The sequence below is a fragment of the Ahaetulla prasina genome, chromosome 4 (assembly GCF_028640845.1).
Source record: "Ahaetulla prasina isolate Xishuangbanna chromosome 4, ASM2864084v1, whole genome shotgun sequence".
Taxonomy (NCBI): domain Eukaryota; kingdom Metazoa; phylum Chordata; class Lepidosauria; order Squamata; family Colubridae; genus Ahaetulla; species Ahaetulla prasina.
The window spans coordinates 6,454,613-6,526,701 of NC_080542.1; the positions used below are offsets into that span (position 1 = coordinate 6,454,613).

The window sequence follows — 72,089 nt, forward strand, 5'->3', positions numbered from 1 at the left end:
AATAGGGACCACCTTTGGTGGGAAGGTAACAGCGTTCCGTGCACCTTTGGTGTTTAGTCATGCAGCCACGTCACCATGGAGATGTCTTCGGACAGCACTGGCTCTTCAGCTTTTCAAACGGAGATGAGCACCGCCCCCTAGAGTTGGGAACGACTAGCACATATGTGCATCTTTTTAAGGGTGTGTTAAGGGTGACCTGTATGATACATGCTTTTCTAATCTCATGCTCCTGATACGCCGACCTTTTCTTTTTGCAAAATATTAGGGATTGAATTTGAAAGCATTTTTTAATTCAAAGCACAATCTTATGTAATAAATTTACAGACACATTTACACATATGCTCTCAGAGCAAATGGAGAACAAAAGTAATAGTTTAAACTAGGGCAAAGGGGTAAGGGAGACGGGAGGACATTTTTTGCCTTGAATACAGCTCTGTAGCATTCACCCTAATCCTCTCTTTTGTGATGATGGCTTGCTCGGATACTGTGTGGTTCTCTGGGAAAAGGTTTGGTGGAGTGACCCTGTGAACGAAAGAGAGCACAAGAATAAAACTTCTGTGTTTTTTTTTTCCAAAGCAAAAACCACCTTGTACATTCTGAAACTCAACATTTACAAACCAGATGCTTTAAAAGGCTGTAGGTAGACTTTTCTTAATATACTTTTGCAGCTGGGATTTAGGGACATGCTACCTCCAGACTAGGCTGGAACAATTCAGGTTGATGGACACCTGTTTTACAAAAGTGTTATAAGGGAATTTAGAACAGGACAGTTGTGCTGTTAGAAATAGACATATTATTTCTATCAGCACAACTGTCCTTTTTAGTATAAAACTGTAGACTTCCCCAGTGGGTTGTTAGATTCTTGCTGTTTCGACTGCCTGGTTCTGTAACTTTTTCCTCCCCATCTATTGTATATTGTATATATATAATACAATATTATATTGTATTATATATATACAATATATATATATATTATATATATAATATATATATATATTGTATATATATATATATTGTATGTATATACACAATATATCTATTGTATGCGACCTATCCCTTAACACCACTCTTCGATTCTTACTATGCTACAGAGCCCCTGACTATGACATTACCCATGCAAATATGCTAACCTCACTGCTAACATGGGCTACCTCTTGCCCATATTCTCTCGTCTTCCTGGGTGACCTAAATCTACCTCTCATTAACTTGATAACTAATGAATGTACAACTGATCCAATCCATACACTATACAACGCTGTTACAAACCTAGGTCTTGAACAACTTGTAACTAACAATACAAGACTCAACAACTGACTTGATCTCATCTTCTGTAACAACTCAAACTCAATTTATGGACTACAAATTAAAGAACCTTTTTCCAACAGTGACCACTGCATGATTGATTTTCGTCTCAATATACGTCCATACTTAAATCATCATAACAATAGTATTCCCAACTACAACTTCAAAAAAGCCAACTACGACCTTATAAACAACGATCTTTCATTTCTGGACTGCCAAAATCTGTTTGCAACCTGCATAACCGCTGAAGACCACTATAGAGTTTTCCTACTTGAAATCAATAGAGTCATTAAACTATATGTATCACAAATGACCACCATGATCAGGAAAAGCAAACTACCCATATCAATAAAAAAGCTTCAATCAAAAAAAATCCCTCTGGAAAAGAAACAAAAAAGGCTATGTAGCAAATTTCAAAAACCGCTACAGAAATATGTGCAACCAAATAAAAACTGAATACACAAATTACGACACCAAGCAAGAAGAGGACCTTCTGCGCACAAATTCCAATCGTGCCTTTTATAATTTTGTTAACAATAAACTTAAAGACTCAAGATCCATCCCACCACTAGAAGATTCTAACAGCAAAGAATGCAATGACGAAACAGTTAAAGCAAACCTCTTCAACATTTTCTTTGGCTCAGTTTTTGTTAACAGCGATGACACATATCCGACATTCCACAAACGTATCAGCAATGAATATGATGACTTAACTCATATATATTTCATAGAAGATAATGTTGGAAAAGCTATTCATAACATGAAACCATTGCTATGTATTGGACCCGATGGACTATGTGCATACTTCTTAAAAAAACTTTCCACTAATATAGCAGAACCACTAAGCATAATCTTTGATAATTTTATTTTTTATTTTTTATTTTATTAGATTTTTATACCGCCCTTCTCCCAAAGGACTCAGGGCGGTGTACAGCCAGAATAAAATACAAAATATATACAATTAAAAGAATTTAAAATAAACTATTACTAAACGGCCGATAATTTAAAAGATTTAAAAATTTAAAATATTACTAAAACCCCAATTTAAAATCAACTATTTACGCCAGTCCTGCTTGAATGAATAAATATGTTTTTAGCTCACGACAAAAGGTCCGAAGATCAGGCACTTGACATAAGCCAGGGGGGAGTTCGTTCCAGAGTGTCGGTGCTCCCGCAGAGAAGGCCCTACTCCTGGGGGCCGCCAGCCGACATTTTTTGGCGGACGGCACCCTGAGAAGGCCCTCTCTGTGAGAGGGTACGGGTCGATGGGAGGCATAAGGTAACAGCAGGCGGTCTCGTAAGTACCCGGGTCCTAAGCCATGGAGCGCTTTAAAGGTGGTAACCAGGATCTTGAAGCGCACCCGAAAGACTACAGGAAGCCAGTGCAGACTACGGAGCAGTGGTGTTACGTGGGAGCCACGAGCGGCTCCCATTACCACTCGCGCAGCTGCATTCTGGACTAACTGCAGCCTCCGGGTGCACCTCAAGGGCAGCCCCATGTAGAGAGCATTGCAATAATCCAGCCGAGATGTAACCAGAGCGTGAGTGACTGTGCATAAGGCATCCCGGTCAAGGAAGGGACGCAACTGGCGGACCAAGCGAACTTGGTAAAAGGCCCTCCTGGTGACGGCCGCCAGATGTTCATCAAAGGACAGCCGACCATCCAGGAGGAAGTTGCGAACCACCTCCTTTGGGGCCACTAACTCGCCCCCAACAGTCAGCTGCGGGTGCAGCTGACTGTACCGGGGTGCTGGCATCCACAGCCACTCCGTCTTGGAGGGATTGAGCTTGAGTCTGTTTCTCCCCATCCAGACCCGTACGGCTTCCAGACACCGGGACAGCACTTCGACCGCTTTGTACAGATGATAACTCACCCCGAAACCACTGATGACCTCACCCAGCGGCTTCATGTAGATGTTGAACAGGGTAGGCGAGAGAATCGACCCCTGAGGTACTCCACAAGTGAGGCACCTCGAGGACGACCTCTGCCCCCGTCAACACCGTCTGCGACCGGTCGGAGAGATAGGAGGAGAACCACCGATAAACGGTGCCTCCCAATCCCTCCAACCGGCGCAGCGGGATACCATGGTCGATGGTATCAAAAGCCGCTGAGAGGTCTAATAGGACCAAGGCAGAGGAACAACCCCTGTCCCTGGCCCTCCAGAGGTCATCCACCAACACGACCAAAGTCGTCTCTGTGCTGTAACCGGGTCGGAAGCCGGACTGGAACGGGTCTAGATAGACAGCTTCCTCCAGGTGCCGGGGAAGCTGCCATGCAACCACACTCTCTACAACCTTCGCTAAAAAGCGAAGGTTGGAAACTGGACGGTAATTTCCCAAAATAGCTGGGTCCAGGGAAGGCTTCTTCAGGAGAGGTCTCACCACCACCTCCTTCAAGGCGGTGGGGAAAACCCCTTCAACCAAAGAAGCATTTATAATCCCCTGGAGCCAGCCTCGTGTCACTTCCTGAGCAGCCAGTACTAACCAGGAAGGACACGGGTCCAGTAAACACGTAGTTGCATGCAACCTCCCCAGCAACCTGTCCACGTCATCGAGAGCCACAGAATCAAACTCATCCCAAATAACCTCAACAAGACGAGTTTCTGCCACCTCGGCTGAATCATCGCAATCATGGTCCAAGCCATCACAAAGCTGAACGATTTTATCGTATAGATAACCGTTAAACTCCTCGGCTTGTCCCTGCAGGGGGTCATCCTGTCCCTCCTGTTGAAGGAGGGAACGGGTCACCCGAAACAGGGCGGCCGGGCGGTTATCTGCCGATGCAATGAGGGTGGAAACGTAGGAACGCTTCGCCTCCCTCATTGCCACTAGGTAGGTCCTAGTAAAGGACCTCACTAGTGTCTGATCAGCCTCGGAACGGCTGGACCTCCAAACACTCTCTAGGTATCTTCTCTGGCGTTTCATCTCTCTCAGCTCCCCGGAGAACCAGGGAGCCAATTGAGATCTACGCCAGGTCAGAGGCCGCAAAGGCACGACACGGTCCAAAGCCCCAGCCGCGGCCCGTTCCCAAGCCGCAACCAGTTCTTCAGTCATGCCGTGGGTAAGATCCTCAGGAAACGGCCCAAGCTCTGTCAGGAACTCTCCGGGTCCATCAGGCGCCTGGGACGGAACCAACGCATCGGCTCTGTCTCCCTGCGATGGTGAGCAGCGGTTTGAAAGTCTAGGCGAAGGAGAAAATGATCTGACCATGACAACGGTTCTTTCACTATATCTCCTAAATCCAGATCATTTACCCACTGACCAGAGATAAAAATCAAGTCTAGCGCACCTCCCCCAGTCTAGCGTACTCCCCCCTAAGTACATATTTGATGGACATTATCTTACATCAGTTACTTGAATCAGGTCCAAAGCTGTCATGGAGGCCTGGAACTCCTGAACCACCGTTGATGACAAGCCGGCCGATAGCAAGTTGAAATCTCCCAAGACCAAAAGTCTGGGAATCTCAACCGCCATGCCAGCAAGCACCTCTAGTAGTTCAGGTAGGGCTGTAGTCACGTAGCAAGGAGCCAGGTACGTGATCAACAACCCCATCTGATTTCGATGGCCCCACTTCACAAGGAGGGATTCACAGCCAGCTATCTGAGGAACAGTGGACTCCCTCGGCTCCAGACTTTCTCTAATCACAACCGCCACCCCCCCACCCCTACCCTGGGCCCTCGGCTGATGGAATGCACGGAAACTCGGAGGGCACAGTTCAACCAGGGGTACACCCCCTTCTCTGCCCAGCCAGGTCTCTGTAATGCCCATAAAGTCCGCGGACTCCCTCTGAATCAGATCACAAATCAGGGATAAGGCTTTCACTACCAGTTCCTTCCCAAACTTTGGTCACTAGCCACAGTCATCCCTATCTTCAAAAAAGGAGACCCCAGCTTAGTCGAAAATTACAGACCAATCTCTCTGTGCTGCGTCACCTGCAAAGTCATGTAATCAATCATCAACCAATACATTATCTCACACTTAGAAACTAACAACCTACTCTCCAATAAACAATTTGGTTTCAGGAAAAAATTATCATGCAACTTACAACTTCTCCACTGTAAAAACATATGGACTACAAATCTTGATCAAGGCAAAACAATAGATGCAATCTACATAGACTTCTGCAAAGCTTTTGACTCAGTAGTACACGATAAACTTCTCCTAAAACTAAAATCTTATGGCATTTCAGGACCCCTTCACAAATGAATATCTGCTTTTCTGTCTAACAGACAACAAGTGGTCAAAATTGGCAATGCTTTATCAAATCCTGTTCCTGTCAAGAGTGGCGTTCCTCAAGGCAGCGTCCTTGGACCAACACTCTTCATACTGTACATTAATGATCTTTGTGACCATATCTCAAGTAATTGTGTTCTCTTTGCTGACGATGTCAAACTATTTAACACCTCAGACAATACATCTATCATTCAAAAAGACCTTGATTATCTAACCGCTTGGTCTAAAACTTGGCAACTGCAAATCTCAACCAGCAAATGCTCAGTCTTACATATAGGAAAAAAGAACCCAAACACTAAGTACATATTTGATGGACATTATCTTACAGATGACCCCCATCCCGTTAAAGACCTTGGAGTTTTCATGTCAAATGATCTAAGTGCCAAAGCCCACTGCATAGCAAAAAAGGCTCTAAGAGTTGTAAACCTAATCTTGCGTAGCTTCTTTTCCAAAAACACTACACTACTAACCAGAGCATATAAAACATTTGCTAGACCAATTCTAGAATACAGCTCGCCTGTTTGGAACCCTCACCACATCTCTGACATCAATACAATTGAATGTGTCCAGAAATATTTCACAAGAAGAGTTCTCCATTCCTCTGAAAACAACAAAATATCTTATCCCACCAGACTTGAAATCCTAGGCTTAAAAAACTTGGAACTCCGTCGCCTTCGACAAGACCTAAGTTTAACTCATAGAATCATCTATTGTAATGTCCTTCCTGTTAAAGACTACTTCAGATTTAATTGCAATAATACAAGAGCAACCAATAGATTTAAACTTAATGTCAACCGCTTTAATCTAGATTACAGAAAATATGACTTCTGTAACAGAATCATCAGTGCTTGGAATACTTTACCTGACTCTGTGGTCTCTTCCCATAATCCTATAAGCTTTAACCAAAAACTTTCTACTATTGACCTCACCCCATTCCTAAGAGGACCATAAGGGGCATGCATAAGTGCACAAACATGCCTACCGTTCCTGTCCTATTGTTTTTCTTTTCTTCTTCATATATATATAATATATATATGTGTGTGTGTGTGTGTGTGTATGTATATATATATGTGTGTGTATGTATATATATGCTTATACCTTCTAATATTTACTCATATATATGTTTATATACTATATAATCTTTTTGTATGATACTTACATATATTGTTGTGACAAAATAAATAAATAAATAAATAAATCTTGTTTAAGGGACACAGAATAAATGAAACTTGCTTCATTTTTCTTACTGGATTTATTTTAACTGAAATACTTTGAACTACATCTCCAGCATCCTATATCAGGACTGGTGATGACAGCAATTTTTGGACTACGTAGTTCAGCAACATCTGGAGGATCAGACCACCTCTTTCTGAAACGCAAAATACAAGCATTTGTGATCCTGGATGGCAGCAAACAAAAGCGAAAGAGACTTGCCTTTATGTGTTGAATCCAGTTGTGTTTTGAAGTACTTCTGTCTTTCGTCTAACTGATGAGCCATCCGGACATTCTGCCATCCTAGGAGAGATTAGAGCAGGAAGCAGCTTACCTCGCATGACCACATGAATCTAGCCAACCCATTCCTGCCTTCAGCCATTTTCTTTCAAGCTCACCTTCCTTGATACTCTTCAGGAAATCTTCCTGGGGCGGTAAGCTCTTAGGATTGTGTTCCACACTCTCGGGGATGCGAAAAAAAGCACGAGCGGCAGGTAAACGAAACAGTAATATTTGCATAATGGAGAATAAGTTGGATGTCAGCCAATAGGTAAAGATAGCCTGCATGGGAGAAAGAGAGCATGAGACATCAGGTGATCTGCTGGGTTCTAGGTTCGCTTCACTCCATCATGCACTGATGATGTTATCTAGCCTGTCTGAAGGAAAACCAAGCTCACACCAAGAATCCCAACAGTTCAACACTGACTAAGTACCATATTTTTTGAAGTATAAGATGCATCCCTAAAAGTGAGTGAAAATTTCAGTGCGTCTTATAGACCGAATACGGGCATTTTTGGCCTCCCGAACCCTCCGCGTGTTGCGTTTTCACCCTCCCTGGCCCCCAGAAGAACTCTGCAGGCCTAAAATGGGTGTGTTTTTGGTGAAAACAGGCCGTGTGGAGCACTGCAGAGTGCTTCTGGGGGCCTGGGAGGGCGAAAATCTGATGTGCGGAAGCCAAAAACTATTTTTTTCTTGTTTTCCTCCTGTAAATTTAGGTGCGTCTTATAGTTTGAAAAATACGGTATATTCTTTACTACTGAAATTAGGTGATCTCTCCCTGCACCATTGAAACACTGAAATGACAGAAAGGATGTAGTCCTTCCTTATATGGACTAGACACTTCGATAAAAACGACCAATGTCTGTTGTGGTCCGTCAGCAGCCTACAGACTGGCAACGGAGTTGGACAGCGATGAGGCAGAGGTGAGGCCAGGGCCATCGGGAAGTGAGGTACGGACTACAGAGCTTCCAAAGACTGATAGTAGTGAGGCAGAGGAACAGGAGGAGCCTGTTCCTAATGCACGCAGGAGAAGAGCTGCCAGAAGGCAAGAGCAGCTCAAGCAAAAAGGACAACTTGGGAGTAGGGCCAAGAGATGATTGGCCCCTCCCATAATGCTTAAAACAGACCAGTGTTTGAGCTTTGCCGGAAAACAATGTTGGTAGCTGCGTCTTCTGCTTCGTCTATGTCTTTGTTTTTGTGGCTTCTGGACGTTTTCCAGGAAGGGCCTTTGGCAGATTGCCTAATTGGACCAAGGTTTGCGAGAGAACTGAGGAATTTGTGTCGGGAGGCATTTGTTTTACTGAGTTGAATGATGCTGGGAATGAAGTAATTCCCAGCTGTTCGAATAAAGTTTGCTTGTTTTTCTACGGACTAAGTTTATGACTACCTACTTGGGCCTGGGTTACAACAATCTCTGCCCTGGTGAGCTAAGCGATGCTGTTGATGTCATTTAGTGCCTGAATTGTGGGGGAACAATGGACTTTAGCTGACTTGAATGGCTTTAGGCTATAAGGCCGCCTGTATCTGGGGATTTACCATCTTTGTGTTGGATGGGGTTGCCCTGCCCCAAGCAAACCTAGTGCACAGGTTGGGGGTTCCTCTGGACTTGTGACTCCTGTTTGCAGAATAGGTGGCAGTTGTGGCCAGCAGGGCCTCTGCACAACTTCGTGCTGCCAATTGTGCCCTTTCTTGGGTCAGGAGATTTACTTTCAGTCATTCCTGACCTAATCGCCTCCTGAATGGACTATTATAATGCACCTTACAGGGGGCTACCCTTGAAAAAATATCCAGAAGTTTCAGTTGGGGCAAAATGCAGCAGGCAGGGTGTTCTGACCCAGCTCCCCAAACACGACAAATCCTCTGTATTTAAATCAATGATTCCTTTATTAGGAATGCCAGCAGCCCCGCCAAAAAAGTTTATCTTTCAACGCAGGCTAACAAATCTGTCCGGCAGGAAGACGAATAGTTGTCTGCCGCACCTATACATCTCTGCCTCCTGCCTTTTATCCTGAGCTAGGGTGGGGTTTCGCTAGCAGCGGTGGCTTTTCTGTCCCAAGGATCAGCCCATAGATTTCCACTGCTCTCCTCTCCTCTGCTTTCTGCGCGTCAGGCACTGGACCCAGCTGTTCCTCCTCTTCCTCATCAGCCACCTCCAGACCTGGGGGCTGGACTCTCTATCTGGGGGCTGATGGATGGCCCAGGCTCCACCTTTGTCTCTATCTCTGACAGCTCTACTCCCTCTTTCCCCTCGGAGGTCCCTAGTTCCCTTGATGCTGACCCTGACTCCCACGCTTCTTCCTCCTCTGATTTGGCTGCTGGAGGGGCCGGTGGCCAAGAGGCCACAACATAGTGCTCCAAGATCTGCAAATGCTATGCCTCTGCCATGTGAGGTATGCCCCGGGAGGCATACGAGCACCAGAAAATGAACTTCCGATTTCCGGCATGCGAATGCTGCTGGCCAGCTAGTCTTCCGGTTACTGGTGTGCATGTGCGTGTGACGATCAGCTGGCCAACATGCTTGCTCACACCGGAAAACCAGCTCTTCCAGTTTTCCAGCTCTGCCTCACGCACAAAGGCCAGAAGCTGGTTTGCTTCTGGGTCCAATTCAAGGTATTTTCACCTTTAAAGCCCTACATGGCATGGAACTAAAATATTTGAATGACTGTTGTGAATGCTCCAACACTGGAAGTTTTTAAGAAGAGATTGGATATGTTGTGGTCCACCAGCAGCCCATGGAGCTAGCAGCAGAGTCAGACAGTGAGGAGGCTGGGGAGGACAATGGGCCAGTCCTGGACTGGGGAAGGCCCAGATGAGGGCTCTGCATTGGAGGCAGAGATGGGGCTGGGCCATCTGGGAGCGAAGTGCAGACTGTTGAGCCTCCAGAGGCAGACAGCAGAGAGGCAGAGGAACAGGAGGAGCCTGTTCCTAGTGTACCATGCGAAGAGCTGCCAGAAGGCAAGAGCAGCTAAAGCAAAAAGGACAACTCGGGAATAAGGCCAGGAGATGATTGGCCCCTCCTTTAAGGCTTAAAAGAACATGAATGGCTCTTGAAGTCTTTGTAGGAAAGCAATGTTGCTACATTGGTTTCTAGTCGGCGTCTCTTGCTTGGGGCTTTGCCAAGAAAAGCCTTTGGCAGGGTGCCAAGACAAAGGTTTGTGATAAGGCCAAAGGACTTTTTCTGAAGGATTTGTTTTGGAATGAATTTGGACTAAGCTGAGAATGAAGTAATTCTCAGCTGTTCTAATAAAAGACATTTCTTTAGGACTGATTGTGTCTGGTAATAACTACTTGGCAGGAGAGACATGTTGTGGGATAGGGGCTGTTTTCATTTGAGGCTTGGAAGACTGCCCTTTCTGCTACAGATCCTACCCTGTGTAACATCATCTCTTAAAATATGGCTTTGCCAACCAGTTTGGGGAACCCATGGTAGAATGGAGCCTGTTAGATGCTTGTACAACTTTTTTAAAATCTTGCCTTTATTGTTTTTGTAAATAACACAAGGCGGCAAACATATTAATACCCCCTCTTCCTATTTTTCACACAACAACCCTGTGAAGTGGTTGGGCTGCGAAAGAATGATTGGCCCAAAGTCACCTGGATGACTTTCGTGCTTAAGGCAGGACTAAAACTCCCAGTCTCCTGGTTTCTAACCAGCAGCCTTAACCGCTAGACCAAAGTACGCTCTCTGTATGTTTTTTTTTCCCACCGCTTGCTTTGTTTCTATCTTGTTATTTTAATTAAATCTGTTGTTTTAATGGTTTTTAATATACTCTTGATTATTACTACTGCCCAGAGTAGTATGTGAGATGGGCAGCTCTACAAATTAAATCAATGAACAAATAATTTGTGGAACAAAAAGGTCGCTCGGGGAGACACATGAGTGTGGAAAGCACACAGGCTTCGAACAGTGCCAATTTTGAAGCTACTAGTCTTAAGAAAGTCTACCTCCAGGCAGACTGGGTTTCATTTAAATCAAGTAGATTTAAATTGCGATTTAAATCACTAGTAAAAAGGCTCGATTTAAATCGACTTGATATAAATCATAATTTTTAAAGAGCAACTGTCATCTCTGTCCCGCAGCGGCTCCTCCTCCGACCCCGCTGTTGACTCACCGGCAGTCCCAATAGTGCAGAATATAACTAAGTTCCATTTCATGCTAAATAAACTAAATTATTAATGTATCTTAAATAAAAAAAAAATTATCCTGAGAGATTTTTTACTCCAAAAGCATTTTATTAAAATAAATTTGATTAAAAAAAATCCAATTTAAATAAAAAAAAATCCAATTTAAATAAAAAAATGTGATTCTTTTTTTTTTTTTTAAAAATCATTGATTTTTATCCACCCAGCCTCCAGGCCATCTTGGCCTTGCACAACTGCAATCTGCAAACGACAGTGAGATGGACGACCTATACCCAGTGATGGGGAACCTTTTCGGCATCAACTGCTGAAGAGGGCGCACACTTGTGTGCTTATTGGGCTTGCAACTTGGAAGAGGAACTGCCCAGGGGGCATGCGCGTGCTGGAAAATGAACTTCTGGTTTCCGGTGAAAGAGGAACGGGCGACGCCGCATGTGGCTCCGCGTGCCACTTTGGGCCCACGTGCCATAGGTTCGCGATCACGGCCCTATAATTTATTTATTTATTTTATTAGATTTTTATACCGCCCTTCTCCCGAAGGACTCAGGGCGGTGTACAGCCAGATAATAAAAACCCACAATATACACATTAAAACAGAAACTTAAAACCAAGCATATTACAAAGATGGCCGAAATTTAAAAAATTGAAAACCCTAAAATTCATAAATAACCCCAATTAAAATTTAATAAAACTTTTAAGCCAGTCCCGCTTGAATAAATAAATGCGTTTTCAGCTCACGGCGAAAAGTCCGAAGATCAGGTACTTGGTGTAAACCAGGGGGAAGTTCGTTCCAAAGCGTAGGAGCTCCAACAGAGAAGGCCCTACCCCTGCGGGCCGCCAGCCGACATTGTTTGGCGGACGGCACCCTGAGAAGACCCTCTCTGTGTGAGCGTACGGGTCGGTGGGAGGCATAGGGTAACAGCAGGCGGTCCCGTAAGTACCCGGGCCCTAAGCCATGGAGCGCTTTAAAGGTGGTAACCAAGATCTTAAAGCGCACCCAAAAGACCACAGGAAGCCAGTGCAGACTGCGCAGGAGTGGTGTTACATGGGAGCAACGAGTGGCTCCCACTATTACCCGCGCAGCTGCATTCTGGACTAGCTGCAGCCTCCGGGTGCACTTCAAGGGCAGCCCCATGTAGAGATTTGATTAATAAATAAAAATTTACCAGCTTTCCCACAGAACGTAGCAGAAATGTTCTCTTACCGTTGGAAAGGAAATTATGAAAGGAAGGAAGAGCACTGGCATCACTCGGAAAACCTTTTTCATTAGGTCCAGGTGTGGGTTTGGAGGTCCTGTTTGCAATCCAGTCTGAAGAAGAAGAAAAAAATAGATCGGTGCTATCCAGTGGCCATTGCTCAGTTTTCAATTCTTCCTGCTTCACGTATCTGTCCCCAGTCCTCATTCTACATCACCAGGATGATTTTGATATTTAAATTAGCCTGCTGGAAAACAAGCGGGCCAGACATCCAGCTAGAGTCAGGCTCCAGAAAAACGGAGAGTCACTCAATCCTTAGCCAAGATCTGGCTAGATTTTTTTATATGATCCACCCCAGAAGTGCTTTCTGTCAGTGTGTAAGAAATTATGAACTGGAATAGCCATAACAAAAAATCAGCCAATGGGAACTGTTTGGTGACTGATACACAGGATTTGTTGTGAGCCATATGAGATGGCTCGGAGCCACAGCTTAACTGTTCTGTTTATATAAGAGTTTGTGTGTCCTTGCATGTTCTATTTCCTGGGTTCTTGTTCTTGTCCTTGCTACTACTACTTCTCTCTACCCCATTGCAAGAGCTGCATGGGTGTTGTATACATGCGTCATGTTTTATATTATTGTATATAAAGAAGCTTCTTCTATAAATGAATCCTACTGAATTATTTGCTTGTGTGCTGGCTGGATAGCTACAAATTCTTAACATTTTCTCATGCCTACCAAAATCCTGACGGGTGGAGGAAGAGATTTGGATGAACTCTTAAATAATCGCTAAGCGGAAGCAAAATCTGTAGATAACCAGACTTCGCTTTCAAATTGGCCAAATCTAGAACTCCCTGTTGCCTGGTGATTGGTGCAAAGTCACCCAGTCATTTTTCCAGCAAAAGGCTGGACTAGAACTCCCAGTTGCCTGGCGATTGGCCCAAAGTCACCCAGCCAACTTTCATGCTTATGGTAGAACTAGAATTCCCAGCATACCGGTTTTTGGCCTAGCACCATAACCAAGTCTTACCTCCGTAACAATCCACATGGTGACAGATGCCATCACGGGTAGTATGTAGTAAGGATCCGGGGCAGTGAGATCTGTGAACCACCACAGTCCTCCCGTCTGCATGCTGGGTACAGGACACTCCGCCATTTTGCGCAAGGCGAAGAAGAAGGAGATGAAAATGGGCGTCTGAAACCAAGAATGGAAGAAAAGGTCAAGCTGGGAAGCCGTGTACACGAAAACCAATTCCAAGCGGGCTGTAAAAGCTGACCTGGACCAAAGGCGTGATTAATCCTCGTAGGGGGTTAATATTATGGGTTTTCTGGTAGTGCTCCAGATCCATGACGGCCTGCGAAACTGAGAAGAAGACAGACAGGGTTAGGGTTAGAGTGTGCACAGTGTGACTTTGAGACAACCCAGAAGCAAATATACAGTAAACAGGTTTGTATTTCAATAGTGGTTTTATCTACAAAGAATATATACATACACGTACTTTAGTCAGATCTCAAACAAACAGCAATTACAGCACAAGAGAGATACGCCCCAACAGGGCCTCTTCTTATTACAGGCTCTTAAAGTGATATCAGCCCAAAAACCTTGCTGACTCATTCCCAGCATGACATCATCGTAGCAGCGGATCAGCTCTTAAATCATTACCCTGACACAGGAAATGTGATGCTAAGATACAACCAGATCTGTCTGGCCAGTGTTGCTTACGAACGCTTCATGTCCTCCAGGTTGTGGACTACAATTCCTATCTCCCTCAAACATAGCTGTGCATTTTAGAGGCTGGTAGTATTTATGGAGGATTACCTTTCCATCCACTTTGTCCTCCTTCAGCCTGACCTCACCTTAAATGGCTGCTGTTGCAGTCTTTGTTTAATCCCAAAGCTTTTATTAGTCTCACTCAGGTTTGATCCCATTTTAAAACTTACACTGTGGTCTGTTGCCTGTCTTCTTGGCTTCGCTGATTCTGGCAGTTAATGCAGTAATTTGGGGCACGTGGTTGTTTAATTTGACCGCGTCTCGTTGGCTCTTTACAATGAGTGGGAGAACCAGACAGCGTATAAATACCGTCCCTGGAAATTGGGCAGAGAGAGAAGAGCTGCATTATTTTGCAGGACAACTACAAGCTTGCTGGTAGCCACACAGAAGTTCAAGTCCCTCAAAGAGTTTATCTTAGAGATGCAGAAAGTCTTAATTCCATAGCTCAGGAGTCGGCAACCTTAAACACTCAAAGAGCCACAAAGGTCCTAACTGGAAGCCGCCCATTCAATTCTGGAGTGGACCGGAAGTCCAGTTCCCACACCATAGTGTCTCCTCCTAGTGCGGCGTCCTTTTTCCTCTACCTGTTCTAACTGAAAGCCCTATCAATTGTGGAGCCAACCGGCAACAGAGGGATGAAAGAGCCACATGCGGCTCCACATGCGGCTCTATGACCCCTGCCATAGCTGGACAGGGGAGGCTGCGATGACCCACAGGAACACAGGTCATTTCCCCAAAAACAAAATTATTTTTTAAAGTTCTTCCACTCTGCTGACTCCTGTGAGGAGAAAATACCATATTTTTCGGACTATAAGATACCCCGGAGTATAAGACGCACTATGATTTCAAAGAGGAAAACAAGGAAAAAAAAAAAAGGTTTTGACCTCCGAACGTCTGGTTTTTGCCCTCCCCGGCCCCCAGGAACACTCTGCAGGCCTCCCAAACCCTCTGCACATCCCATTTTTGGCAAAAACAGGACGCATGGGGCGGGGTTTCAGGAAACCAAAAATGGCTGTATTTGGTCTATAAGATGCACCAACATTTCTACCCTCTTTTGAGGGGGGGGGGCGGAGAGTGCGTCTTATACTAGGAAAAATACGGTAAATATTTACAGTACCCTGACAGCAATTCTGTCTACCAATTTTGGCTTGGGTTCCTCAACACATTGCCTTATACCAGGAGTAATCCGAGACAGTAACTGCAATTTTTTTTAAAAAAATCATTTAAATGAACCATGGTTTTTAATCTTAAAACTGACCAGAATAATTTCTTTTGGTTCCTGCAGGATGAAAAGCACTTCCACCCCCAATTCCCTATCTGGCTTTTAAAACTGGATTTGTCAATGACTGAACCGCTCTTCGCTTCCCAATCGCAATGCATAATTCCTTGTTCACCGATAGCGTCCAGAGGTAGTCCTCGACTTACGACAGTCCTTTTAGTGATCGTTTGAAGTTACAACACCACTGAAAAAAAGCGACTTACGACTTTTTCCCCATGTTTATGACGTTGCATGGTCACGTGATCAAAATTCATACGCTTGGCAACTGACTCGCATTTAGGATAGCCGCAGCGTCCCGGGGTCACATGATCCCCTTTGGCAACCTTCTAACGACCTCTTGTGGCTCAACAGACGAATGCAGTCTGTTATTAACAGCAGCTGCCTGCAATTACTGCAGGTTCAAGTCCCACCAGGCCCAAGGTTGACTCAGCCTTCCGTCCTTTATAAGGTAGGTAAAATGAGGACCCAGATTGTTGGGGGCAATAAAAAGTTGACTTTGTATATAATATACAAATGGATGAAGACTATTGCTTAACACAGTGTAAGCCGCCCTGAGTCTTCGGAGAAGGGCGGGATATAAATGCAAATAAAAAAATAATAAAAAAAAAATCTACCGAAGTCAATGGGGAAGTCTGATTTCACATAGCAACCGTGTTACTAAGTTACGGTATTTTTCAGACTATAAGATGCACTTTTTTGTCTCCTAAAAGGAGGTGAAAATGTCTGTGTTTTATAGACCGAATATTGCCAAAAAAACCATCTGCTGGCCGTTTTTTGGCCTCCGCAAGCCCCATTTTTTGGCCGTTTTTGAGGCTTTGTCAGTCCGCATTCAAGGTTTTTTTTGGCCTGTTTTTAAGACTTTTTTTGGCCTGGTTTTTTTTTTTTTTTTGGAAAAATGGGCTGGAAAGAGGTTAAAAAAAGCCCCCCCTCCCCCAAAGGCTCAAAAATGGGGCGTGCAGAAGGCAAAAACATTTTTGTTTTTGTTTTTCTCTTCTTCTCTTTTTCTCTGTGTCTTATAGTCAGGTGCATCTTAATAGTCTGAAAAATACGGTAACAACTGCGGTGACTCCCTTAGCCACCGTGGCAAGAAAGGTTGCAAAACTGGAGCAAAATTCACTCCACTGTTTCGCTTAGCGACAGAAAGATTGGGCTCCATTGCGATGGTCAATTGAGGATACTCGATTTCATTGAGGGCGGGGTGGGTGTGGCCAGAGTGGGCGTGGCCTGCTTGATGTTACTCATGTCAGGGGCGCCTGTGGCAGCCCGAGTGCCCTGCCAGCGGAAACAGGCTCCCGAGCTCCGTTTCCGGCTGCAAAAGCCTTGTTCTGACCCAGCCTTAGCAGAAACAAGAAACAGACTCCATGTCCCGAAAAAACCCCTCTTTATCTCGTGTGAATTAATGGCATTCACAACCGAAAAGTCCAGGAAACAGTCCTTCAAGGGGTTAACAGCAGTAACAGACCTTATCAGTTCCTTGTGTTGTGAGTTCCCAGCTGAAAGGCTGCAAATTAAGTTCTGGCAAGCAGTCTTTGTGGCACAAAACACAATGAGCAGAATCTTCAGAAATATGAACGGTTGTCTCCTACAACCACCACTCTCCTTCTCTTTATTCCCCAGCCAGGGAGGGGCCATTCAGCATCCATGTGTGCCTTGCTTCCCAAGTCGGCTCCTTGTCCTCCATTGTTCTCCTCTCCTAACTGCTCTGCGCATACGTGCATCTGGAACAGGCCCCAGCTGTTCTTCCTCCCCACTTATCTCAGCCTACATAGGCAGCTGCCTCTCCGGTGGCTGGGAAATGTCAGTCGGCCCTGACTCTATCTCGGCGTCCGACTCCGCCTTCCCTAGACTCCAGAACTGGGCCAAGTTCCTCCCCAACCTCCTCATCATCCGAGTCTGGCGGGCCACAACAAGCCTCCTGCAATCCTCTGCCAGTGAAAACGGAGCTCGGGAGAGGAGGGCCGTGGGCCAGATCTAAGCATCTTGCGAGCCGCATCCCAGAAGTTTGCCACTCCTGCTTGTACAACACTGCCCTTTCTGTTCCCATCTGCTTTGCTATCCCATCAATCTTCTTTTACCTGCCACAATGGCGCCCCACCAAGGCAGCCCCATGTCCAAGTGGAAAGATTCCAAAAACTTCAGGATAAAGCCCACCGGCGTGTGGCTATCCAGGCCCAGTTCAGCTAATGTCGGTTCTTGCAAAACTTGCCCGAGCTCCTCTAAAGGGAGGACTTTCTCCAGAGGTGGGGCGGATACACCTTGAGTAACCTGAAAGGTGCAAACGAAAGTTGAGGGGCGGGTCCTGCGTACAAAACATTTACTCTTCCCAAATCCCAAAGTCTAGATGAAGTTTCCTTATCAAGAGATAAAGAGGAATCCATGCATTTCAAGACACGGGGAAGTTTTTACGATTGGTAGAAAAGAAATATAAATAAAGATAGAGAGAGGAAGTGGATGGGGAAAAAAGAAATAAAAGACAAGAGAAAGAATAAAACATAGATGACGCCTAGGTAAATGGAAAAGGGGAAAGGGGGGGGGGGAAAGAGAAAAACAGTTACTATAAAAATGTACATGAATGATAAAAAAGGTGTAATTATTAAAAAAAAAAGAATTTGAAATGAAGATGTATGTAAATAGAAAATTGGGGCTGCTCTAATACCATTTGAGATTAAATTGAAATTGATTAAATTGAAAATGGATACAACAAAGGAGTGGGAAAGGAGAGAGGAATAGAGAGAGGGAAGGAGAGGAGAAGAGAGGAAAGGAGAGAGTGGGATAGAAGAGAGGGAGGAGAGGAAGAAAAGGGAACGGAAAGAAGAGTAGGAGAAAGGGATAGAAAGGGAGGAAGAAAAGAGGAGCGGGGGAAGAGGAGGGGAAGTAGAAGGGGAGGAGAGGAGGAATGAAGAAAGCAAAAAGGGACAGATGAAGAAAGAGGACGGAAGAGGAGGAGGAAAAGTTGTAAAACAAAGAAGAGGAAATGGTAAAAAGAGCAGCCCCGAACAAATAAAAATGAAAGTTAAAGGATGAGATGAATGATCAATGATTAACGATGGACAAGAGACTGTACACTTAAATATGTTTATGAGAAATAAAAATATATTTTTTTAATGCCAAATTCCGAAGTCTCATCCTTTAACTGTACCTGGATGCCTGCCACGGCCGCCGTGCTCTGACACCGGATTGTGAGTCTCCAAGGAGCGAGACGAAAACTTTGTCCCTTCGGCTGAGGGACGAAAGAGATTTTGGCTTGAGACCACCTCAGGGGAACCGTTGTTCTATGAACCTGCGAAACAAGTGGCAAAAAGCACCTTCATAAACCAAGAATCACAATGCCGAAAAAACCATTCGGTTCATCTGGAATGTTGTGGTCCGTCAGCAACCTACGGTGCTGGCAACGGAGTCGGACAGTGATGAGGCTGAGGGGAGGCCAGGGCCATCGGGAAGAGAGGTGCGGACTCCAGAGCCTCCAGAGACTGATAGTAGTGATGCAGATAAACAGGAGGAGCCTGTTCCTAATGCACGCAGGAGATGATCTGCCAGAAAGCAAGAGCAGCTCAAGCAGAGAGGACGACTGAGGAGTAAGGCCAAGAGATGATTGGCCCCTCCCAGAAGGCTTAAAAACAGACGAGCACTGGTGTTTCAGCTTTGCCGGAAAACAACGTTGTAGCTGCATCTTCTGCTTCGTCTTCTGCTTCGTCTACATCTTTGTTTTTGTGGCCTCTGGACCTTTGCCAGGAAGGGCCTTTGGCAGTTTGCCTAATTGGACTAAGGTTTGTGAGATAACTGAGGAATTTGTGTTGGGAGGCATTTGTTTTACTTTGAGTTGAATGACGCTGGGAATGAAGTAATTCCCAGCTGTTCGAATAAAGTTTGTTTTTCCACGGACTAAGTTTATTACTACCTACTTGGGCCTGGATCACAACACGGAAAAACACCCAAAGCGCAAGGATAAAGTTGCAAGACAGCCTCACGGTCGGGATGTGTGACTGTTTTCCAGGCCGTTCATGGTTTTGCTACTTTCAGGGGGATCCTTTTCCTTTCTGCAAACCCTACTCCCTTCTAGCACTGATGATGTTATCTGGTCTGGTTGTGAAACATCTGCAAGAAACCAGCTAAATTCAAGAGAGCCCCAAAGGTCCCACAATCCTCCTCCTCTCTCCAAACCCCACTCCCTTCTAGCACTGATGATATTATCTATCTGGGTCATGAAATATCTGCAAGCAAACCAACAAGCTCAGAGAGCACCAAGAACACTGAAGTCGTTCTCCTCCTCCTCCTCCTTTCTACAAATCCCATTCCCTTCTAATACTGATGATGTTACGTAGACTGGTCATGAAATATCTGCAAGGAAACAACCCAGCTCAGAGAGCAGCAAGGAGCAAACATTTGTCTGCCTCGTCACACACCCCACTCTCTTCTAATACTGATGATGTTACCCAGTCAGAATCCGGATGGAGCTGGAAGGGACCTTGGAGGTCTTCTAGTCCAGCCCCCCTGCTCGAACAGATCCTTTACCATTTGGAAAATATCTGCAAAGAAACAATCCAGCTCACAAGGACCCCACATTCCTCCTCTTCTGTGCAAACCCCACTCCCTTCTAACACTGATGATATTACCTAGTCTGGTCATGAAACGTCTGCAAGGACAGCCCAGCTCAGAGAGTTCCCAAGGACCACACAGTCCTCCTCCTCTTCTCTGCAAATTCATATTCTCTTCTAGCACTGATGGTGTTACCTAGTCTGGTCATGAAACGTCCTCCTTCTCTTCTCTCCCTCCTTTCTAGCACTGATGATGTTATCTAGTCAGAATCATAAGAATAGAGCTGGACGGGAACCTGGGGGTCTTCTAGTCCAGCCCCCCCCTTGAAGGTTTAGAATGAGCTGGAAGGGACCTTGGAGGTCTTCTAATCCAGGCCCCCCCTTGAAGGTTTAGAATGAATGAATGAGCTGGAAGGGACCTTGAAGGTCTTCTAGTCCAGCCCCCCCCCCGAAGATTTAGAATGAGCTGGAAGGGACCTTGGAGGTCTTCTAGTCCAGCCCCCCTTGAAGGTTTAGAATGAATAAATGAGCTGGAAGGGACTTTAAAGGTCTTCTAGTCCAGCCCCCCCCAAGGTTTAGAATGAATGAATGAGCTGGAAGGGACCTTGAAGGTCTTCTAGTCCAGCCCCCCTTGAAGGTTTAGAATGAATAAATGAGCTGGAAGGGACCTTGGAGGTCTTCTAGTCCAGCCCCCCCTTGAAGGTTTAGAATGAATAAATGAGCTGGAAGGGACTTTAAAGGTCTTCTAGTCCAGCCCCCCCCCCAAGGTTTAGAATGAATGAATGAGCTGGAAGGGACCTTGAAGGTCTTCTAGTCCAGCCCCCCTTGAAGGTTTAGAATGAATAAATGAGCTGGAAGGGACCTTGGAGGTCTTCTAGTCCAGCCCCCCCTTGAAGGTTTAGAATGAATGAATGAATGAGCTGGAAGGGACCTTAAAGGTATTCTAGTCAAGTCCCCCTGCTCAAGCAGGAGACCCGCTACCATTTGGAAAAAGCCTGCAATAAACCAGTCAAACTTAAGAGAGCCCCAGTGACCCTCTTCTCATCAAACTCAACTCCTTTCTAAGCACTGATGATGTTACCCAGTCTGGTCACGAAACGTCTCCATGCAAGGAAACCAACCCAGCACATAGAGAGAGCCCCAAGGAGCAGAAATTTGCCCTTCTCCTCGTCACATACCCCACACTCCCTTCTAACATTGATGATGTTACCTAGTCTGGTCATGAAACGTCTCCATGCAAGGAAACCAACCCAGCTCCACGACCTCCCCCCACGCAGGCCAGGTTTGGGCCTAAATTCAGACCCTGAGGGGGGGAGAAGGAGGAGGAGGGAGAGGCCAGCGGAGCCTCTCTCTCGTCCTTGGGACGTCCGACACCCGAGGAGACCGACATTTATCTCACTCCTGGGTCAAACCGGCCTCTCCGCCTGCAAAGGACGAGCAGCGCAGGCCTGAGGCGGGCCCGGGGCACTACATCTCCCATCAACGCCAGGGGCGCGTGACGTCACAGCGCCCGGGCCTACCCACCTGTGCGTGAAGCCCCCCCGCCGCCATCCACGCTCGCCGCAGCGCCCCGAAAGCCGCCATGGTCTCCTTTTCGGCTTGGCCGCCGCCGAGGAGGAACCGGCCGCCTGGTGACGTCACCGGAGCGCGGCCCGGAAAGGGACGCGATGCACTTCCGGAGCCGTCGCGGCCATCTTGGTTACGGGCACGTGAGTTTCTGCACGCCTCTCCTCTCCTCTCCCAGGAGGGGGGATCTCTAGGCCTTTTTCTCGGGTAAGGAGTCAAAGTCGTGGAGCGGGAAAAAACAAGGACCCGGAGAGGAAAACGCCGTCTGGGGAAAAGGGGTAAAGGTTAAGGAGACGTCATCCACCGTGGCCATATTTGTCATGGGCACGTCGAGCCTTCCTTTTTGACGGAATGAAGCCATGTTTGTTGCGGTGGAGGGGACAAAACGGAAGAGGAAGCGCGGCCATATTTGTCGCGGGCAAGCGATGCCTCCATAATAGCTTAGGGCAATCCCTCCCAAGCCTAGGCATAGAGTACGTTTCAACCTTGGCGATTTCGATCGTTGGAGACTTCAACTCCCAGAATTCCTCAACCTAGGCTTTTTCCTCTCAGCTCGTTTGGTTTCACCCTACAACAAGTGGCCACGGTGGGGCGCTGTTGTACGCGTTACTTCCTTGTTATTAGTGCTAAATTAGAATAGAATAGAACAGAATTTTATTGGCCAAGTGTGATTGGACACACAAGGAATTTGTTTTTTAGTTTTTTATTTTATTTTGTCACAACAATATATATAAGTATCATATAAAAAGATTATATAGTATATAAACATATATATGAGTAAATATTAGGTATATATATATATATATATATATATATATATATATATATATATATATATATATATATATATATATATATATATATATATATATATATATATATATATGTTTTCTGAGGTTTTCACGGGTGTTTGTATGTAGGTCTTTGGTTGTTCGGGTTTTCTCCCGTGTAAAATTGGAAATGTCTTGGCAACGTTTCGACGAAGTCTCATTCGTCATCTTCAGGCTTCAGCTTTGTGCTTCTGGGAGCAATGTGTGATCGCAGCTGTTTCTTCCTTTTAACTGCTAGTGGGGGTTTGAACTGATTGGGTGGGAGCTTGGCTGTGCTCTGATTGGTTTTTTTGTGCTCTGATTGGCTGGGGGTGTGTCCTGTTTGGGTGGGGGCTTGGTTGTGCTCAATTTAGTCTGTGTTGCAGGGGGATTTGAGCTGGTGAGCTGCATAGCTGTTGTTTGGCTTTGTGGTGGTGCTACATCTTCATAGTGGGTGTTAGTCTGCTGCATGTATGGATTGGAGGGGTTTGAAATGGCTAATGTTGCAGCTGCGGTCTGGCTTCTGGTCCTTGGTCGTGCTTCTTGATCAGTGTGGGTTTGGGTCTGCTTTCTGGGTGGATGTGCGGTGGTGACATCCTGTGTGGACCTCGTGAGTGTGGGTATCATCTGGGAGCACGAAGCTGAAGCCTGAAGATGACGAATGAGACTTTGTCGAAACGTCGCCAAGATACTTCCAATTTTACGCGGGAGAAAACCCGAATAACCAAAGACCTACACACACACACACACACACACATATATATGAAGAACAAAAAGGAAAACAATAGGACAGGAATAAAATAAATAAAAAATAAAAAATAAAAAAAGGAATAAATAAAAAAAGAAAAACAATAGGACATATGCTCTCAGTGTACATAAAAGCAAAGCAAAGAAAAAAAAACTTCATCAAAGGTACAACATTTACAACACAAATGATGGTCATAGGTTGCAATTTAACCCTTAATGATTGCAACAAAAAGTTACAGTCATACAGTCATAAGTGGAAAGAGATTAGTGATGAAAACGATGAGAAGATTAATAGTAGTGTAGATTTAGTAAATCTAAATTTTAAATAAATTTTAAATAAATTTAAACAAATTTAAAAATAAGTAAATAGTAAATTTTAGTAAATTTAGGACAATTAATTAATTATTATTATTAATAATAAATTAATTAATTAATAAACAACAGCCTGACTAGGTGGCTCAGTGGCTAAGACGCTGAGCTTGTCGATCAGAAAAATCAGCGGTTCAAATCCCTAGTGCAGCTCTCCTGCCTGAGCAGTGGGTTGGACTAGATGACCTCCCAGGTACCTTCCAACTCTTGTTACTGTTAAATTAGGAGTGTAACTATATTAAAAACAGGCAGGATCAACAGCAGCTCCCCACCGTGGCCCTTGGTGGAATGAAACCCCAAAGAGCAGCAGACTTCTGGCTAATATTACAATAGAATAGAATAGAATAGAATAGAATTGCATTGCATTGCATTGCATTAAATTGAATTGAATTCTTTATTAGCCAAGTGTGATTGGACACTCAAGGAATTTGTCTTGGTGCATATATGCTCTCGGTGTACATAAAAGAAAAAATACATTCGTCAAGAATCATAAGGTACAACACTTAATGATAGTCATAGTGTACAAATAAGCAATCAAATCATATTAGGAAACAATCAATATAAATCATAAGGATACAAGCAACAAAGTTACAGTCATACAGTCATAAGTGGGAGGAGATGGGTGATAGGAACGATGAGAAGATTAGTAGTGCAGATTTAGTTTGACAGTGTTGAGGGAATTATTTGTGTAGCAGAGTGATGGCGGTCGGGAAAAACCTGTTCTTCTGTTTAGTTCTTCTGGCGTGGAGTGCTCTATATCAACGTTTTGAGGGTAGGAGTTGAAACAGTTTATGTCCAGGATGTGAGGGATCTGCAAATATTTTCACAGCCCTCTTTTTGACTTGTGCAGTATAAAAGTCCTCAATGGAAGGCAGGTTGGTAGTAATTGTTTTTTCTGCAGTTCTAATGATCCTCTGAAGTCTGTGTCTGTCTTGTTGAGTTGCAAAACCAAGCCAGACAGTTAATGAGACGTAGATGAGTTAGGAATTAATTCTAGCTTAGTAAAATGCAACCTTAATGCTGGTTGGCATTAGTAACGTTTTGTTATCTTGCTTCTGTGTCTCGCTTCTATTCTTGGTTTCAAAGCTAGGCATGCACAGTGTGTGCCAAACAGACGCTGCATGGGTGTATATGCGCAGTGCATTCCAAACACACGCTGCATGCGCACGCATTGAGATTGCGCACCGAACACATGCTTCATGCAGAAAAAGAAGTCATAACAACAGCGAGGGGGGCGGAACAGCTGTGCCGTCCAATTTTGATTCACTAGAAAGCAGGATTTATAGTGAATTTAAATCACGTGGTACAGCTGATCATCGGAAATACAAATTTGGACAAATCTTTTTTTACTACCGGTTCGCCCAAATCTGTAGCTTTTGTTACTACCGGTACCCCCGAACTGGTGTGAGCCATTAGCATTTCACCCAGGGTGTGGCTATTCCTTACATGCATTTTGCCTGTATGTTTTGGATATAGTTTTGTCACCCAGCCTTTTTACTTTGGCCAAAGAATAAAAAGCTGTTATTTTTGTAAGCCTTGTCTGGAGTCTCACTCTCTTTGGCATCTCAGTGGCTCAGGGAAACTTCTGGAAACTTTACACCAGGGGTGAAATGCTCCCAGTTCGGACCAGATCGCCTGATTCAGTAGCGATGGCGATGGGTGGTTCGGAGAACTAGTATCCAAAATTCCTGCCACCCGCCATGCCCAGCTGAGCTGCCTGATCATCAGATGTTTTTATGTTTTTTACATTTAAGTAAAAGTTTAAGTTTCAGGCAACTCAGCTGGGATCGTCAGAACAGCCTTTTAAAAGCAATTTTTTTACAACCTCTTCAGCCAAAGAGGTTGTAGAAAAAATGCTTGTAAAAGTAAAAAAAAAAGTTGACCACACCCACCCAGTCACATTACACACACACACACACACACACACACACACACGCACACACCAAGCCACGTCCACAGAACTTGTAGTAACAAATTTTCCATTTCACCACTGCCTTACCCCCAGATTATTATTATTTTTTTTACTTGTTTTGAGAAAAATACTTGATGACACAATATTTCTTGTCTTCAGAAAGATGCGGCCAACGAATGCTTTCATGAATTATCCATCACGAAGTAGGAGAAAAGAGAGGCTGGTGGGAACCGAACGCACGAAGGTTTCTCAAAAGAAATGAGAAGCAAGCACTTCTGCCGTCAGAGACGATTACGGAGACATCAATTACAGATCATTTTCCCGTGTTCTTCTTTATGGTCTTCTGAATGACTTTGGATGGCACGGCTCTGTTGGTCACCTGGCATGTGAATGCCTCTCCAGAATCCCATTCCTGCTTTCTGATGCTCAAACTGCTAGACGCAAAATTGGGTGTGTTGGACTGTAAATTGGGTTGGCCAGTGTGGTTCCCTGATTCACTGACCGGCTGCTCATTCTGGAGCCATTCCACAGATAAATTGCTGGGATAAAAATTTTGAACGAAGCATATGAGAATGAGATATTTTTGCGAATTCAGTTGTTCTGCTGGAGACGGAAGGATGTAGACAGAAGGAGTGTTTGGCGTTCCATCTGAACAACGGGAAAGAAATGGAAAAGAAGTGAGGAGGAGAAGTCGAGAATGCTCCAACACTGGAAGTTTTTAAGAAGAGGTTGGATAACCATTTGCCTGAAGTGGTATGGGCTTTCCTGCCTAAGCAGGGGGTTGGACTAGAAGACCTCCAGGGTCCCTTCCAACTCTGTTATTCTAGTTCTTTCTATTTCTTTCAAAAAGTATTGTTAAAAACTTTCTCAATTCCTAAGGAAACACATTCTCCGTTCTCTATCAAAAGAACTGCAAAGGAAGAAAGGAGAACTCACCTGCGTCAGGGTTGTGAGGTCTCAGAGGGCCGCTGTGTCCAGGGCAGAGGAACCCCAACAGGAGAACGAAAATGATGGACCACATGGTGAAATTGAGACTGAAGTCTGAGCACAAGAACGCTGAGCAGTTAGATAATTCCAGGAAGATGAAGGAAATGATCTTCCTAGAGCTTCTCTAGGAGATTCAGGAGAAAATGACCAAGATGACTCCGAGGGCAGAATTTAAGCATTCTCCAAAGAGAATCCTGGCACCACCTGCTGTTGTTTGTTCCTTTTTCCCTATTGGCCAAACTTAGTCGGATCTCCACCCATCCCGTTCAAGGAAGGCTGATCCCGGAAAAGATGTTGACTTGACAGCCACGTCAACTGAACACAATGTTGGCAAGTGCTGAATTCTGCCTTCTACGTCTTTCCAACTGCCAGATTCTTTTCCTCCTTTTTATGAGCCGGCCAGAGGTTGGCTCTTGTAATCTTTTATTTATTTTTTGTCAATCATATATAAGTTAACAGGTAAAAGTATAAACTTAATTTGGATACATGAAAAGAATAAGTAAAAAAAGAATATCAGGACAGGGACGGTAGTCATGCAAGTGCACTAATGCATCCCCCTTACAAACCTCTTAGGAATGGGGTGAGGTTGACAGTAGACAGTTTAAGCTTAAAGTTTTGTGGGTTTGGGGAAAAAACTACAGTCAGGTAGTTCATTTCAGGCATTGACCGCTCTGTTGCTGAAGCCATATTTTCTACAATCAAGTTTGGAGCGGTTTACCTTGAGTTTGTACCTATTATTTGCTCGTGTATTGTTGTGGTTGAAGCTGAAGTAGTCATTGGCAGGTAGGACATTGTGGTAGATAATTTTATGTACTATGCTTAGGTCGGCTTGAAGTCTGCGTAGTTCTAAGTTGTGATCCCTCCCGGCTCTAGTCTGCTTCTGCTTCTATATGCAAAAACAATTGAAAATGGATTCTTTCTTGCAGCACATCAATTTATTATTTTGTTCTTTATTTGTTCATTTCTTTATTTCGAACCCAAAAAATTTTTTTGAATTTTTTTTTATTTTGTACACAAACAAACATTTAATAAATCAGTCATTCCTTCTATGTGACATCTCGGTGTTTTCCCTGTGATTTCGTCTTTTTGTTGTTTCTTCTGTCTTCATTTTCACTTAATCTATTACAACATTTCTACAAAAATACAATATTCTAATTATACCATGCTTTTACCTAACTATTAATTTGTTTTTCTGTATCTCTTTTCTAGCCAATGGTAAAATTGGTCCCATATCTAAAAATATTTTGAATCCAGTGGTGGGATTAAGCTGCGGGAGAATTGGTTGTTAACTTTCTGAGCAGTTTTGAGAAACTGGTTGTTATTATTATTATTATTATTTATTATATTTTATACCGCCCATCTCCCGAAGGACTCAGGGCGGTTCACAGTCAAAAACAACAGAAAAACATATAACACATAAAAAAACTAAAAGAATAGACAGTTAAATTCAATTGATGCTCTAACCTTTAAATACAAATTTAAAACCTCATTTAAACCCCTTTTTTTAAAATCCCAAATTTAAAACTACGTTCAAGTTAGTCCTGCTCTTCGAAACAGCAGCGTCTTCAACTCGCGGCGGAAGGACTTGAGATCGGGGAGTTGACGAAGCCCCAGAGGAAGCCTGCTCCAGAGGTAGGGGCCCCACAGAGAAGCCCCCCCCCCTAGAGGTCGCCAGCTGACATTGTTTAGCTGACGGTATCCGGAGGAGGCCCTCTCTGTGAGAGCGCACTGGTCGGTGAGAGGCTAATGGTGGCAGTAGGCGGTCCCGTAAATATCCCGGTCCTAGGCCATGGAGCGTTTTAAAGGTGATAACAAGTATCTTGAAGTGAACCCGGAAGACCACTGGGAGCCAGTGCAGATTACGCAGGAGGGGTGTCACATGGGAGCCAAAAGGTACTCCCTCTATCACCCGCGCAGCCGCATTCTGGACCAGTTGGAGTCTCCGGGTACCCTTCAAGGGGAGCCCCATGTAGAGAGCATTACAGTAGTCCAGGCGGGATGTAACCAGGGCATGAGCAACCGTGCATAAGGCAGCCCGATCCAGAAAGGAACGTAACTGGCGTATCAGGCGAACCTGATGAAAAGCTCCCCTGGTGACGGCTATCATATGATCTTCTAAAGACAGCCGTGCATCCAGGAGGACGCCCAGATTACGAGCCCTTTCCGTGGGGGCCAATAGTTCGCCCCCAATGGTCAGTGATGGAATTAGTTGACTGTACCGGGCCGCCGGCATCCACAGCCACTCGGTCTTGGTGGGATTTAGTCTGAGTCTGTTCCTCCCCATCCAAACCCGTACGGCCTCCAGGCACTGGGACATCATTTCAACAGCCTCGTTGGGGTGGTTAGGGGTGGAAATATAGAGCTGAGTATCATCAGCGTATAGATGACAACTCACCCCAAAACCACGGATGATCTCACCCAGCGGCTTCATATAGATGTTGAACAGAAGAGGCGAGAGAACCGACCCCTGCGGCACCCCACATAAGAGGTGCCTTGGGGTCGATCTCTGTCCCCCCGTCAACACCATCTGCGACCGGTCGGAGAGGTAGGAGGAGAACCACCGATGAACAGTGCCCCTCACTCCAAGTCCCTCGAGTCGGCGCAGCAGGATACCATGATCGATGGTATCAAAAGCCGCTGAGAGATCTAATAGGACCAAGACAGAGGAACAACCTCTGTCCCGAGCCCTCAAGAGATCATCAACCAACGCGACCAAGGCTGTTTCCGTGCTGTGACCAGGCCGGAAACCGGACTGGAATGGATCAAGATAGACATTTTCATCCAGGTACTGGGGCAACTGTCGTGCAACCACACTCTCGACAACCTTTGCCACAAAGCGAAGGTTGGAGACCGGACGATAATTTGCTAAACTAGCTGGGTCAAGGGAAGGCTTCTTGAGGAGGGGCCTCACCACCGCCTCTTTCAAGGCGGCAGGGAAAACACCCTCCATCAAAGAAGCGTTCACAATTTTCTGGAGCCAGCCTCGTGTCACCTCCCGGGTGGCCAAAACTAACCAGGAGGGACACGGGTCCAATAAACATGTGGTCACATTCAATCTCCCCATTAACCTTGAAAGAAATCAAGAAATCAAGAAATCTTTTGTTGAAAGAAATCATTAGGTCAGAGAACCGGTTGTTAAATTATTTGAATCCCACCACTGTCTCACTCCTCTAGTGGTGGGTTTAATTTTATTTCTACCGATTCTGTGGGTGTGGCTTGGTGGGCGTGACAGGGGAAGGATACTGTAAAATCTCCATTCCCACCCCACTCCAGGGGAAAGTTACTGCAAAATCCCCATTTCCTCCCTATCAACTACGACTCGGGAGGCAGAGAATAGATGGGAGCAGGACCAGTCAGAGGTAGTATTGACCAGTTCTCTGAACTACTCAAATTTCCGCTACCGGTTCTCCAGAACCTATTGAAACCCACCTCTGGTCCAGCTTATGGGAACCTATTTAAGCAGTAATTTACAGTAATTTCAAAATGGTAATTTGTTAAAAGAAATGATATTGCTCAATAGTAGTAACTGTGAGAGGGATCTTGGAGTCCTAATGGACAACCATTTAAATATGAGCCAGCCGTGTGCAGCAGCTGCCCAAAAAGCCATCAAAGTTCTAGGCTGCATAAACAGAGGGATAGAATCAAGATCATGGTAAAAGTGTTAATACCACTTTGTAATGCTTTGGTAAGGCCACACTTGGAATATTGCATTCAGTTTTGGTCACCACGATGTAAAAAAGATGTTAAGACTCTAGAAAGGGTGCAGAGAAGAGCAAGAAAGGAAGGAAGGAAAGCTGATCCCAATAAAAATGTTAACTTTGAGCCACGTCAACTGAATACAATGTGGGCAAGTGCTGAATTCTGCCTTCTACGTCTTTCCAAGTGCCAGATTCTTTTCCTCCTCTTTTTTGAGCTGGCCAAATGCTTGCTGCCAGCCCGAGTGCCTTAAAGGTCCGGAGGAGGCTGCCATGGAAATGACCACATCATCCTGGTTGCTCTTCTCTGCACTCTTTCTAGAGTCTCCACATCTTTTTTTTTGTGTGGTGACCAAAACTGGATGCAGTACTCTAGGTGTGGTCTTACTAAGGCTTTATAGAGTGGTGTTAGTACCTCGCTATCACAGTCGTTGAGGTTGAAGGAAAACACAAATAATGGGACTGCATGGTACAGAATTAGAAAGATGCAAATTTGGAAATAATGCTGGCCAAGGTCATCTTCTCAAAGTCATTTAGTTGGAGGAACACCAAGACTGGGAAATGTTCACGCATCCTTTTCCTAAATAATAATTCATAACATAAGGAATAGTTGTACAAGCAGAAGAAGTACCGTATTTTTCGGAGTACAAGACAAACTTTTTTCCTTCCTAAAAGAGGCTGAAAATTTGGGTGTGTTTTATATTTTTCAGCCCTAACGAGGCGCTAGCGAGTGAAGTGATCTTTGCCTGCTCCCTCCAACTCTCAGCTGTGCTTTATAAGCTATTTTTTTCCGGTGAAGTGATCTTCTGTGCTTCGCCTGCTCCCTCCGACTCTCAGCTGTGAAGTTTGTTTGTTTCTTCAGCCCTAACGAGGCACTAGCGAGTGAAGCGATCTCCGTGATTTGCCTGCTTTTTTCATTGCTTCTCTCTCCAAAGATCAGTTGTGCTTCAGAAGCTGTTTTTTTATCCCCAAGCAGGGGATAAAAACCAGCAAAAGATTCCTCCCCAAAAACTAAGCTGCCTCTTATACTCTGAAAAATACGATACATCTATTCTCCCTTGAGGCATTTGGCATGAAGACTAAGATGGCAGAGCAAACTATGGGCAGCATTTCGTAACAAGACCAGGATGTCTTCTGTAAATATCACTCCTCTTGAAAGCTGAATAATTCCCTTTTATTGAACTGTCCTCTTTTCTCCTTCCTGAAAAAAACCTGCCCAACACACATTGGATATAAAACAACCTTAAATTATGAGTGGAAGTTTTTCATTGGGAGCAGAGATGGTGGGTCAGGTTTAATGGTTGACATTCATCTGGTTGATTGATGTCAGATGTGAAAGACCACATCCATATATGTAGGTCCAATTTTATTGCTTTATGACTAGAAGGATCGAATCAAGATCAAGTGCAGAGTTAGTACCGCTTTATAGTGGTGTAGGGTTTCTTGCCTAAGTAGGGGGTTGGACCAGGCATGAAATGCTTCTGGTTTGGACATATTTTTTTCTGAAGAAAGCACAAGGATAAAACACTTTAATTACATTTGAGGTTGCTCTTCTACCCTTTCTTTCCCTTCATTTCACAACAAACCTTCTTCTCCTCTTTTCCTTCCTTCCCTCCTCGCCTCTCCTACCTTCTTCCTCCTCCTCTCCTTCCTCCTTCCTCCTTCCCCTTCCTCTCCCCCACTTCTCTCCTCTTTCCCTCCTTTCCCATCTTCTCTCCTACTCTTCTCCCCTATCCTATCTTCCTCTCCTTCCCCTTCCTTCCTTCCATCCCTCTCTCTCCTTCACCTCCTCTTCCTTTCCCTCTATTCCTCTCTTCTTTGTTTTTTTCTTGTATAATATTTCCCTTGTTTGGTAACTGAGCAACTCCAATTTTCTAATATTATATATATACTTTCTTTTCCGTTTTTTTTCCATTTTACCCAATCTATCATTTCATAATTTATAATCTTCTTTCCTTCCCCAACCCCATCCCCCTTTTCCATTTATTCTGGGGATAACTGGATTTTTATTTCTTTTTTTGTCATTTCCCTCATTTAATTTTTCATTATTAACATTGTTGATCTATCTATCGTCTTTTATTCATATCTTTTTGCTAACCATACCCCCAGCCCAGCTTATTGGTAGCTGTAAGCTCAGGTCTTTAAAATGGCAATTCTTCGTTTGTCAAAAGGAATGATATTTAGAGATAAATCTCTCAAGCCACCTCATGAAGATGCTGACTGCGGTTTGGTCTGCCACCAGTTCTAGTGAGAAGCAAGGCCTGAAGAAATGTGTTTGCTTTCTTAATACACCTCAGCAGTTGACATTTCCGTGTTTTCTGGATTAATTATAATTTAGCAAGATGCCTCATGGGAATCTCCCTGTCTTCACTACCTCTTGGTGTTCCTCCAGCTAAGTGATTTGCAGATGATGTACTTGGCCGGCATTATTTTCAGTTTGCTCCTCTCTGCATTCTTATTAGTGTCTCCACATCTTTTTTACATTGTGGCAACCAAAACTGAATGGAGGATTCAAAGTGTGGCCTTACCAAGGCCTTATAAAGTGGTATTAACACTTTTACCGTGATCTTGATTCTATCCCTCTGTTTATGCAGCCTAGAACTGTCGTGGCTTTTTGGGCAGCTGCTGTACAGGGCTGGCTCCTATTTAAATGGTTGTCCACTAGGACTCCAAGATCCCTCTCACAGTTACTACTATTGAGCAATATCATTTCCTTTAACAAATTTCCATTCTGAAACACTCAAGCACTGGTTATAATAGCTTCCCATAAGCTGGACCAGAGGTGGGTTTCAGCAGGTTCTGACCAGTTTTGGAGAACCTATAGTGGAAATTTTAAGTAGTTCGGAGAACCAGGAAATACCACCTCTGACTGGCCCCACCCCCATCTCTTCTCTGCCTCCCGAGTCCCAGCTGATCCGGAGGAAATGGGGATTTTGCAGTAATGTTCCCCTGGAGTGGGGTGGGAATGGAGATTTTATAGTATCCTTCCCCTGCCAAGCCCACCAAGCCATGCCACGCCCATCAAGCCACACACACAGAACTGGTACGAAAAATTTTTGATACCCACCCCTGAGTTGGACTTCTAGGTCTTGAAGAGGACACAAAATGACATTCATTTTATGAATAGAGGCATTGGTTTTCTTGACTTCCAAGGCCCATGAAGGACTAATGTTGGCTATTTGCTTTTATTATGAATTACTGATGCTACTATCTAATTGTTACTGATTCAACCAATATTTCCTCTTTGCTTCTGCTAGAAATCATTTGTTATGAATTGAGCTTTATTATTGGCTTTTGCCTGTATTATTGTATGCTGTCAGAAATTAGTTGTGAATAGAATCAAATAGTATCAAATAGAATAGAATTGCATCGAATAGAATAGAATTGCATTGCATTGCATTGCATTGCATTGCATTGCATTGCATTGAATTGAATTCTTTATTAGCCAAGTGTGATTGGACACTCAAGGAATTTGTCTTGGTGCATATATGCTCTCGGTGTACATAAAAGAAAAAATACATTCGTCAAGAATCATAAGGTACAACACTTAATGATAGTCATAGTGTACAAATAAGCAATCAAATCATATTAGGAAACAATATAAATCATAAGGATACAAGCAACAAAGTTACAGTCATACAGTCATAAGTGGGAGGAGGTGGGTGATAGGAACGATGAGAAGATTACTAGTAGTGCAGATTTAGTTTGACAGTGTTGAGGGAATTATTTGTGTAGCAGAGTGATGGCGTTCAGGAAAAACCTGTTCTTGTGTTTAGTTGTTCTGGCGTGGAGTGCTCTATATCAACGTTTTGAGGGTAGGAGTTGAAACAGCTTCTGTCCAGGATGTGAGGGATCTGTAAATATTTTCACAGCCCTCTTTTTGACTTGTGCAGTATAAAAGTCCTCAATGGAAGGCAGGTTGGTAGTAATTGTTTTTTCTTGTATAATATTTCCCTTATTTGGTAACCGAGCAACTCCAATTTTCTAATATTATATATATACTTTCTTTTCCGTTTTTTTCCATTTTACCCAATCTATCATTTCATAATTTATAATCTTCTTTCCTTCCCCAACCCCATCCCCCTTTTCCATTTACTCTGGCGATATCTGGATTTCTATTTCTTTATTTGTCATTTCCCCCATTTCATTTTTCATTATTAAAGTTGTTTATCTATCTATCGTCTTTTATTCATATCTCTTTTCTAACCATACCCCAACCCCAGCTTATTGGTAGCTGTAAGCTCAGGTCTTTAAAATGGCAGTTCTTCGTTTGTCAAAAGGAATGATATTTAGAGATAAATCTCTCAAGCCACCTCATGAAGATGCTGACTGCGGTTTGGTCTGCCGCCAGTTCTAGGGAGAAGCAAGGCGTGAAGAAATGTGTTTGCTTTCTTAATACACCTCAGCAGTTGACATTTCCGTGTTTTCTGGATTAATTATAATTTAGCAAGATGCCTCATGGGAATCTCCCTGTCTTCACTACCTCTTGGTGTTCCTCCAGCTAACTGATTTTCAGATGATGTCCTTGGCCGGCATTATTTTCAGTTTGCTCCTCTCTGCATTCTTATTAGTGTCTCCACATCTTTTTTAAATCGTGGCAACCAAAACTGAATGCAGGATTCCAAGTGTGGCCTTACCAAGGCCTTATAAAGTGGTATTAACACTTTTAACGTGATCTTGATTCTATCCCTCTGTTTATGCAGCCTAGAACTGTCATGGCTTTTAGGGCAGCTGCTGTACAGGGCTGGCTCCTATTTAAATGGTTGTCCACTAGGACTCCAAGATCCCTCTCACAGTTACTACTATTAAGCAATATGATTTCCTTTAACAAATTTCCATTCTGAAACACTCAAGCACTGGTTATAATAGCTTCCCATAAGCTGGACCAGAGGTGGATTTCAACAGGTTCTGAACAGTTCTGGAGAACGCGTAGCGGAAATTTTAAGTAGTTTGGAGAACCAGGAAATACCACCTCTGACTGGCCCCACCCCCATCTCTTCTCTGCCTCCCGAGTCCCAGCTGATCGGGAGGAAATGGGGATTTTGCAAAAACTTTCCCCTGGAGTGGGGTAGGAATGGAGATTTTACAGTATCCTTCCCCTGCCATGCCCACAAGCCATGCCACGCTCACCGAGCCACACCCACAGAACCAGTATTAAAAAAATTTGAAACCCACTGCTGAGTTGGACTTCTAGGACTTGAAGAGGACACAAAATGACATTCATGTTATGAATAGAAGCATTGGTTTTCTTGACTTCCAAGACCCATGAAGGACTAATGTTGGCTATTTGCTTTTATTATGAATTACTGATGCTACTATCTAATTGTTACTGATTAAAGCAATATTTACTGTTTGCTTCTGCTAGAAACCATTTATGAATTGAGCTTTATTATTGGCTTTTGCCTGTATTATTGTATGCTGTCAGAAATTAGTTGTGAATAGAATCGAATAGCATTGAATCGAATCGAATCGAATTGCCTTGCCTTGAATTGAATTGAGTTGAACTGCACTGCATTGCATTGAATTGAATTCTTTATTAGCCAAGTTTGATTGGACACTCAAGGAATTTGTCTTGGTGCATATGCTCTCAGTGTACATAAAAGAAAAAATAACATTCGTCAAGAATCATAAGGTACAACACTTAATGATAGTCATAGGGTACAGATAAGCAATCAAATCATATTAGGAAATAATCAATATAAATCATAAAGACACAAGCAACAAAGTTACAGTCATACAGTCATAAGTGGGAGGAGGTGGGTGATAGGAACAATGAGAAGATTAATAGTAATGCAGATTTAGTTTGACATTATTGAGGGAATTCTTCATTTAGCAGAGTGATGGCGTTCAGGAAAAACCTGTTCTTGTGTTTAGTTGTTCTGGCGTGGAATGCTCTATAGCATCGTTTTGAGGGTAGGAGTTGAAACAGTTTCTGTCCAGGATGTGAGGGGCCTGTAAATATTTTCACAGCCCTCTTTTTGACTTGTGCAGTATAAAAGTCCTCAATGGAAGGCAGATTGGTAGCAATTATTTTTTCTGCAGTTCTAATGATCCTCTGAAGTCTGTGTCTGTCTTGTTGGGTTGCAGAACCAAACCAGACAGTTGATGAGGTGTAGATGAGTTAGGAACTAAATCTAGCTTAGTAAAATGTAACCTTAATGCTGGTTGGCATTAGTAACTTTTTGTTATCTTGCTTCTGTGTCTTGCTTGTATTCTTGGTTTCAAAGCTAGGCATGCACAGTGTGTGCCAAACACACGCTGCATGTGTGTATATGCGCAGTGCATTCCAAACACACGCTGCATGCGCACACATTGAGATTGCGCACCGAACACATGCTTCATGCAGAAAAAGAAGTCATAACAACAGCGAGGGGGGCAGAACAGCTGTGCCGTCCAATTTTGATTCACTAGAAAGCAGGATTTATAGTGAATTTAAATCACGTGGTACAGCTGATCATCGGAAATACAAATTTGGACAAAACGGTATCTTTTTTTACTACCGGTTCGCCCAAATCTGTAGCTTTTGTTACTACCGGTACCCCCGAACTGGTGTGAGCCATTAGCATTTCACCCAGGGTGTGGCTATTCCTTACATGCATTTTGCCTGTATGTTTTGGATATAGTTTTGTCACCCAGCCTTTTTACTTTGGCCAAAGAATAAAAAGCTGTTATTTTTGTAAGCCTTGTCTGGAGTCTCACTCTCTTTGGCATCTCAGTGGCTCAGGGAAACTTCTGGAAACTTTACACCAGGGGTGAAATGCTCCCAGTTCGGACCAGATCGCCTGATTCAGTAGCGATGGCGATGGGTGGTTCGGAGAACTAGTATCCAAAATTCCTGCCACCCGCCATGCCCAGCTGAGCTGCCTGATCATCACATGTTTTTATGTTTTTTATATTTAAGTAAAAGTTTAAATTTCAGGCAACTCAGCTATCCAGAACAGTTTGCATTTTTTTTACAACCTCTTCAGCCAAAGAGGTTGTAGAAAAAATGCTTGTAAAAGTAAAAAAAAAAGTTGACCACACCCACCCAGTCACATTACACACACACACACACACACACACACACACACACACACACACACACACACACACCAAGCCACGTCCACAGAACTTGTAGTAACAAATTTTCCATTTCACCACTGCCTTACCCCCAGATTATTATTATTTTTTTACTTGTTTTGAGAAAAATACTTGATGACACAATATTTCTTGTCTTCAGAAAGATGCGGCCAACGAACGCTTTCATGAATTATCCATCACGAAGTAGGAGAAAAGAGAGGCTGGTGGGAACCGAACGCACGAAGGTTTCTCAAAAGAAATGGGAAGCAAGTACTTCTGCCGTCAGAGACGATTACGGAGACATTATAGATCATTTCCCCATGTTCTTCTTTATGGTCTTCTGAATGACTTTGGATGGCACGGCTCTGTTGGTCACCTGGCATGTGAATGAATCTCCAGAATCCCACTCCTGCTTTCTGATGCTCAAACTGCTAGACGCAAAATTGAGTGTGTTGGACTGTAAATTGGGTTGGCCAGTGTGGTTCCCTGATTCACTGACCGGCTGCTCATTCTGGAGCCATTCCACAGATAAATTGCTGGGATAAAAATTTTGAACGAAGCATATGAGAATGACATATTTTTGCAAATTCAGTTGTTCTGCTGGAGACGGAAGGATGTAGACAGAAGGAGCGTTTGGCGTTCCATCTGAACAACGGGAAAGAAATGGAAAAGAAGTGAGGAGGAGAAGTCGAGAATGCTCCAACACTGGAAGTTTTTAAGAAGAGGTTGGATAACCATTTGCCTGAAGTGGTATGGGCTTTCCTGCCTAAGCAGGGGGTTGGACTAGAAGACCTCCAGGGTCCCTTCCAACTCTGTTATTCTAGTTCTTTCTATTTCTTTCAAAAAGTATTGTTAAAAACTTTCTCAATTCCTAAGGAAACACATTCTGCGTTCTCTATCAAAAGAACTGCAAAGGAAGAGAGGAGAACTCACCTGCGTCAGGGTTGTGAGGTCTCAGAGGGACGCTGTGTCCAGGGCAGAGGAACCCCAACAGGAGAACGAAGATGATGGACCACATGGTGAAATTGAGACTGAAGTCTGAGCACAAGAACGCTGAGCAGTTAGATAATTCCAGGAAGATGAAGGAAATGATCTTCCTAGAACTTCTCTAGGAGATTCAGGAGAAAGTGACCAAGGTGACTCCGAGGGCAGAATTTAAGCATTCTCCAAAGAGAATCCTGGCACCACCTGCTGTTGCTTGTTCCTTTTTCCCTATTGGCCAAACTCAGTCGGATCTCCACCCATCCCGTTCAAGGAAGGCTGATCCCGGAAAAGATGTTGACTTGACAGCCACGTCAACTGAACACAATGTTGGCAAGTGCTGAATTCTGCCTTCTACGTCTTTCCAAGTGCCAGATTCTTTTCCTTCTTTTTATGACCTGGCCAGAGGTTGGCTCTTGTAATCTTTTATTTATTTATTTATTTATTTATTTATTTATTGTCAATCATATATAAGATAACAGGAAAAAGGATAAACTTAATTTGGATACATGAAAAGAATAAGTAAAAAAAAAATATTGGGACAGGGACGGTAGTCATGCAGGTGCACTAATGCATCCCCCTTACAAACCTCTTAGGAATGGGGTGAGGTTGACAGTAGACAGTTTAAGCTTAAAGTTTTGGGGGTTTGGGGAAAAAACTACAGTCAGGTAGTTCATTTCAGGCATTGACCGCTCTGTTGCTGAAGCCATATTTTCTACAATCAAGTTTGGAGCGGTTTACCTTGAGTTTGTACCTATTATTTGCTCGTGTATTGTTGTGGTTGAAGCTGAAGTAGTCATTGGCAGGTAGGACATTGTGGTAGATAATTTTATGTACTATGCTTAGGTCGGCTTGAAGTCTGTATAGTTCTAAGTTGTGTCCCTCCCGGCTCTAGTCTGCTTCTGCTTCTATATACAAAAACAATTTAAAATGGATTCTTTCTTGCAGCACATCAATTTATTATTTTGTTCTTTATTTGTTCATTTCTTTATTTCGAACCCAAAAATTTTTTTTGAATTTTTTTTTTATTTCATACACAAACAAACATTTAATAAATCAGTCATTCCTTCTATGTGACATCTCGGTGTTTTCCCTGTGTTTTTGTCTTTTTGTTGTTTCTTCTGTCTTCATTTTCACTTAATCTATTACAACATTTCTACAAAAATACAATATTCTAATTATACCATGCTTTTACCTAACTATTAATTTGTTTTTCTGTATCTCTTTTCTAACCAATGGTAAAATTGGTCCCATATCTAAAAATATTCTGAATCCAGTGGTGGGATTAAGCTTCGGGAGAATTGGTTGTTAACTTTCTGAGCAGTTTTGAGAAACTGGTTGTTGAAAGAAATCATTAGGGCAGAGAACCGGTTGTTAAATTATTTGAATCCCACCACTGTCTCACTCCTCTATTTCTTTGATTGTCAAAGTTATCCTATTAGTTTCTGCATAGTCTATGCCGGTGTTCCAAAGTGAAGGGACACAGGGGAAAAACCATCCTGCAGAAAGCCCAGCTCAACAATGCAGTCCGTTCAGCAGTTCCAAGCAAAGCAAAAAAAAAAAAAAGCTTCCAAAAAAAGCGAGAAAGTCAAATTTTCCTCTTGGAAAAAGCACCTTTGGGATAACCATGATTCTGGACAACTGAAAATCATTTTTTGTACTCTTCAAGGCCTAGAAATCCAGCTAAGTGGTGGGTTTAATTTTATTTCTACCGATTCTGTGGGTGTGGCTTGGTGGGCGTGACAGGGGAAGGACACTGTAAAATCTCCATTCCCACCCCACTCCAGGGGAAAGTTACTGCAAAATCCCCATTTCCTCCCTATCAACTACGACTCGGGAGGCAGAGAATAGATGGGAGCAGGGCCAGTCAGAGGTAGTATTGACCAGTTCTCTGAACTGCTCAAATTTCCGCTACCGGTTCTCCAGAACCTATTGAAACCCACCTCTGGTACAGCTTATGGGAACCTATTTAAGCAGTACTTGAGTGTTTCAAAATGGTAATTTGTTAAAAGAAATGATATTGCTCAATAGTAGTAACTGTGAGAGGGATCTTGGAGTCCTAATGGACAACCATTTAAATATGAGCCAGCCGTGTGCAGCAGCTGCCCAAAAAGCCATCAAAGTTCTAGGCTGCATAAACAGAGGGATAGAATCAAGATCATGGTAAAAGTGTTAATACCACTTTGTAATGCTTTGGTAAGGCCACACTTGGAATATTGCATTCAGTTTTGGTCACCACGATGTAAAAAAGATGTTAAGACTCTAGAAAGGGTGCAGAGAAGAGCAAGAAAGGAAGGAAGGAAAGCTGATCCCAATAAAAATGTTAACTTTGAGCCACGTCAACTGAATACAATGTGGGCAAGTGCTGAATTCTGCCTTCTACGTCTTTCCAAGTGCCAGATTCTTTTCCTCCTCTTTTTTGAGCTGGCCAAATGCTTGCTGCCAGCCCGAGTGCCTTAAAGGTCCGGAGGAGGCTGCCATGGCGATGACCACATCATCCTGGTTGCTCTTCTCTGCACTCTTTCTAGAGTCTCCACATCTTTTTTTTTGTGTGGTGACCAAAACTGGATGCAGTACTCTAGGTGTGGTCTTAGTAAGGCTTTACAGAGTGGTGTTAGTACCTCGCTATCACAGTCGTTGAGGTTGAAGGAAAACACAAATAATGGGACTGCATGGTACAGAATTAGAAAGATGCAAATTTGGAAATAATGCTGGCCAAGGTCATCTTCTCAAAGTCATTTAGTTGGAGGAACACCAAGACTGGGAAATGTTCACGCATCCTTTTCCTAAATAATAATTCATAACATAAGGAATAGTTGTACAAGCAGAAGAAGTACCGTATTTTTCGGAGTACAAGACAAACTTTTTTCCTTCCTAAAAGAGGCTGAAAATTTGGGTGCGTTTTATATTTTTCAGCCCCAATGAGGCGCTAGCGAGTGAAGTGATCTTTGCCTGCCCCCTCCAACTCTTAGCTGTGCTTTAGAAGCTTTTTTTTCCCGGTGAACCGATCTTCCGTGCTTCGCCTGCTCCCTCCGAGTCTCAGCTGTGAAGTTTGTTTGTTTTTTCAGCCCTAACGAGGCACTAGCGAGTGAAGCGATCTCCGTGATTTGCCTGTTTTTTTTATTGCTTCTCTCTCCAAAGATCAGTTGTGCTTCAGAAGCTGTTTTTTTATCCCCAAGCAGGGAATAAAAACCAGCAAAATATTCCTCCCCAAAAACTAAGCTGCATCTTATACTCTGAAAAACACCGTACATCTATTCTCCCTTGAGGCATTTGGCATGAAGGCTAAGATGGCAGAGCTAACTATGGGCAGCATTTCGTAACAGGACCAGGATGTCTTCCGTAAATATCACTCCTCTTGAAAGCTGAATAATTCCCTTTTATTGAACTGTCCTCTTTTCTCCTTCCTGAAAAAAACCTGCCCAACACACATTGGATCTAAAACAACCTTAAATTATGATTGGAAGTTTTTCTTTGGGAGCAGAGATGGTGGGTCAGGTTTAATGGTTGACATTCATCTGGTTGATTGAAAAGATTAATGTCAGGTGTGAAAGACCAGATCCATACATATAGGTCCAATTTTATTGATTTATGACTAGAAGGATCGAATCAAGATCAAGTGCAGAGTTAATACCGCTTTATAGTGGTGTAGGGTTTCTTGCCTAAGTAGGGGGTTGGACCAGGGGTGAAATGCTTCTGGTTCGGACATATTTTTTTCTGAAGAAAGCACAGGGATAAAACACTTTAATTACATTTGAGGTTGCTCTTCTACCCTTTCTTTCCCTTCATTTCACAACAAACCTTCTTCTCCTCTTTTCCCTCCTTCCCTCCTCGCCTCTCCTACCTTCTTCCTCCTCCTCTCCCTCCTCCTTCCTCCTTCCCCTTCCTCTCCCCCACTCCTCTTTTCTTTCCCTCCTTTCTCATCTTCTCTCCTACTCTTCTCCCCTATCCTATCTTCCTCTCCTTCCCCTTCCTTCCATCCCTCTCTCTCCTTCACCTCCTCTTCCTTTCCCTCTATTCCTCTCTGCTTTCTTTCTTTTTTGTTGTATAATATTTCCTTTGTTTGGTAACCAAGCAACTCCAATTTTCTAATATTATATATATACTTTCTTTTCTGTTTCTTTTCTTTTTTACCCAATCTATCATTTCATAATTGGACATTTATAATCTTCACTCCTTCCCCAACTCCATCCCCCTTTTTCATTTATACTGGCGATATCTGGATTTCTATTTCTTTTTTTGTCATTTCCCTCATTTCATTTTTCATTATTAACGTTGTTTATCTATCTATTGTCTTTTATTCATATCTTTTTTCTAACCATACCCCCAGCCCAGCTTATTGGAATCTTTAAGCTCAGGTCTTTAAAATGGCAATTCTTCGTTTGTCAAAAGGAATGATATTTAGATATAAATCTCTCAAGCCATGTCATGAAGATGCTGACTGCAGTTTGGTCGGCCGCCAGTTGCAGAACACAAGAACAGGTTTTTCCCGACCGCCATCACTCTGCTAAAGAAATAATTCCCTCAACACTGTCAAACTAAATCTGCACTACTATTAATCTTCTCATCGTTCCTATCACCCACCTCCTCCCACTTATGACTGTATGACTGTAACTTTGTTGCTTGTATCCTTATGATTTATATTGATTATTTCCTAATATGATTTGATTGCTTATTTAAGACTATCATTAGTTGTTTTATGATTCTTATGCGATTTTTTTCTTTTATGTACACCGAGAGCATATGCACCAAGACAAATTCCTTGAGTGTCAATCACACTTAGCTAATAAAGAATTCAATTCAATTCAATTCAATTCAATTCAATTCAATTCAATTCTATTCTATTCTATTCTATTCTATTCTATTTGATGCTATATGATTCTATTCAGAACTAATTTCTGACAGCATACAATAATAAAGGCAAAAGCCAATAATAAAGCCCAATTCATAACAAATGATTTCTAGCAGAAGCAAAGAGCAAATATTGGTTTAATTAGTAAAAATTAGATAGTAGCATCAGTAATTCATAATAAAAGCAAATAGCCAACATTCGTCCTACATGGGCCTTGGAAATCAAGAAAATCAATGCTTCTTTTCATAACATGAATGTCATTTTGTGTCCTCTTCAAGGCCTAGAAGTCCAACTCAGGGGTGGGTTTCAAATTTTCACTTCTGTGGGTGTGGCTTGATCGTCATGGCTTTCTTAAAGGATATTGTAAAATCTCCATTCCCAACTCCAAACATTACTGCAATCCCCATTGCCTCATCAGCTGGGACTCAGGCAGAGAATAGATTTGACCAGTCAGATTATTTTCTGTTCTTGAACTACTTAAAATTTCCATTCTGCAGAACTGGTTAGAACTGTTGAAACCCACCTCTGGCAGCTTATGGAAGCTATAAAGAGTGCTTGTTTCAAATGGAAATTTGTTAAAGAAATGATATTGCTCAATTTTTCTGTAAGAATCTTGGAGTCCTAGTGGACAACCACTTATTTATTTATTTATTTATTTATTATTTATTTATTATTTAATTTTTATACCGTTCTAAGGACTAGTTCACAGCCAGATAAAAATACACAATACACTATAAATACGATTAAAATACAATTAAAAACTTATTAAAAATTTAGGATAAACCCATTAAAACCCATAAATTTAAAACTAACCAGTCCAGAGAGTTTAAGCTCATGAAGGTTCGAGGTCCAAGTTGACGGAGTCCTGAGTTGCTCCAGAAGCCCCAGAGAAGGCTTTGGGCCGCCAGACACACTGAAGAGCACCTGAGGAGTCTGTGAGAGCGCACGGGTCGGTGAGAGGTATTGCAGCAGCAGGCAGTCCTGTAAATAGCCCGCCATGCATGGAGCGCAAAGATTTCAAACATTTGAAGCGCACCGAAGGCCACAGGTAGGTGCAGCTGCGAGGATAGGTGTCAGGGAGCCACGGGTGGCTCTCTATCACCAGAGGCATTCTGACTAACAGAGCCTCCGGTTGCCCCTCAAGGGAGCCCCATGTAGAGAGCATTGCAGTCCAGAAGACGCCACAAGGGGTGAGACTGTTCACAAGGCATTGGTTCAGAAACGCACTGGCGCACCAGGTAACCTGGTGGAAAGCTCTCCAGACGGCCAAGTGGTCTTCAAAAGACAGGTCATCCAGGAGAACGTGTTACCCTCCATCGGGCCAATGACTGCTACAGTCAGTGGACTCAGCTGACTGTAGGGATGCTGCATCCAGCCACTTGCCTTGGATAACTTAAATAGGAGCCAACCCTGTAGAGCAGCTGCCCTAAAAGCCACGACATTTCTAGGCTGCATAAACAGAGGGATAGAATCAAGATCACCTTAAAAGTGTTAATACCACTTCATAAGGCCTTGGTAAGGCCACACTTGGAATCCTGCATCCAGTGTTGGTTGCCACGATGTAAAAATGATGTGGAGACACTAGAAAGAGTGCAGAGAGGAGCAAAGTGAAAATAATGCCGGCCAAGGACATCATCTGAAAATCAGTTATCTGGAGGAACACCAAGAGGTAGCAAAGACAGGGAGATTCCCATGAGGCATCTTGCTAAATTATAATTAATCCACAAAACACGGAAATGTCCACTGCTGAGCTGTATTAACAAAGCAAACACATTTCTTCACGCTTCCCTAGAACTGCCTAAAAGCCACGACAGTTCTAGGCTGCATAAACAGAGGATAGAATCAAGATCATGGTAAAAGTGTTAATACCACTTTGTAATGCTTTGGTAAGGCCACACTTGAATATTGCATTCAGTTTCAGGCACCATGATGTAAAAGATGTTAAGACTCTAGAAAGGGTGCAGAGAAGAGCAAGAAAGGAAGGAAGGAAAGCTGATCCCAATAAAATGTTAACTTTGAGCCACGTCAACTGAACACAATGTTGGCAAGTGCTGAATTCTGCCTTCTACGTCTTTCCAAGTGCCAGATTCTTTTCCTCCTCTTTTGAGCTGGCCAAATGCTTGCTGCCAGTGCCTTAAAGGTCCGGAGGAGGCTGCCATGGCGATGACCACATCATCCTGGTTGCTCTTCTCTGCACTCTTTCTAGAGTCTCCACATCTTTTTTATTGTGTGGTGACCAAAACTGGATGCAGTACTCTAGGTGTGGTCTTACTAAGTCTTTATAGAGTGGTGTTAGTACCTCGCTATCACAGTCGATGAGGTTGAAGGAAAACACAAATAATGGGACTGCATGGTACAGAATTAGAAAGATGCAAATTTGGAAATAATGCTGGCCAAGGTCATCTTCTCAAAGTCATTTAGTTGGAGGAACACCAAGATTGGGAAATGTTCACACATCCTTTCCTAAATAATAATTCATAACATAAGGAATAGTTGTACAAGCAAAAGAAGTACCGTATTTTTCGGAATACAAGACAAACTTTTTTCCTTCCTAAAAGAGGCTGAAAATTTGGGTGCGTTTTATATTTTTCAGCCCTAACGAAGCGCTAGCGAGTGAAGTGATCTTTGCCTGCTCCCTCCAACTCTCAGCTGTGCTTTAGAAGCTTTTTTCCAGTGAACGATCTTCCATTCTGCTCCCTCCGACTCTCAGCTGTGAAGGATTTTTTTTTCAGCCCTAGCGAGGCGCTAGCGAGTGAAGCGATCTCCGTCATTTGCCTGCTTTTTTCATTGCTTCTCTCTCCAAAGATCAGTTGTGCTTCAGAAGCTGTTTTTTTATCCCCTGCTTGGGGATAAAAACCAGCAAAATATTCCTCCCCAAAAACTAAGCTGCATCTTATACTCTGAAAAATACCGTACATCTATTCTCCCTTGAGGCATTTGGCATGAAGGCTAAGATGGCAGAGCAAACGATGGGCAGCATTTCGTAACAGGACCAGGATGTCTTCCGTAAATATCACTCCTCTTGAAAGCTGAATAATTCCCTTTTATTGAACTGTCCTCTTTTCTCCTTCCTGAAAAAAACCTGCCCAACACACATTGGATATAAAACAACCTTAAATTATGATTGGAAGTTTTTCATTGGGAGCAGAGATGGTGGGTCAGGTTTAATGGTTGACATCCATCTGGTTGATTGAAAAGATTAATGTCAGGTGTGAAAGACCAGATCCATACATGTAGGTCCAATTTTATTGATTTATGACTAGAAGGATAGAATCATGATCAAGTGCAGAGTTAGTACCGCTTTATAGTGGTGTAGGATTTCTTGCCTAAGTAGGGGGTTGGACCAGGCGTGAAATGCTCCCGGTTCAGACATATTTTTTTCTGAAGAAAGCACAGGGATAAAACACTTTAATTACATTTGAGGTTGCTCTTATATCCTTTCTTTCCTTCATTTCACAACAAACCTTCTTCTCCTCTTTTCTCCTTCCTCCTCGCCTCTCCTACCTTCTTCCTCCTCCTCTCCTCCTTCCTCCTTCCCTTCCTCTCCCCACTCCTCTTTCTTTCCTCCTTCCTCCTTTCTCATCTTCTTTCCTACTCTTCTCCCCTATCCTATCTTCCTCTCCTTCCCCTTCCTTCCATCCCTCTCTCTCCTTCACCTCCTCTTCCTTTCCCTCTATTCCTCTCTGCTTTCTTTCTTTTTTGTTGTATAATATTTCCTTTGTTTGGTAACCAAGCAACTCCAATTTTCTAATATTATATATATACTTTCTTTTCTGTTTCTTTTCTTTTTTACCCAATCTATCATTTCATAATTGGACATTTATATTTATAATCTTCATTCCTTCCCCAACCCCATCCTTCTTTTCCATTTATTCTGGCGATAACTGGATTTTTATTTCTTTTTTTGTCATTTCCCTCATTTAATTTTTCATTTTTAACATTGTTGATCTATCTATCGTCTTTTATTCATATTTTTTTTCTAAACATACCCCCAGCCCAGCTTATTGGAAGCTTTAAGTTCTGGTCTTTAAAATGGCAATTCTTCGTTTGTCAAAAGGAATGATATTTAGAGATAAATCTCTCAAGCCACCTCATGAAGATTTGACATTTTGGTCTGCTTATATAGAAGCAAGCAAGAAATGTTTGCTTTAATACACCTCATTGACATTTCCGTGTTTCTGGATTAATTATAATTTAGATGCCTCATGGGAATCTCCTGTCTTCGCTACCTCTTGGTGTTCCTCCAGCTAACTGATTTTCAGATGATGTCCTGTCCTGGATGGACTTGTCCTTGATGAACATCTTTAGAGACCAATTCGCTTGGTCTCCAGTCGCCCTTCCTGACCATGCCTTATGCAGGTCACTCAGTGGTTTCTAGGTGATTTTCATCTCTACATGCTGCCCTTGAGGTGCACCCAGGCAAGTAGTCCAGAATGCAGCTGAGTAGTACTGGGAGCTGGCTAGTGACATCACTGTTCAGTCTGCACTGGCTTCCTGTGTTTTGGGAGATTTTGGTTAATCTTAAAGATGGCTTAGGATCTTCAGATCTCCTGTTTTTATTGCCTCCCAACGCCTCAGAGATCTCAGGTGATCCGAAACAGTGCTGGCAAGTGTTTTCAGTGATGCCTGGAACTCTCCTACATGCCTGATCTTTATCTGTGAGCTCAAAACATATTTATTCATTCAAGGGACTGTAATAGTGTTGAATTTTAATTGCTTTTCTAATATTTTAAATTTTAAATCTAAATTTTTAATTATCAGCCTATAATTTGCCATGTTTTAAATGTTGTCTAATTGTATACTGTTTTTATTTTTGGCTGTACATCTGAGTCCTTCAGAACTATAAAAATTTAATAAACATAAATAAATTATTTTCATTTGCTCTCTGCATTCTTACTAGTGACCAGAGGTGGGTTTCAGCAGGTTCTGACAGCATACAATAATAAAGGCAAAAGCCAATAATAAAGCCCAATTTATAACAAATGATTTCTAGCAGAAGCAAAGAGCAAATATTGGTTTAATTAGTAAAAATTAGATAGTAGCATCAGTAATTCATAATAAAAGCAAATAGCCAACATTCGTCCTACATGGGCCTTGGAAATCAAGAAAATCAATGCTTCTTTTCATAACATGAATGTCATTTTGTGTCCTCTTCAAGGCCTAGAAGTCCAACTCAGGGGTGGGTTTCAAAATTGTTTAGTACCGGTTCTGTGGGTGTGGCTTGATGGGCGTGGCATGGCTTGGTGGGCTTGGCAGGGGAAGGATATTGTAAAATCTCCATTCCCACCCTACTCCAGGGGAACATTACTGCAAAATCCCCATTGCCTCCGGATCAGCTGGGACTCGGGAGGCAGAGAATAGATGGGGGTGAGGCCAGTCAGACGTGGTATTTTCTGGTTCTCCGAACTACTTAAAATTTCCACTACGGGTTCTGCAGAACTGGTCAGAACCTGCTGAAACCCACCTCTGGCAGCTTATGGGAAGCTATTGTAAGCAGTGCTTGAGTGTTTCAAAATGGAAATTTGTTAAAGAAATGATATTGCTCAATTGTAGTAACTGTAAGAGGGATCTTGGAGTCCTAGTGGACAACCACTTATTTATTTATTTATTTATTTATTATTTATTTATTATTTAAATTTTTATACCGCCCTTCTCCCGAAGGACTCAGGGCGGTTCACAGCCAGATAAAAAATACACAATACACTATAAATACGATTAAAATACAATTAAAAAACTTATTAAAAATTTAGGATAAAAACCCATTAAAAACCCATAAATTTAAAAACTAACCCAGTCCAGCGCAGAGTTTTAAGCTCGTGGCGAAAGGTTCGGAGGTCCGGAAGTTGACGGAGTCCTGGGGGGAGTTCGTTCCAGAGGCGGGGACAGAGAAGGCCCTTCCTGGGCGTGCCAGGCAACACTGTCAGACGGCACCCTGAGTCCTCTCTGTGAGGCGCGGGTCGGTGAGAGGTATTGCAGCAGGCAGTCCTGTAAATAGCCGCCCTATGTGCTTTAAAGGCGTTCAACACCTTGAAGCGCACCCGGAAGGCCACAGGTAGCCAGTGCAGCCTGGGATAGGTGTCACTAGGGAGCCACGGGTGGCTCCTCTACCACGCAGCTGCATTCTGGACTAACTGTAGCCTCCGGTTGCCCTCAAGGAGCCCCATGTAGAGCATTGCAGTGGTCCAGGCGACTCACAAGGGGTGTGACTGTTCACAAGGCATCCTGGTCTAGAAAGGCGCAACTGGCGCGCAGGCGAACCTGGTGGAAAGCTCTGGAGGCCGTCAAGTGGTCTTCAAAAGACAGCCGTTCATCCAGGAGAACGCCCAAGTTGCGCACCCTCTCCATCGGGGCCAATGACTCGCTCCCGACAGTCAGCCGTGGACTCAGCTGACTGTACCGGGATGCCGGCATCCACAGCCACTCCGTCTTGGATAGGACTTAAATAGGAGCCAACCCTGTAGAGCAGCTGCCCTAAAAGCCACGACATTTCTAGGCTGCATAAACAGAGGGATAGAATCAAGATCACGTTAAAAGTGTTAATACCACTTTATAAGGCCTTGGTAAGGCCACACTTGGAATCCTGCTTCCAGTGTTGGTCGCCACGATGTAAAAATGATGTGGACACACTAGAAAGAGTGCAGAGAGGAGGAAACTGAAAATAATGCCTGCCAAGGACATCATCTGAAAATCAGTTAGCTGGAGGAACACCAAGAGGTAGCAAAGACAGGGAGATTCCCATGAGGCATCTTGCTAAATTATAATTAATCCACAAAACACGGAAATGTCAACTGCTGAGCTGTATTAAGAAAGCAAACACATTTCTTCACGCCTTGCTTCTCCCTAGAACTGCCTAAAAAGCCACGACAGTTCTAGGCTGCATAAAAAGAGGGATAGAATCAAGATCACATTAAAAGTGTTAATACCACTTTGTAATGTTTTTGTAAGCCACCCTTTGAATATTGCATTCAGTTTCGGGCACCATGATGTAAAAAGGATGTGGAGACTCTAGAAAGGGTGCAGAGAAGAGCAAGAAAGATGATGAGGGGACTGGAGGCTAAAACACACAATGAACGGTTGCAGGAACTGGGTACGTCTAGTTTAATAAAAGAAAGGATTAGGGGTGACATGATAGCAGTGTTCCAATATCTCAGGGGCTGCCACAAAGAAGAGGGAGTCAAGCTATTCTCCAAAGCACCTGAGGGTAGAACAAAAAGCAATGAGTGGAAACTAATCAAGGAGAGAAACAACTTTGAACTAAGGAGAGAAATTTCTTGGCAGTTAGAACACTTAATCAGTGGGACAACCTCCTGAAGTCGAGTATGCTCCAACACTGGAAGTTTTTAAGAAGAGGTTGGATAACCATTTGCCTGAAGTGGTTTGGGCTTTCCTGCCTAAGCAGGGGGTTGGACTAGAAGACCTCCAGGGGCCCTTCCAACTCTGTTATTCAATCTCTTTCCATTTCTTCCAAACGGTATTCTTGAAAACTTTCTCAATTCCTAAAGAAACACATTCTCTAATCTCTATCAAAGGAACTGCAAAGGAAGAGAGGAGAACTCACCTGCGTCAGGGTTTTGAGGGCTCAGAGGGACGCTGTGTCCAGGGCAGAGGAACCCCAACAGGAGAAAGAAGATGATGGACCACATGGTGAAATTCAGACTGAAGTCTGAGCACGCTGAGCAGTTAGATAATTCCAGGCAGATGAAGGAAATAAACTTCCTAGAACTTCTCTAGGAGATTCAGAAGAAAATGACCAAGGTGACTCTGAGGGCAGAATTTAAGCATTCTCCAAAGACAATCCTGGCACCACCTGCTGTTGCTTGTTCCTTTTTCCCTATTGGCCAAACTTAGTCGGATCTCCACCCATCCCGTTCAAGGAAGGCTGATCCCGGAAAAGATATTGATTTGACAGCCACGTCAACTGAACACAATGTTGGCAAGTGCTGAATTCTGCCTTCTACGTCTTTCCAACTGCCAGATTCTTTTCCTCCTCTTTTTTGAGCTGGCCAAATGCTTGCTGCCAGCTAAGTGCCTTAATGGTCCGGAGGAGGCTGCCATGGCGATGACCACATTATCCTGGTTGCTCTTCTCTGTGCTCTTTCTAGATCTCCACATCTTTTTTATTGTGTGGTGACCAAAACTGGATGCAGTACTCTAGGTGTGGTCTTACTAAGGCTTTACAGAGTGGTGTTAGTACCTCGCTATCACAGTCATTGAGGTTGTAGGAAAACACAAATTATGGAACTGCATGGTACAGAATTAGAAAGATGCAAATTTGGAAATAATGCTGGCCAAGGTCATCTTCTGAAAGTCATTTCTCTGGAGGAACACCAAGATTGGGAAATGTTCACGCATCCTTTTGCTAAATAATAATTCATAACATAGGGAATAGTTGTACAAGCACAAGAAGTATCGTATTTTTCAGAGTATAAGACAAACTTTTTTCCCTCCTAAAAGAGGCTGAAAATTTGGGTGTGTCTTATATTTTTCAGCCCTAACGTGGCGCTACCGAGTGAAGTGATCTTTGCCTGCTCCCTCCAACTCTCAGCTGTGCTTTAGAAGCTTTTTTTTTCCAGTGAAGCGATCTTCCGTACTTCGCCTGCTCCCTCCGACTCTCAGCTGTGAAGGATTTTTTTTTCAGCCCTAGCGAGGCGCTAGAGAGTGAAGCAATCTCTGTGATTTGCCTGTTTTTTTCATTGCTTCTCTCTCCAAAGATCAGTTGTGCTTTAGAAGCTGTTTTTCTATCCCCAAGCAGGGGATAAAAACCAGCAAAATATTCCTCTCCAAAAACTAAGCTGCCTCTTATATTCTGAAAAATACCGTACATCTCTTCTCCCTTGAGGCATTTGGCATGAAGGCTAAGATGGCAGAGCAAACTATGGGGAGCATTTCGTAACAATACCAGGATGTCTTCCGTAAATATCACTCCTCTTGAAAGCTGAATAATTCCCTTTTATTGAACTGTCCTCTTTTCTCCTTCCTGAAAAAAACCTGCCCAACACACATTGGATCTAAAACAACCTTAACTTATGATTGGAAGTTTTTCATTGGGAGCAGAGATGGTAGGTCAGGTTTAATGGTTGACATTCATCTGGTTGATTGAAAAGATTAATGTCAGGTGTGAAAGACCAGATTCATATATGTAGGTCCAATTTTATTGATTTATGACTAGAAGGATAGAATCAAGATCAAGTTCAGAGTTAGTACCGCTTTATAGTGGTGTAGGGTTTCTTGCCTAAGTAGGGGGTTGGACCAGGCGTGAAATGCTCCCAGTTCAGACCATATTGGCCGATCCAGGAAAGTTGGTGGCAGGTGGTTCTGAGAACCGGTAGCAAAAATCCCTGACACCCATCCACCACCCGACGCCCATGTCCACCCAATGCCCGGTCGACCTGCTTTCCCGCTTGCCGCTTCTTTTTAAAAATGCTTTTAAAAGGTAAAAATAAAGAGACTCTGAAAAGCCCAGTTGAGCCATGCGATCATAATACATATTTTTTCTGAAGAAAGCACAAGGATGAAACACCTTAATTACATTTGAGGTTGCTCTTATATCCTTTCTTTCCCTTCATTTCACTACAAACCTTCTTCTCCTCTTTTCTCTCCTTCCCTCCTCGCCTCTCCTACCTTCTTCCTCCTCCTCTCCCTCCTCCTTCCTCCTTCCCCTTCCTCTCCCCCACTCCTCTCCTCTTTCCCTCCTTTCTCATCTTCTCTCCTACTCTTCTCCCCTATCCTATCTTCCTCTCCTTCCCCTTCCTTCCATCCCTCTCTCTCCTTCACCTCCTCTTCCTTTCCCTCTATTCCTCTCTTCTTTCTTTCTTCTTTGTTGTATAATATTTCCCTTCTTTGGTAACCGAGCAACTCCAATTTTCTAATATGATATATATATACTTTCTTTTCCATTTCTATTCCATTTTACCCAATCTATCATTTCATAATTTATAATCTTCTTTCCTTCCCCAATCCCATCCCACTTTTCCATTTATTCTGGCGATATCTGGATTTCTATTTCTTTTTTTGTCATTTCCCCCATTTAATTTTTCATTATTAACATTGTTTATCTATCTATCGTCTTTTATTCATATCTCTTTTCTAACCATACCCCGAGCCTAACTTTTTGGTAGCTGTAAACTCAGGTCTTTAAAATGGCAATTCTTCATTTGTCAAAAGGAATGATATTTAGAGATAAATCTCTCAAGCCACCTCATGAAGATGCTGACTGCGGTTTGGTCTGCTTCCAGTTCTAGCGAGAAGCAAGACGTGAAGAAATGTGTTTGCTTTCTTAATACACCTCAGCAGTTGACATTTCCGTGTTTTCTGGATTAATTATAATTTAGCAAGATGCCTCATGGGAATCTCCCTGTCTTCGCTACCTCTTGGTGTTCCTCCAGCTAACTGATTTTCAGATGATGTCCTTGGCGTCCTCCTGGATCAGTGTCCTTCCTGCATCTGGCCCGTCTCACGGCCTTACCAAAATGCATTCCAGTTGCCTTCCTTGGCCGGGATGCCTTATGTGATTCATCACGCTCTGTTTATGCAGCCTAGGTTATTTTTCAGCTTTACAGGGCTGCCTTGGGTGGCTCTATTTAGAATGCTGTTGTACTCAGCAAATCTCACTACATCACTGTTCCGTAGTCTGCACTGGCTTCCTTGGTTTTTGAAAAGCTTCAAGATTTTGGTTACCATCTTGGCGCTCCATGGCTTAGGACCGGTGGGATCTCCTGCTCTTACCCTTTGCCTCCCACCCACCTCGCCTCCGATCTCCTCAGTGCCATCCGCCAAACAGTGTCGGGAGGAGTAGGGCCTTCTCTGGGGGGGTGATGGCTCTGGACAACTTCCCCCTGGCCCACGCAAGTGCCTGATCTTGGACCTTCCGTCGTGAGCTCAAAACATATTTATTCATTCAGTGGGACTGGCATAATAGTGTTGAATTTTAATTGGGTTTCTTAATATTTTAAAATTTTAAATCTAAATTTTAATTATCAGCCATAATTTGCTATGTTTTAAATGTTGTCTTAATTGTATATATTCTGTTTTTATTTTGCTGTACAGCTAGTCCTTAGAATATACTAATAAATAAAATAAATAAATTATTTTCAGTTTGCTCCTCTGCATTCTTACTAGTGACCAGAGGTGGGTTTGCAGGTTCTGACCAGTTCTGGAGAATCTATAGTAGAAATTTTAAGTAGTTCAGAGAACCAGCAAATACCACCTCTGACTGCATCTATTCTCTGTAGTGCTGATAGAAATATGCTAACTTTTTTAATAGATTTTACAGTATCCTTGACAAGATGTCAAAAATACAGAAACAATAGTAAAAATTTGAAAATGATTGGATTCTAGGCCTTGAAGAGGACACAAAATGACATTCATGTTATGAACAGAAGCATTGGTTTTCTTGATTTCAAAGGCCCATGAAGGACTAATGTTGGCTTTTTGCTTTCATTATGAATTACTGATGCTACTATATAATTGTTACTGATTCAACCAATATTTCCTCTTTGCTTCTGCTAGAAATCATTTGTTATGAATTGAGCTCTATTATTGGCTTTTGCCTATATTATTGTATGCTGTCAGAAATTAGTTGTGAATAGAATCATATAGCATCAAATAGAATAGAATAGAATAGAATAGCATCGCACAGCATTGAATTGAATTGAATTGCCTTGCATAGAATTTTTATTGGCCAAGTGTGATTGGACACTCAAGGAATTTGTCTTGGTGCATATGCTCTCGGTGTACATAAAAGAAAAAATACATTCGTCAAGAATCATAAGGTACAACACTTTATGATAGTCGTAGGGTACAAATAAGCAATCAAATCATATTAGGAAATAATCAATATAAATCATAAGGATACAAGCAACAAAGTTACAGTCATACAATCATAAGTGGGAGGAGGTGGGTGATAGGAACGATGAGAAGATTAATAGTAGTGCAGATTTAGTTTGACAGTGTTGAGGGAATTATTTGTTTAGCAGAGTGATGGCGGTCAGGAAAAACCTGTTCTTGTGTTTAGTTGTTCTGGCGTGGAGTGCTCTATAGCGTTGTTTTTAGGGTAGGAGTTGAAACAGTTTATGTCCAGGATATAAGGGATCTGTAAATATTTTCACAGCCCTCTTTTTGACTTGTGCAGTATAAAACTCCTCAATGGAAGGCAGATGGGTAGCCGTTGTTGTTTCTGCAGTTCTAATGATCCTCTGAAGTCTATGTCTGTCTTGTTGGGTTGCAGAACCAAACCAGACAGTTAATGAAGTGTAGATGAGTTAGGAACTAAATCTAGCTTAATAAAATGTAACCTTAATGCTGGTTGGCATTAGTAACATTTTGTTATCTTGCTTCTGTGTCTCACTTCTATTCTTGGTTTCAAAGCTAGGCATGAATAGTGTGTGCAAAACACATGCTGCACATGTGTATGCATACATGCCAAACACACGCTGCATGCACATGCATGCAGATTCTAAACACTTGCTTCATGCAGAAAAAGGAGGCTTAACAAGGTAAGTACAACAGCGAAGGAGGCAGAACAGCTGTGCCACACAATTTTGATTCTCTAGAAAGCAGGATTTCTACCGAATTTAAATCACGTGGTAAAGCTGATCATCAGAAATACCATTTTGGATGAACTAGTATCTCTTTTTTACTACCGGTTCGCCCGCATGTGTAGCTTTTATCATTACCGGTTCACCGAACCAGTGCAAGCCAGTAGCATTTCACCCGGGGTGTGGCTATTCCTTACATGCATTTTGCCTGTATGTTTTGGATACAGTTTTGTCATCCAGCCTTTTTAACATAACATAACATAACATCAGAGTTGGAAGGGACCTTGGAGGCCTTCTAGTCCAACCCCCTGCCCAGGCAGGAAACCCTACACCATCTCAGTCAGATGGTTATCCAACATTTTCTTAAAAATTTCCAGTGTTGGAGCATTCACAACTTTTTTTTTACTTTTTTACTTTGGCCAAAGAATAAAAAACAGTAGTTTTGTAAGCCTCGTCTGGAGTCTCACTCTCTTTGGCATCAAAGTGGCTCGGGGAAACTTCTGGAAACTTTACACCAGGGGTGAAATGCTACCAGTTCAGCCAAAGAGGTTGTAGAAAAAATGCTTTTTTAAAAGGCTCCTTTGATGATCCCAGCTGAGTTGCCTAATCATCAGAGGCTTTTTTTTTCTTTTAAAGGTTGAAGAAAAAATGCTTTTAAAGGTAAAAAAAAAAAGTTGGCCATGCCCACCAGTCACATTACACACTCACACACACACACACACACACACACACACACACACACACCAAGCCACGTCCACAGAACCAGTAGTAACAAATTTTACATTTCACCACTGCCTTACCCCCAGATTATTATTATTTTGTTACTTGTTTTGAGAAAAATACTTGATGACACAATATTTCTTGTCTTCAGAAGGATGCGGGCAACGAATGCTGTCATGAATTATCCATCACGAAGTAGGAGAAAAGAGAGGCTGGTGGGAACCGAACACACGAAGGTTTCTCAAAAGAAATGGGAAGCAAGGGCTGCTGGCGTCAGAGAGGATTACAGAGACTTCAACAGGGATCATTTCCCCGTGTTCTTCTTTATGGTCTTTCTTTCTCTTCATTTCACAACAAATCTTCTTCTCCTCTTTTCCCTCCTTCCCTCCTCGCCTCTCCTACCTTCTTCCTCCTCCTCTCCCTCCACCTTCCTCCTTTTTTCTATTTCTTTTCCTTTCTCATCTTCTCTCCTACTCTTCTCCCTATCCTATCTTCCTCTCCTTTTTCTTCCATTTCTCTCCTTCACCTCCTCCTCCTTTCCCTCTATTCCTCTCTTCTTTCTTTCTTCTTCTTTGTATAATATTTCCCTTGTTTGGTAACCGAGCAACTCCAATTTTCTAATATGATATATATATATATATACTTTCTTTTCCATTTCTATTCCATTTTACCTAATCTATCATTTCATAATTTATAATCTTCTTTCCTTCCCCAACCCCATCCCTCTTTTCCATTTACTCTGGCGATATCTGGATTTCTATTTCTTTTTTTGTCATTTCACTCATTTCATTTTTCATTATTAACATTGTTTATCTATCTATTGTCTTTTATTCATATCTCTTTTCTAACGATACCCACAGCCCAGCTTATTGGTAGCTGTAAGCTCAGGTCTTTAAAATGGCAGTTCTTCCTTTGTCAAAAGGAATGATATTTAGAGATAAATCTCTCAAGCCACCTCATGAAGATGCTGACTTCGGTTTGGTCTGCCGCCAGTTCTAGGGAGAAGCAAGGCGTGAAGAAATGTGTTTGCTTTCTTAATACACCTCAGCAGTTGACATTTCCGTGTTTTTTGGATTAATTATAATTTAGCAAGATGCCTCGTGGGAATCTCCCTGTCTTCACTACCTCTTGGTGTTCCTCCAGCTAAGTGATTTTTAGATGATGTCCTTGGCCGGCATTATTTTCAGTTTGCTCCTCTCTGCATTCTTACTAGTGTCTCCACATCTTTTTCAAATCGTGGCAACCAAAACTGAATGCAGGATTCCAAGAGTGGCCTTACCAAGGCCTTATAAAGTGGTATTAACACTTTTAACGTGATCTTGATTCTATCCCTCTGTTTATGCAGCCTAGAACTGTCGTGGCTTTCTGGGCAGCTGCTGTACAGGCCTGGCTCTTATTTAAATGGTTGTACACTAGGACTCCAAGATCCCTCTCACAGTTACTACTATTAAGCAATATCATTTCCTTTAACAAATTTCCATTCTGAAACACTCAAGCACTGGTTATAATAGCTTCCCATAAGCTGGACCAGAGGTGGGTTTCAGTAGGTTCTGACCAGTTCTGGAGAACCTATAGTAGAAATTTTAAGTAGTTCAGAGAACCAGCAAATACCACCTCTGACTGGCCCCGCCCGCATCTCTTCTCTGCCTCCCGAGTCCCAGCTGATCGGGAGGAAATGGGGATTTTGCAGGAACTTTCCCCTGGAGTGTGGTGGGAATGGAGATTTTACAGTATCCTTCCCCTGCCATGCCCACCAAGCCATGCCACGCTCACCAAGCCACACCCACAGAACCAGTAGTAAAAAAATTTGAATCCCACCCCTGAGTTGGACTTCTAGGCCTTGAAGAGGACACAAAATGACATTCATGTTATGAATTGAAGCATTGGTTTTCTTGACTTCCAAGACCCATGAAGGACTAATGTTGGCTATTTGCTTTTTTGATGAATTACTGATGCTACTATCTAATTGTTACTGATTAAACCAATATTTGCTCTTTGCTTCTGCTAGAAATGATTTGTTATGAATTGGGCTTTATTGTTGGCTTTTGCCTTTAGTACTGTATGCTGTCAGAAATTAGTTGTGAATAGAATCATATAGCATCAAATAGAATAGAATAGAATAGAATAGAATAGAATAGAATAGAATAGAATAGAATAGAGTAGCATTGCACAGCATTGAACTGAATTGCATTGCATAGAATTTTTATTGGCCAAGTGTGATTGGACACTCAAGGAATTTGTCTTGGTGCATATGCTCTCGGTGTATGTAAAATAAAAAATACGTTCGTCAAGAATCATAAGGTACAACACTTTATGATAGTCGTAGGGTACAAATAAGCAATCAAATCATATTAGGAAATAATCAATATAAATCATAAGGATACAAGCAACAAAGTTACAGTCATACAGTCATAAGTGGGAGGAGATGGGTGATAGGAACGATGAGAAGATTAATAGTAGATTTAGTTTGACAGTGTTGATGGAATTATTTGTTTAGCAGAGTGATGGCGGTCGGGAAGAACCTGTTCTTGTGTTTAGTTGTTCTGGCGTGGAGTGCTCTATAGCGTCGTTTTGAGGGTAGGAGTTGAAACAGTTTATGTCCAGGATATAAGGGATCTGTAAATATTTTCACAGCCCTCTGTTTGACTCGTGCAGTATAAAAGTCCTCAATGGAAGGCAGGTTGGTAGCCGTTGTTTTTTCTGCAGTTCTAATGATCCTCTGAAGTCTATGTCTGTCTTGTTGGGTTGCAGAACCAAACCAGACAGTTAATGAGGTGTAGATGAGTTAGGAACTAAATCTAGTTTAGTAAAATGTAACCTTAATGCTGGTTGGTATTAGTAACATTTTGTTATTTTTCTTCTGTGTCTCGCTTCTATTCTTGGTTTCAAAGCTCGGCATGCATAGAGTGTGCAAAACACACGCTGCACATGGGCACATGCGCAGTACACACCAAACACACCCTGCATGCATATGCATGCAGATTGCGCACCAAACACTTGCTTCATGCAGAAAAAGGAGGCTTAACAAGGTAAGTACAACAGCGAAGGGGGCAGAACAGCCGTGCTGCATAATTTTGATTCACTAGAAAGCAGGATTTCTGGCGAATTTAAATCACGTGGTAGAGCTGATCATCGGAAATACCAGTTTGGACAGTTTGTATCTTTTTTTACTACTGGTTCGCCCAAATCTGTAGCTATTATCACTACCTGTTCTCCTGAACCGGTGCGAGCCACTAGCATTTCACCCAGGGTGTGGCTATTCCTTACATGCATTTTGCCTGTATTGTTTGGATATAGTTTTGTCACCCAGCCTTTTTACTTTGGCCAAAGAATAAAAAGCTGTTATTTTTTTTTTTGAAAAAAGTTTTTTATATTTTTTAAATTAAACTACAATGATTTTTGAACAGGATATCAATCAGGTACATCTTTAATGTAAATCAAATTTCACACACACACCCCATTTTATCATATCCAATATATTTCCTTCTTTCTCTTAAAATTTATTATTATTTGCACATCTCTATCTAAAACTCTGTTCCATCCCCTCATTCTGAAAACAATATTAAATCCAGTCTGGTCCCCATATTTTAACCCCCTTTTTATCCTTCATTCCAGGTGTAGTAATAACGTCAAATTCACCAAGAACAATTGTTATTACATAGCCCACTACGCAAGAAATACAAATAGGATCAACATAAATTCTTATTTTTCTCCTTCATACCATTTTAGTTTCAATTTCATATTTAACATAGTTCTTTTAGTTTCACCAAAACATCATTAATAATTATTCTATTTTTTATCTGTAAGATTCTTAAATATCACAAATTTCAACTTATTCTTTAATGCTTTTAAACCAGAGGTCAGCCATCTAATTAAAGAATCATTTCTTAAAGCTGCTTTGAACTCACACATCCATCTTTTCTGGGAGTGTCCTGAGATCACAGAGAAATTCTCTACCATCTTCCTCTGCCTCTAAATAACATATACCTAAGTATTTCCATATAATCAATTCTCAGTAAAAAATATTTTTTAAAAAGCTGTTATTTTTGTAAGCCTCGTCTGGAATCTCACTCTCTTTGGCATCCAAGTGTCTCGGGGAAACTTCTGGAAACTTTACACCATGGGTGAAATGCTCTAGATCCGGAACGGATCTCCCGATTCAGTAGTGATGGCGGTGGGTGGTTCGGAGAACCGGTAGCAAAAAGCCCTGAACCTCCCCATGCCCAGCTGAGCCACGTGATCGTCAGAGGATTTTTTTTTTACTTTTAAAAGCATTTTTATAACCTCTTTGGCTGAAGAGCTTGAAGAAAAAATGCTTTTAAAAGGCTCCTTTGATGATCCCAGCTGAGTTACCTGATCATCAGAGGCTTTTAAAAATGCTTTTTCTACAACCTCTTCAGCAAAGAGGTTGTAGAAAAAAATGCCTTTTTAAATGGCTCCTTTGATGATCCCAGCTGAGTTACCTGATCATCAGAGGCTTTTTTTTCTTTTAAAGGCAAAAAAATGCTTTTTAAAAAAAAGAAAAGCCTCTGACCATCAGGCAACTCAGCTGGGATCATCAGAAGAGCCTTTTAAAAGCATTTTTTATAACCTCTTTGGCTGAAGAGCTTGAAGAAAAAATGCTTTTAAAAGTAAAAAAAATTGGCCATGCCCACCAGTCACATTACACACACACACACACACACACACACACACACACACACAAACCAAGCCACGTCCACAGAAACGGTAGTAACAAATTTTCCATTTCACCACTGCCTTACCCCCAGATTATTATTATTATTTTACTTGTTTTGAGAAAAATACTTAATGACACAATTTTTCTTGTCCTCAAAAGGATGTGGCCAACGAATGCTTTCATGAATTATCCATCATGAAGTAGGAGAAAAGAGAGGCTGGTGGGAACCGAACACACGAAGGTTTCTCAAAAGAAATGGGAAGCAAGGGCTGCTGGCGTCAGAGAGGATTACGGAGACGTCAACAACAGATCATTTCCCCATGTTCTTCTTTATGGTCTTCTGGATGACATCGGATGGCAAGGCTTTGTGGACCATTTTGCAATAGTATTCCTCTACACTATTCAAATTCACTTCCTGCATGCTGATGCTCAACCTCAAATATCGCTTCTGTGTCTTGGACTGTAAATTGGGTGGGCCAGTGTGGTACCCTGATTCACTGACCGGCTCCCCATTCCGGAGCGATTTCAGAAAGAGTTCGCTGGGATAAAAAACTTCATGTGAGAGTGACTTGTTTTGGCAAATTCAGTTGTCCTGCTGGAGGCTGAAGGATGGAAACAGAAGAAGCGCTTGGCTTTCCATCTGAACAATGGGAAAGAAATGGAAAAGAAATGAGGAGGATATTTAGCAAAGAATCTTTATGGTGTTTAACTGTAGCTGCTGCTTGGGGTGGCCACACTTAAATGCTGAAGGCATTTTCTCTTTTGCAATGAAACCAAGATTAGCTCATTAGCTTAGAGGTAGAAGCAGAGGGGGTATTAAGCCCATTCGGACCGATTAACCTAGATGGCCTAGAAGGCCAGCTAAGTGTTGGGTTTAATTTTTTTTTTTTTGCTACCGGTTCTGTGGGTGTCGCTTCGTGGGTTTCGTGTGGCTTGGTGGCCATCGCAGGGGAAGGATTCTATAAAAACTCCATTCCCACCCCACTCCAGGGGAAAGTTACTGTAAAATCCCCATTTCCTCCCAATCAGCTGGGACTCGGAAGGCAGAAAATAGATGAGAGCACGACCAGTCAGAGTTGGTATTTATCAGTTCTCTGAACTACCCAAAATTTCCGCTACCGGTTCTCCGGAACTGGACAGAACCTGCTGAAACCCACCCCTTGTCCACCTTATGGGAAGCTATTACAACCAGTGCTTGAGTGTTTCAAAATAGTAATTTGTTAAAGGAAACGATATTGCTCAATAGTAGTAACTGTAAGAGGGAACTTGGAGTCCTAGTGGACAACCATTTAAATAGGAGCCAGCCCTGCACAGCAGCTGCCCTAAAAGCCACGACAGTTCTAGGTTGCAAAAGCAGAGGGATATTATCAAGATCACCTTAAAAGTGTGAATACCACTTTATAAGGCCTCGGTAAGGCCACACTTTGAATATTGCCTCCAGTTTTGGTCGCCACGATGTAAAAAAGATTTTGAGAAACTAGAAAGAGTGCAGAGAGGAGGAAACTGAAAATAATGCCCGACAAGGACATCATCTGAAAATCAGTTAGCTGGAGGAACACCAAGAGGTAGCGAAGACAGAGAAATTCCCATGAGGCATCTTGCTAAATTATAATTAATCCACAAAACACGGAAATGTCAACTGCTGAGCTGTATTAACAATGCAAACACATTTCTTCACCCCTTGCTTCTCCCTAGAACTGCCTAAAAAGCCACGACAGTTCTAGGCTGCATAAAAAGAGGGATAGAATCAAGATCACGTTAAAAGTGTTCATACCACTTTGTAATGTTTTGGTAAGCCACCCTTTGAATATGGCATTCAGTTTCAGGCACCACGATGTAAAAAAGATGTTAAGACTCTAGAAAAGGTGCAGAGAAGAGCAAGAAAGATGATGAGGGGATTGGAGGCTTAAGCATACAATGAACAGTTGCAGGAACTGGGTACATCTAGTTTAATAAAAAGAAGGATTAGGGGTGACATGATAGCAGTGTTCCAATATCTCAGGGGTTGCCACAAAGAAGAGGGAGTCTAGCTATTCTCCAAAGCACCTGAGGGCAGGACAAGAAGCAATGGGTGGAAACTAATCAAGGAGAGAAACAACTTATGAACGAAGGAGAGAAATTTTCTGGCAGTTAGAACACTTAATCAGTGGGACAACCTCCTGAAGTCGAGAATGCTCCAACACTGGAAGTTTTTTAGAAGAGGTTGGATAACCATTTGCCTGAAGTGGTGTGGGCTTTCCTGCCTAAGCAGGGGGTTGGACTAGAAGACCTCCAGGGTCCCTTCCAACTTTGTTATTCTATCTCTTCCCATTTCTTCCAAAGGGTATTCTTGAAAACTTTCTCAATTCCTAAGGAAACACATTCTCCGTTCTCTATCAAAGGAACTGCAAAGGAAGAGAGGAGAACTCACCTGCGTCAGGGTTTTGAGGGCTCAGAGGGACGCTGTGTCCAGGGCAGAGGAACCCCAACAGGAGAAAGAAGATGATGGACCACATGGTGAAATTCAGACTGAAGTCTGAGCACGCTGAGCAGTTAGATAATTCCAGGCAGATGAAGGAAATGAACTTCCTAGAACTTCTCTAGGAGATTCAGGAGAAAGTAACCAAGGTGATTCTGAGGGCAGAATTTAAGCATTCTCCAAAGACAATCCTGGCACCACCTGCTGTTTCTTGTTCCTTTTTTCCTATTGGCCAAACTCAGTTGGATCTCCACCCATCCCGTTCAAGGAAGGCTGATCCCGGAAAAGATATTGATTTGACAGCCACGTCAACTGAACACAATGTTGGCAAGTGCTGAATTCTGCCTTCTACGTCTTTCCAAGTGCCAGATTCTTTTCCTCCTCTTTTTTGAGCTGGCCAAATGCTTACTGCCAGCCCAAGTGCCTTAAAGGTCCGGAGGAGGCTGCCATGGCGATGACCACATCATCCTGGTTGCTCTTCTCTGCACTCTTTCTAGAGTCTCCACATCTTTTTTATTGTGTGGTGACCAAAACTGGATGCAGTACTCTAGGTGTGGTCTTACTAAGTTTTTACAGAGTGGTGTTAGTACCTCACTATCACAGTCGTTGAGGTTGAAGGAAAACACAAATGAGGGAACTGCATGGTACAGAATTAGAAAGATGCAAATTTGGAAATAATGCTGGCCAAGGTCATCTTCTGAAAGTCATTTCGCTGGAGGAACACCAAGATTGGGAAATGTTCACGCATCCTTTGGCTAAATAATAATTCATAACATAGGGAATAGTTGTACAAGCACAAGAAGTACCGTATTTTTCGGAGTATAAGACAAACTTGTTTCCCTCCTATAACAGGCTGAGAATTTGGGTGCATCTTTTATTTTTCAGCCCTAACATGGCGTTACCGAGTGAAGTGATCTTTGCCTGCTCCCTCCAACTCTCAGCTGTGCTTTTGAAGCTTTTTTTTCCAGTGAAGCGATCTTCCGTACTTCGCCTGCTCCCTCCGACTCTCAGCTGTGAAGGATTTTTTTTCAGCCCTAGCGAGGCGCTAGAGAGTGAAGCAATCTCTGTGATTTGCCTGTTTTTTTCATTGCTTCTCTCTCCAAAGATCAGTTGTGCTTCAGAAGCTGTTTTTTTATCCCCAAGCAGGGGATAAAAACCAGCAAAATATTCCTCCCCAAAAACTAAGCTGCCTCTTATACTCTGAAAAATACCGTACATCTATTCTCCCTTGAGGCATTTGGCATGAAGACTAAGATGGCAGAGCAAACTATGGGCAGCATTTCGTAACAGGACCAGGATGTCTTCCCTAAATATCACTCCTCTTGAAAGCTGAATAATTCCCTTTTATTGAATTCTCTTGTCCTCTTTTCTCCTTCCTGAAAAAAACCTGCCCAACACACATTGGATATAAAACAATCTTAAATTATGAGTGGAAGTTTTTCATTGGGAGAAGAGATGGTGGGTCAGGTTTAATGGTTGACATTCATTTAGTTGATTGAAAAGATTAATGTCAGGTGTGAAAGACCAAATTCATATATGTAGGTCCAATTTTATTGATTTATGAGTAGAAGGATTGAATCAAGATCAAGTGCAGACTTAGTACCGCTTTATAGTGGTGTAGGGTTTCTTGCCTAAGTAGGGGGTTGGACCAGGGGTGAAATGCTTCTGGTTCGGACCGTATTGGCCGATCCAGTAGAGTTGGTGGCAGGTGGTTCTGAGAACCGGTAGGAAAAATCCCTGACACCCATCCACCACCATCCGACACCCATGTCCACCCAACGCCCGGTCGACCGCTTCCCCATTTGCCGCTTCTTTTAAAAAATGCTTTTAAAAGGTAAAAAAAGAGACTCTGACAATCACAGCTGAGCCGCACGATAATAATACATATTTTTTCTGAAGAAAGCACAAGGATAAAACATTTTAATTACATTTGAGGTTGCTCTTCTATCCTTTTTTTTAAATTTGAATTTATATCCCGCCCTTCTCCGAAGACTCAGGGCGGCTTACACTGTGTTAAGCAATAGTCTTCATCCATTTGTATATTATATACAAATAATATGTAATTTCTTTCTTTCCCTTCATTTCACACAAACCTTCTTTTCCTCTTTTCCCTCCCTCCCTCCACGCCTCTCCTACCTTCTTCCTCCTCCTCTCCCTCCTCCTTCCTCCTTCCACTTCCTCTTCCCCACTCCTCTATTCTTTCCCTCCTTTCTCACCTTCTCCCCTACTCTTCTCCCGTATCCTATCTTCCTCTCCTTCCCCTTCCTTCCATCCCTCTCTCTCCTTCACCTCCTCTTCCTTTCCCTCTATTCCTCTCTTCTTTCTTTCTTCTTTGTTGTATAATATTTCCCTTGTTTGGTAACTGAGCAACTCCAATTTTCTAATATTATATATATACTTTCTTTTCTGTTTCTTTTCCATTTTACCTAATCTATCATTTCATAATTGGACATTCATATTTATAATCTTCTTCCCCAACCCCATCCCCCTTTTCCATTTATTCTGGCGATATCTGGATTTCTATTTCTTTTTTTGTCATTTCCCTCATTTCATTTTTCATTATTAATGTTGTTTATCTATCTATCATCCTTTGTTCATCTCTCTTTTCTAACGATACCCCCAGCCCAGCTTATTGGTAGCTGTAAGCTCAGGTCTTTAAAATGGCAGTTCTTCCTTTGTCAAAAGGAATGATATTTAGAGATAAATCTCTCAAGCCACCTCATGAAGATGCTGACTGCGGTTTGGTCTGCCACCAGTTCTAGGGAGAAGCAAGGCGTGAAGAAATGTGTTTGCTTTCTTAATACACCTCAGCAGTTGACATTTCTGTGTTTTGTGGATTAATTATAATTTAGCAAGATGCCTCATGGGAATCTCCCTGTCTTCACTACCTCTTGGTGTTCCTCCAGCTAAGTGATTTTTAGATGATGTCCTTGGCCGGCATTATTTTCAGTTTGCTCCTCTCTGCACTGTTTCTAGAGTCTCCACATCATTTTTACATCGTGGCGACCAAAACTGGATGCAGGATTCCAAGTGTGGCCTTACCAAGGCCTTATAAAGTGGTATTAACACTTTTAACATGATCTTGATTCTATCCCTCTGTTTATGCAGCCTAGAACTGTCGTGGCTTTTAGGGCAGCTGCTGTGCAGGGCTGGCTCCTATTTAAATGGTTGTCCACTAGGACTCCAAGATCCCTCTCACAGTTACTACTATTGAGCAATATGATTTCCTTTAATAAATTTCCATTCTGAAACACTCAAGCACTGGTTATAATAGCTTCCCATAAGCTGGACCAGAGGTGGATTTCAGCAGGTTCTGACCAGTTCTGGAGAACCTATGGTAGAAATTTTAAGTAGTTCCAAGAACCGCAAATACCACCTCTGACTGGCCCCGCCCGCATCTCTTCTCTGCCTCCCGAGTCCCAGCTGATCGGGAGGAAATGGGGATTTTGCAGTAACTTTCCCCTGGAGTGTGGTGGGAATGGAGATTTTACAGTATCCTTCCCCTGCCATGCCCACCCACCAAGCCACACCCACAGAACTGGTAGTAAAAAAAATTGAAACTCACCCCTGAGTTGGACTTCTAGGCCTTGAAGAGGACACAAAATGACATTCATGTTATGAATAGAAGCATTGGTTTTCTTGACTTCCAAGGCCCATGAAGGACTAATGTTGGCTATTTGCTTTTTTTATGAATTACTGATGCTACTATCTAATTGTTACTGATTAAACCAATATTTGCTCTTTGCTTCTGCTAGAAATGATTTGTTATGAATGGAGCTTTATCATTGGCTTTTGCCTGTATTATTGTATGCTGTCAGAAGTTAGTTGTGAATAGAATCAAATAGCATCAAATAGAATAGAATAGAATAGCATCGAATAGAATGGAATAGAGTAGAATAGAATGGAATGGAATGGAATTGAATTGAATTGATTTGAATTGAATTGAATTCTTTATTAGCTAAGTGTGATTGGACACTCAAGGAATTTGTCCTGATGCATATGCTCTCGGTGTACGTAAAAGAAAAAATACATTAGTCAAGAATCATAAAGTACAACACTTAATGATAGTCATAGGGTACAAATAAGCAATCAATTCATATTAGGAAACAGTCAATATAAATCATAAGGATACAAGCAACAAGGTACACTCATACAGTCATAAGTGGGAGGAGGTGGTTGATAGCAATGAGGAGAAGATTAATAGTAGTGCAGATTTAGTTTGACAGTGTTGAGGGAATTATTTGTTTAGCAGAGTGATGGCATTCAGGAAAAACCTGTTCTTATGTTTAGGTGTTCCGGTGTGGATTGCTCTATAGCGTCGTTTTGAGGGTAGGAGTTGAACCAGTTTATGTCCAGGATGTGAGGGATCCGTTAATATTTTCACAGCCCTCTTTTTTACTCGTGCAGTATAAAAGTCCTCAATGGAAGGCAGGTTGGTAGCCGTTGTTTTTTCTGCAGTTCTAATGATCCTCTGAAGTCTATGTCTGTCTTGTTGGGTTGCAGAACCAAACCAGACAGTTAATGAGGTGTAGATGAGTTAGGAACTAAATCTAGTTTAGTAAAATGTAACCTTAATGCTGGTTGGTATTAGTAACATTTTGTTATTTTTCTTCTGTGTCTCGCTTCTATTCTTGGTTTCAAAGCTCGGCATGCATAGAGTGTGCAAAACACACGCTGCACATGTGTACATGCGCAGTACACACCAAACACACGCTGCATGCACATGCATGCAGATTGCGCACCAAACACTTGCTTCATGCAGAAAAAGGAGGCTTAACAAGGTAAGTACAACAGCGAAGGGGGCAGAACAGCTGTGCTGCATAATTTTGATTCACTAGAAAGCAGGATTTCTAGCGAATTTAAATCACGTGGTAGAGCTGATCGTCGGAAATACCAGTTTGGACAGTTTGTATCTTTTTTTACTACTGGTTCGCCCAAATCTGTAGCTATTATCACTACCTGTTCTCCTGAACCGGTGCGAGCCACTAGCATTTCACCCAGGGTGTGGCTATTCCTTACATGCATTTTGCCTGTATTGTTTGGATATAGTTTTGTCACCCAGCCTTTTTACTTTGGCCAAAGAATAAAAAGCTGTTATTTTTTTTTGAAAAAAGTTTTTTATATTTTTTTAAATTAAACTATAATGATTTTTTAACAGGATATCAGTCAGGTACATCTTTAATGTAATTCAAATTTCATACACACACCCATTTTATCATATCCAATATATTTCCTTCTTTCTCTTAAAATTTATTATTATTTGCACATCTCTATCTAAAACTCTGTTCCATCCCCTCATTCTGAAAACAATATTAAATCCAGTCTGGTCCCCATAAATTAACCCCCTTTTTATCCTTCATTCCAGGTGTAGTAATAACGTCAAATTCATCAAGAACAATTGTTATTACATAGCCCACTACGCAAGAAATACAAAAAGGATCAACATAAATTCTTATTTTTCTCCTTCATACCATTTCGGTTTCAATTTCATATTTAACATAGTTCTCTTAGTTTCCCCAAAACATCATTAATAATTATTCTATTTTTTATCTGTAAGATTCTTAAATATCACAAATTTCAACTTATTCTTTAATGCTTTTAAATCAGAGGTCAGCCATCTAATTAAAGAATCATTTCTTAAAGCTGCTTTGCACTCACACAGACATCTTTTCTGGGAGTGTCCTGAGATCACAGAGACATTCCCTATCATCTTCCTCTGCCTCTAAATAACATATACCTAAGTATTTCCATATAATCAATTCTCAGTAAAAAATATTTTTTAAAAAGCTGTTATTTTTGTAAGCCTCGTCTGGAATCTCACTCTCTTTGGCATCCAAGTGGCTCGGGGAAACTTCTGGAAACTTTACACCATGGGTGAAATGCTCTAGGTTCGGAACGGATCACTCGATTCAGTAGTGATGGCGGTGGGTGGTTCGGAGAACCGGTAGCAAAAAGCCCTGAACTTCCCCATGCCCAGCTGAGCCACGTGATCAGCTGAAAAAATACTTTTAAAAATTAAAAAAAAGCTTCTGATGATCGCGCAACTCAGCTAGGATCATCAGAGGCTTTTAAAAACGTTTTTTCTACAACCTCTTCAGCAAAGAGGTTGTAGAAAAAAATGCCTTTTTAAAAGGCTCCTTTGATGATCCCAGCTGAGTTACCTGATCATCAGAGGCTTTTTTTTCTTTTAAAGGCAAAAAAATGCTTTTAAAAGAAAAGAAAAGCTTCTGACCATCAGGCAACTCAGCTGAGATCATCAGAAAAGCCTTTTAATAGCATTTTTTATAATCTCTTTGGCTGAAGAGGTAGAAGAAAAAACGCTTTTAAAAGTAAAAAAAAATTGGCCACGCCCACCAGTCACATTACACACACACATACACACACACACACAAACCAAGCCACGTCCACAGAACTTGTAGTAACAAATTTTACATTTCACCACTGCCTTACCCCCAGATTATTATTTTTTTTTACTTGTTTTGAGAAAAATACTTGATGACACAATTTTTCTTATCTTCAGAAGGATGCAGCCAACGAATGCTTTCATGAATTATTCCTCACGAAGTAGGAGAAAGAGAGGCTGGTGGGAACCGAACACACGAAGGTTTCTCAAAGGAAATGGGAAGCAAGGGCTGCTGGTGTCAGAGATTACGGAGACATCAACTACAGATCATTTCCCCGTGTTCTTCTTTATGGTCTTCTGGATGACGTCAGATGGCAAGGCTTTGTGGACCATCTGGCAAACGAATGCATCTCCAGAATTCAACTCCTGCTGGCTGATGCTCAACCTGCTATACACAAAATACTGTTTGGGTGTGTTGGACTGTAAATTGGGTTGGCCAGTGTGGTACGCTGATTCATTGACCAGCTGCCTATTCTGGAGCGATTTCAGAAAGAGTTCGCTGGGATAAAAAACTTCAATGACGCATATGAGAGTGAGTTTTTTTGGCCAATTCAGTTGTCCTGCGGGAGGCTGAAGGATGGAGACAGAAGAAGCGCTTGGCTTTCCATCTGAACAACAGGAAAGAAATTTATTTATTTATTTATTTATTTATTTATTTATTTATTTATTTATTTATTTATTTATTTATTTATTTATTTGTTTGTTTGTTTGTTTATTTATTTATTTATTTATTTATTTATTTATTTATTTATTTATTTATTTATTTATTTATTTATTATATTTGTATACCGCCCTTCTCCCGAAGGACTCAGGGCGGTTCACAGCCAATAAAAACAACAGAAAACATATAATACATATAAAACAGGTAAAAGCAGTGTAGAAAACCTATTCAATTGATGGCCTAAAACTTTTAAATACAAATTTAAAACCCCGTTTAAAACCCCTGATTTAAAACCCCAATTTAAAACTATGTTCACGCTAGTCCTGCTCGTCGAAACAACAACGTCTTCCACTCGCGGCGGAAGACCTGGAGGTCGGGGAATTGACGAAGCCCCAGAGGGAGCTCGTTCCAGAGGGTAGGAGTGAAAAATGAAAAAGAAGTGAGGAGGATATTTAGCAGACAATCTTTATCGTGTTTAACTGTAGCTGCTGCTTGGGGTGGACAAACTGAAATGCTGAAGGCATTTTCTCTTTTGCGATGGAACCAAGATTAGCTCATTAGCTTAGAGGTAGAAGCAGAGGGGGTATTAAGCCCATTCGGACCAGTTCGCCTAGAACGTCTAGAAGGCCAGCTAAGTATTGGGTTTATTTTTTTTTATTTTTTGCTACCAGTTCTGTGGGTGTTGCTTCGTGGGTGTCGTGTGGCTTGGTGGGCACGACAGGGGAAGGATACTGTAAAATCTCCATTCCCACCCCACTCCAGGGGAAAGTTATTGCAAAATCCCCATTTCCTCCCAATCAGCTGAGACTCAGCAGGCAGATAATAGATGGGGGTGGGGCCAGTCAGAGGTGGTATTTTCCAGTTCTCTGAACTACCCAAATTTCCACTACCAGTTTTCCAGAACTGGTCAGAATCTGCTGAAACCCACCTCTGGCCCAGCTTATGGGAATCTATTATAAGCAGTGCTTGAGTGTTTCAAAATGGTAATTTGTTAAAGGAAATCATATTGCTCAATAGTAGTAACTGTGAGAGAGATCTTGGAGTCCTAGTGGACATCCATTTAAATACGAGCCAGCCATGTGCAGCAGCTGCCCCAAAAGCCAACACAGTTCTAGGCTGCATAAACAGAGGGATAGAATCAAGATCGCGTTAAAAGTGTTAATACCACTTTGTAATGCTTTGGTAAGGCCACACTTTTAATATTGCCTTCAGTTTTGGTTGCCACGATATAAAAAAGATGTTAAGACTCTCGAAAGGGTGCAAAGAAGAGCAAGAAAAATGATGAGCGGACTGGAGGCTAAAACATACAATGAACGGTTGCAGGAACTGGGTACGTCTAGCTTAATAAAAAGAAGGTCTAGGGGAGACATGATAGCAGTGGTCTGATATCTCAGGGGTTGCCACAAAGAAGAGGGAGACAAGCTATTCTCCAAAGCACCTGAGGGTAGGACAAGAAGCAATGGGTGGGAACTAATCAAGGAGAGAAACAGCTTTGAACAAAGGAGAAATTTACTGACAGTGAGAACAATTAATCAGTGGGACAACCTCCAGAAATCGAGAATGCTCCAACACTGGAAGTTTTAAAGAAGAGGTTGGATAACCATTTGCCTGAAGTGGTGTGGGCTTTCCTGCCTAAGCAGGGGGTTGGACTAGAAGACCTCCAGGGGCCCTTCCAACTCTGTTATTTTATCTCTTCCCATTTCTTCCAAAG

At 42.5% G+C, this 72,089-nt stretch overlaps 1 protein-coding gene and 1 gene segment (V, D, J or C); both read right to left on the reverse strand.

The window, feature by feature from the left end:
- Window positions 1-268: 268 nt before the first annotated feature.
- On the reverse strand, window positions 269-21,611 carry LOC131198447 (mitochondrial inner membrane protein OXA1L-like). The gene is made up of 10 exons (XM_058183100.1): window positions 21,470-21,611; window positions 18,550-18,690; window positions 17,486-17,675; window positions 14,302-14,445; window positions 13,638-13,723; window positions 13,391-13,555; window positions 12,371-12,475; window positions 7,146-7,308; window positions 6,970-7,050; window positions 269-522 (listed from the first exon to the last, which is right to left on the reverse strand). Exons 1-10 carry the CDS (start codon window positions 21,527-21,529, stop codon window positions 443-445), a joined length of 1,215 nt encoding a protein of 404 aa, XP_058039083.1. The 5' UTR covers window positions 21,530-21,611; the 3' UTR covers window positions 269-442.
- Window positions 21,612-37,001: 15,390 nt separating this feature from the next.
- On the reverse strand, window positions 37,002-38,322 carry LOC131198546 (Ig mu chain C region-like). The segment is given in 2 exon segments: window positions 37,002-37,734; window positions 38,023-38,322. Coding segments are annotated over 2 exon segments (420 nt in total).
- Window positions 38,323-72,089: the final 33,767 nt, after the last annotated feature.

What these genes read in the sequence shown, in the direction of transcription:
- LOC131198447 (XM_058183100.1), bottom strand. Translation starts at nt 21,529, where the DNA reads ATGGCGGCTTTCGGGGCGCTGCGGCGAGCGTGGATGGCGGCGGGGGGG. An exon ending in GACAGGCAACAGACCACAGT is followed by an intron (nt 13,724 to 14,301) that starts GTAAGTTTTAAA and finishes TCTTCTTCTCAG; the next exon opens with TTTCGCAGGCCGTCATGGAT. An exon ending in CCTGAAGAGTATCAAGGAAG is followed by an intron (nt 7,051 to 7,145) that starts GTGAGCTTGAAA and finishes AATCTCTCCTAG; the next exon opens with GATGGCAGAATGTCCGGATG.